We start from the raw sequence: 71,085 nt of genomic DNA on the forward strand, positions 1-71,085 counted from the left end.
GTAGAGTTGTGTTGTGATATCTACCCGTGAGTCCTTGATCTTGATCGTACACAATTGCGTGCATGATTAGTGTACGGTCAAATCGGGGGCGTCACACCGCTCCTGCGTCACCAAGTGCCGCCCCCGCAGGTACGCGGTGAGTGCTGCTGCATCCACGTCCAGGCCCCCCGCCCACCGCTTCCCCGCGCACGCGGCGGGGGCCAGGGCATTAGCCCCCTCGGGGGCGGGCCGATCGGAGGGCTGTAGGAGGTGGAGTGTGACGCCCCAAGACTGGAGCTTCAGATGCCTTCCAGGGTTTCCGGGTTTCGTCGTGTGATTTGTTTGGTTCTTTGCATTCATCATTGCATCATGTTGCATTTCATCATGTCATCATGTGCATTGGGTGTTTTTCATACATATTAAGTTGTTGCATGTTCCATGCATGAATCTTGCTTCATCACCTTCTCCTTCCCTCTCACTTCCTTCTTCTTTCATGTCTTTGCAAGCAACCTTATTCCTCCTGCATTAATGTTCATGTTTTCCCTATAAATCTTGCCTCTTTCCTACACCCTCTCTGTCAGACTTCATCCCATTCGAAGTTGTTTTGGTCAGGTTCAAAAATGATTGAAGTTTGAGAATAATCCAAACTCTAATTATTTTTCTACCTTCTAAAAATGCTTGAGCAATTTATTCAAACCCTACATAAATCCAGGGTTCCAGATATATAGTTATATATCTCATATCTCTAACCAAAAACCCCTGGATTTTCCCCTTCGTTGGTTGTTTATTTATATAAACAATTATTTATAAAAGGAAAGAATTTAGAGGGAAAGGGAGCCAGCAGCCAGGCCGGCCTGCTTCCTCGAGGCCCAGCAGGCCCATCTACCCCCACTAACCCTAGCCCGCACAACCTCTCTCACTCTCGCGTTCCCCTCACGCCGCCAGGAGGATCGCTGATCCCCTCGCCCTCTCCTCGTTTCCCTCCTCCGACACACACGCACCAGGGAGAGGGATCCCGATCCCCATGGCCACGCCTCCTCGTGCCTTCCCTTGCCTCTGCCATGTCGGCCTGCACCGCCACCATCGTGCAACCCTCCACCGCTGCCACCATTCACGCACGCACAGCACCCGCAGCGGAGCTGCTTCCCTGGAGGCCACGCCCCAGCAAACTCCTCCGTCGTCTCCCCGCCATGGCGCTCGCGCCTCCAGCAGAGCTGCACTAACAGCGCCACCGGCGACCCTTTTTCCTCTGCCGTGGTGCATCGTTCTGGCCAGTGAGCCCATTTCCTCGAGCTGCTTCGTCGCCCGCGACCTCCTCCTCCTGGCTCTGCTCTGGCCCGCCTAGTCCCATCGCCTCCAGTGCCTCAAGTCCCGCGCCCGAGCCCTCTGCTCGAGCAGGAGCTCCGCCCCCCTCGTTCCGCGCCAAGGCCGATGCCGTCCACCTTCGTCTTCTGCTGCTGCTTCAGTGGTGAGCACAGGCCGCCGCCGCATTGACTTGCCTTCGCCTCCCGGTTTCGTCCGCGAGAATGTTTACCGTCACTTGGGTTTGACAAGATGCCGAGTATTCCTACGTTTGCCATGTACATCTACACCAAGACCGAACCGTCAAGTACCGCGGGAACGTTTGTGCCTCTACCGTCGCCGTGGATCCGACAAGTACCCCTACAACAAGTGTACCTCTACCGTCGTGTTCGGAATCGCTAAGGACGTCAGGTACCCCTTCGAGATGACGGGACCGGCAATGTCGAATGACCCCAAGTACCTCTTCGAAACGACCGAGTACCATTACCGTCGGACGCTCGAACGACTACAGATGAAACGTCAAGTTCCTCGATGAACCATGTACGACTACCGTTTCTCATGGATTCACCTAAGTACCACGTAATGGACGACCCTCCAAGTAACCGTTGCCGTGTACGGCTACCGTCGCCTTGGAGATGTTGGGTTCATCAAGTTCCTCTTCGGAAAAGTACCACTACTTCCCTCAACGTCCCGAGAACGTCTACTTCCTCTACACCGCATCGAACTTGAACCCCTCCGATAAAGCACGCTTCGAAGGTATAACCTCGAGACAACGTCCGTGAATGAATGCTTGCGTTGTATGAGTTGGACCGTGTGTTGATCCATGTCCGAGTTGTTCGTTCCACGAAGCCCCTCTTTTGCCTTGCCACCGTCATGTGGGAACCCGGAATCCGGGAGCACCCCATCTTCTTGCATGACACACTCGCACCCACTTCCTTTTGCACCGGTATCCCCGTGAGCTACCGGATCATCGGAATGTTGCTGTGGCATCATTTACGTTTCGTCGCCGTGGCACCCCTTTCTTTCTACCACGGTGACACAAATGCTTCTTAATTTGCTCGTATCAACATTTTCATAAATATTGCATAAAACTTGCTCATGTCATCCGCATCATGATAACAACTTCAAGATTGGTTAAAATTGTTGTTTGCTTTAAATTGCTAAATGCATATGGGGATTTTCCGGACTTGTCGTTTTGTTGTTCCGGCCTCTTTTAAACTTGCCTAGATAGATAGTTTCATTATGCTTCACCTCTTGACATGTTTAACAACATTTAATATTGTTGGGTACATAAACGAGATCGAACTAAATAACTTGTTGTGGTGTTTCGTCAATATGCAACTCGTTGCATATTGATCTCCACTTAATTTGTAGGGTTGCTTGTGCACTTTGCCATGCCATTCTTCATTAAACCGGACATGCATCATACTTGTTGTGCATCATGCCATGTTTATGTGATGGTTGTTTACTATGTTGTTTGCTTCTTTCCGGGTTACCTCTCGCGTTAGCTTCGGTTTCATTCCGGAGTTGTGAGGCTCCGTTCATCTACGTCCGTTTGTCTTCTTCATGGACTCGTTCTTCTTCCTTGCGGGTATTCAGGCAAGATGACCATACCCCCGAAATCACTTCTATCTTTGCTTGCTAGTTGCTCGCTCTTTTGCTATGCCTATGCTGCGATACCTACCACTTGCTTATCATGCCTCCCATATTGTTATACCAAGCCTCTAACCCACCTTGTCCTAGCAAAACGTTGTTTGGCTATGTTACCGCTTTGCTCAGCCCCTCTTATAGCGTTGTTAGTTGCAGGTGAAGATGAAGTTTGTTCCTTGTTGGAACATGGAGATGTTGTTCCTTGTTGGAACATGTTTACTTGTTGGGATATCACAATATCTTTTACTTAATTAATGCATCTATATACTTGGTAAAGGGTGGAAGGCTCGGCCTTATGCCTGGTGTTTTGTTCCACTCTTGCCGCCCTAGTTTCCGTCATATCGGTGTTATGTTCCTGGATTTTGCGTTCCTTACGCGGTTGGGTTATAATGGGAACCCCTTGACAGTTCGCCTTGAATAAAACTCCTCCAGCAATGCCCAACATTGGTTTTACCATTCGCCACCTAGCCTTTTCTTTCCCTTGGGTTCTGCAGACTCAAGGGTCATCATTATTTAACCCCCCCGGGCCAGTGCTCCTCTGAGTGTTGGTCCAAACTAGAGCCCTGTGCAGCACCCCCTCGGGGAAACTCGAGGTTTGGTTTTAGTTGCATGGAGAGCTCATCTGAGTGTGCCCTGAGAACGAGATATGTGCAGCTCCTATCAGGATTTGTCGGCACATTCGGGCGGTGTTGCTGGTCTTGTTTTACCATTGTCGAAATGTCTTGTAAGCGGGATTCCGAGCCTGATCGGGTCTTCCCGCTAGAAGGAATATCCTTCGTTGACCGTGAGAGCTTGTGATGGGCTAAGTTGGGACACCCCTGCAGGGATTTGAACTTTCGAAAGCCGTGCCCGCGGTTATGGGCAGATGGGAATTTGTTAATGTCCGGTTGTAGAAAACCTGAAGTTGACCTTAATTAAAATACATCAACCGCGTGTGTAACCGTGATGGTCTCTTCTCGGCGGAGTCCGGGAAGTGAACACGGTGTTGGAGTTATGTTTGACGTAGGTTGTTATAGGATCACTTCTTGATCATAGTTTGTCGCTCATGCCTTTGCCTTCTCTTCTCGCTCTCTTTTGCGAATATGTTAGCCACCAAATATGCTAGTCGCTTGCTGCAGTTCCACCTCATACCTTTACCTTACCCATAAGCTTAAATAGTCTTGATCGCGAGGGTGTGAGATTGCTAAGTCCCCGTGACTCACAGATACTTCCAAAACCAGTTTGCAGGTGCCGTTGAACCGTGCTAATGACGCAACCAAGCTCAAGGAGGAGCTCTATGAAGATCTTGCCCTTTATGTTGTTTCGTTCTAGTTGATCAGTAGTGGAGCCCAGCCGGGACGATCGGGGATCTGTGTAGCATTTGGGGTAGTCTTCTTTTATTTTAGTTCCGTAGTCGGACCTTGATTGTAACTGGTTGATGTAATGCTTTATTCATGTATTGTGTGAAGTGGCGATTGTAAGCCAACTATGTATCTCTGTCCCTTATGTATTACATGGGTTGTGTGAAGATTACCTCACTTGCGACATTGATTTCATTGCGGTTATGCCTCTAAGTCGTGCTTCGACACGTGGGAGATATAGCCGCATCGAGGGCGTTACATGGAGGGAGAGGCGCCGGAGGTGGCGCATCGCCGACGTGGAGTCTTCGTCATCGGAGTCGTAGCCGGAGCGGGACATGGTTGCCATGGCGACGGCGGCGACGTGTTGGATGGAACGTGTGCGGGGCGGGGCGGGAGTGGGAGAGCGAAGCCAAGGTTGTTGGGGACGTTGTGTTAGGACGTTGCTCTCGGCCTTGCTTGGCAGGCCCCACGGACCCCTTCCTTCCATCCCAATCCGCTAATCCCCTTCCCTCCCTACGAGTAAAGTGCACAAAATCATCATATTTGTGAACGGTGAATAAAATGAAAAACACCATGTTACATTCTTTTTTTTTCAAAACTCCATCATAATTGTGTTGGCAGTTTGCCAAAAACGTTTGATAGGTCGATTACAGACGTTTGAGAAAAAAACAGAATGTTGGGTCCCATTGTCAGGTGCCGCGTTGCCTTAGTGAAGATGACGCTCGTCACACGCTATTAGACGACGATAGCAAAACACTAAGGACATACAATGGTTAATAAAACAGTGTTATCTTAAGTTTTGCATGTAATTTAGATATGACAATAGAAGGACGTCTACAATGGGTTATCTCTTACCCTTGTGTTTAATAACTAGTAATATCTAAAAACATAGTGAGACATATTATGTTAAGAGATCATCTTTTAAATAAGCGAAGACAACACTTTTCTTATGATTTCTCTCTCCCCCACCTCAACATTTATCTTATGTGGCACTCTAAGATAGCACCATTGTGCATGCTCTAACCGGCAGCCCCCCTCCCCCCCCCCCACACAAATTTCTCCTCCGCCGCTTCCTCCTTGCCACCCGCACTCGCTCCCACCCATGGAGTCTGATGGCAGTGTCCGCTCCGCCGGTGACGGAAGGGACGGTCACGACCTCTCTATCGACGGCAGCGGAGACAACCACATGGGCCCTAAAGGCTCATTAGTGGTGCCATCCTATTAGGCTCGGGCGGGAAGCCACATGGGGCCAAGGTGGGGGGTGGAAACTTATGAGGACTCCTCCTCCCCTTAGGTTGTTCGAACCAAGGAGGGGGTTTCCCTTCCATAAGTTAGCTAGTGACACACAAGTCCCCTTGGAGGCACCCCTCTCGCGCATAGCCACCACGCCCCTCTCTTCTCCATCTAGTTGAGAACTAGATGGATCGCCGCTAGGCTCTTCTTCCTCTAGTTTTATCTTGTCTGATTTTATTTTGGATGACAAAGTGTTGCTGGATCGCTAACTTGGAATGCGTGGATACTACAGAGGGGTCATCCACTTTGACCCTCAATCAGTTGAATAATTCTCATGGCAGGGAGGTATAACCTAGCTGCGAGAATTGTCGGATCATCATCAACTTTTTCTTCCTCTCCACCGCGATTTAGTTAGTAAGATCAGATATATCTTCTGAAGGAAATATGCCCTGGAGGCAATAATAAAATTGTTATTTATATTTCCTTATATCATGATAAATGTTTATTATTCATGCTAGAATTGTATTAACCGGAAACTTAGTACATGTGTGAATACATAGACAAACAGAGTGTCACTAGTATGCCTCTACTTAACTAGCTCGTTGAATCAAAGATGGTTAAGTTTCCTAGCCATAGACATTAGTTGTCACTTGATTAACGGGATCACATCATTAGAGAATAATGTGATTGACTTGACTCATTTCGTTAGCTTAGCACGATGATTGTTTAGTTTGTTGCTATTGCTTTCTCCATAACTTATACATGTTCCTATGACTATGAGATCATGCAACTCCCGAATACCGGAGGAACACTTTGTGTGCTACCAAACGTCACAACGTAACTGGGTGATTATAAAGGTGATCTACAGGTGTCTCTGATGGTGTTTGTTGAGTTGGCATAGATCGAGATTAGGATTTGTCACTCCGATTGTCGGAGAGGTATCTCTGGGCCCTCTCGGTAATGCACATCAATATAAGCCTTGCAAGCAATGTGACTAATGAGTTAGTTGCGGGATGATGCATTACAGAACGAGTAAAGAGACTTGCCGGTAACGATATTGAACTAGGTATTGAGATACCGACGATCGAATCTCAGGCAAGTAACATATCGATGACAAAGGGAACAACGTATATCGTTATGCGCTTTGACCGATAAAGATCTTCGTAGAATATGTGGGAGCCAATATGAACATCCAGGTTATGCTATTGGTTATTGACCGGAGACGTGTCTCGGTCATGTCTACATAGTTCTCGAACCCGTAGGGTCCGCACGCTTAACGTTTGGTGACGATATGTATTATGAGTTTATGTGTTTTGATGAATCGAAAGTTGTTCGGAGTCCCGGATGTGATCACGGGCATGAAGAGGAGTCTCGAAATGGTTGAGACATAAAGATCGATATATTGGAAGCCTATGTTTGGACATCAGAATGCTTCCGAGTGAGTTAGGGCATATACTGGAGTATGGGGGGTTACCGGAACCCCCCGGGGAGTATATGGGAGAGAGAGGCAGCCAGGGCAGGCCGCGCGCCCCCTCCCCCTCTAGTCCTAATTGGACTAGGTAGGGGGCTCCCCCCTTTCCTCCCTCCCTCTCCCCCCCTTCCTTCTCTCCTAGTCCAACTAGGGAAGGGGGAATCCTACTCCCGGAGGGAGTAGGACTCCTCCAGGGCGCGCCATAGAGGGCCGGCCCTCCCCCTCCTCCACTCCTTTATATACGGGGGAGGGGGCACCCCATAGACACACAAGTTGATCATTGATCTCTTAGCCGTGTGCAGTGCCCCCCCCCACCGTAATCCACCTCGGTCATATCGTAGTGGTGCTTAGGCGAAGCCCTGCTCCGACAGCATTATCATCACCATCATCGCGCCGTCGTGCTGACGAAGCTCTCCCTCGACACTCTGCTGGATCGTGAGTTCATGGGACGTCACCGAGCCGAACGTGTGCAGATCACGGAGGTGTCATACTTTTGGTACTAGGATCGGTCGATCGTGAAGACGTACGACTACATCATCCGCGTTGTCATAACGCTTCCGCTTATGGTCTACAAGGGTACGTAGACAATACTCTCCCCTATCGTTGCTATGCATCACCATGATCTTGCATGTGCATAGGAATTTTTTTGAAATTACTGCATTCCCCAACATCTTCATCTTCATAGTGATCTTGAGCTTGCTTGTATGATGTGTTATTTTTTATTACATTGTATGTTCCTCTACACCTAGTGCATCTAGTCCTTTGGATCTATACTATGAGAACAATGAAGCCATTGCACAAGCTAAGGAACCGAGATCTCATAAAAAAATCGAAACAAATACCCTAAGTGTTATTATCTCAAACGGTAGAACATTGATCAGGAAGATGTAAAGATATGCAAGGTACACATGGATTTCAATATTGCGGATCCATTGATGAAGCCCCGCGACCTAAGCATGAGGCGCATACAATAGCTACGAGAATTATATATCTAATGCAAATGAGAGACTGTTAGAACTATGCCTTAGAGGCAATCACGACTATGATTATAATTCGTTGTAGCCATGCATTATTAAATGTTTCTTAAATAATATCATAAGTATTGCTTGGGTGCTCTATTTGTGAAACTTTATGCTTCAACGATTATTCTAAAGTAGTTTCTATTCCGAATTCATGTAAGAAAATATATGAGACTAGCACGTGTATTTCTTTTTTGAGGATAGCACGTGTATTATTTGAGGACCATGTTTCCAAGGTAGCGGACATGGAGATATCAAACCAATAATATGAACTTATGTTAGGGACGTTGGGTTGGGCAGATCCAACTTAATCATAGTTGGAATGCTTTATTTGTCTCTTACCATGTGTATGTCACATGTAGCTGCTGGGATCGCGGAAAAGTGGCGGCGACAACACATGAGTGATTTCGAAGGTGGTGTTACTCGAGCACCTGGTCTCGAGCTTTGGGGCGAAAGCCTAGGTCAAACCCGAGTGGTTATACCTGGCAATGGCGATGTTTTTTCTTACGTCGATACCTTGTTGAAGGCATTGCTCGAATATGCTCAGACTGATTCTTTAGGGTGAAAACGTATATTCTGACCTTGTGGTAGGATCCGGTGACGGCAACACTTGATTGTTGCTCCTCCCTTCTTGAAGGCGTTGTTGTTGAAGAATCTCATCGTCCATGTGGTGTAATGAAATCACTGGTGCGGATAAGGTCATTGTTGTAGTTTGACGATCATAGATCTGATCACTTTGATGTTTTTTTCTTGCCTACACATAGCTTTGGTCTTATATGACTTTGCTAGTTGCTGGCGTTTTTCACGTGTGTGTGTGTGTAAGATGGCGTTGGTTGTGTGCATCCTAGCTGTGCAGAGGCCGGGTATGTGCTCACTATGTTATGTATCTTCTTGATGCTCCATTTTGAGCCAATAAAATCCACCCTTTGTCGAAAAAACCATGTGTATGTCACGGCCTTAATTAGGGTGTGTTTGGTTTTAGTACCAAGTAGAATCAAATGTAATGGTTTCATTCCAGTAGAATGGAATGGTTCCATCTCCGTGTTTGGTAGACCTAATGAGATGGAACGGAATGGTTCCATCTTAGTGTTTGGTTAGAGGAATATGATGTAATAGGTATCACCCGAATTATTCATCTCTTGCCCCTCTCACGAACCAATTCAACAACACTAACAATGCGAACCAAGGTAATAGCTGAAAGAACCTAAAAGAATTTGAAGGAAAACAAAAGAAACAGTAGATGGCGTCTCCATAGGATGCAGCCAAGATTGTAGCTGGAGCCGAAGTAGATGGCTTGTAATTAAGCACACCATCGGCTGCTATTCTTGGCACAAATCAATCAGATAAAAGGCACATCGCAGACTACATGGACATGGACCTGAGGTTGACAGGGGTGGGGTCATGCTCGCGACCGTCGTGCCGGTCGAGTCGCGCGAAGATGCTCCATCCAACCGGCAGCGCCCACATATCCATCATGTCGACGCTCGCAGCTTCATCCAACCGGCGGCGCCTGCTACTAGGTCGTCGCCATGGGAGAGGAGAGACGACGGGGATGCGAGGGACAACCGGTGCTGGAAAGGTCATGAGTTAATTTCACACTAGCGGCGGCTTAGGTCGAGAGATGAGAGGCGCAAGAGCGTGGCGCGCAGAGGATAGATTCTGGAGAGGCGCGAGTGTGTTGTGCAAGTCGGGGGAGAGAAGCCGTTCCACATGGTTCACTCGTTTTCAAGAAACCACGTTCAGGATGACAAGGGAACCTCCGTTCCTTCATGTAAGGTGTATTATTTTCGGTCCGGTGACCAAGGCACATAATTATAGAGGTGTTAGGACAAAATTACCCTTGGCAAATTTGTTGGCTAGTGACAAGTAAATTAGTGAATCTAGGAAAGCAAAAGATACATGCAATTGAGAGAGATAGTTTCCTTCTTTTGATACAAAGAGAGATACGGAAAATCATGTGAGAGATACTTTTCTCTTTTTGGAGGGATATTGTCGTGGATCTAAGACTGACAGTAGAATGGGGGGTAGGTATGACGAGGCAAGATCCTAGCTATGGAGTAGTTGTACACACGAGTTTTACGAGTTCAGACCCTTCTCGAAGGAAGTAACAGCCCTACGTCTCGGTGCCCTGGGGCGGTCGACTGGATTATATGTGTGTGCGTGAGTTTACAAAAAAGTGCGAACCCCTGTCCCAGAGGAGGGGGTGGCTTATATAGAGTGCGCCAGGACCCCAGCTCCCCTCCGTTACTCAGGGTTCAATGCTCATAAAGGAAAGGCGTTACTGGTAATGTCTACAGTAAAATTTCATAAATGCTCATAATGCTATGGTTTAAGTCCTAACTGTTGCAGAGTGGAGGGTTCCTCATCTTCTGGTGGTCGAGTGTCTTCAAGGTGGTCGAGTGAGCGCATCTCCGCAGTCGAGTGGATGATGATTTCTCTTCAACTGCTTCTAATTCTTTGTAAAGATGTCCTTGGGGAGGGTATGCTGGACGGGTCCATGACCCTACCCTAGGTACATAGCTTCATCATTAGCCCCCGAATGGATCAGGGTTTGAGTGAGGAAGGGGTTGAGAACACTTCCGACCCACTCTTTGCGCTATGAATATGCCTTGTCCTGAAATAATGAGTTGAGGAGATGACGTCGACTCCTTTCTCAATCACCTTGGTCCATTCTTGGTTGTTGTCGAGTGAACTTTCATGGTGGAATTCCGAATGATGATGTAGAGGGTGTTTGTCTTCAGTCTAACAGGTTGTTCTGCTCTCCGCGGATCTCGCGGGATTCAAATTTTGGGAACTACGCCAGACGGGAGGAACCGAGGTTATCGGGACGGATTAGGCAAGTCTCCTCGATCCCCGCGCCACCTTTTTCGCCACGTACTGCGCACGCGACTGTTGCAGGATTTGTCTAGATCGCTTGGGTCCACCAGTCAGCCACTCGGGGGAAGGCCTTATAAAAGGTCTCGGGCCAGGCCTCTGCTCCGCACGCTCCCATTCTCTCTTCTCTTTCTCCCGATCTCTCTGCCACTCTCGCTTCCGCCTCGTCGCCGGACCTCCGCTCGAGCTTGATCCGCCACCATGGGGAAGGATAAGACGGCGGCGCTGGAACGCGCGAAGAAGGCGATCGCGAAGGCGAAGGGCAAGCGGGCCAGCCGGGGCGGATCCTCGTCGAGGTCCGGCCTGCCGGCGGGCTAGATCCAGGGCGACTGGATCCGCTCGGCAATCACGCAGGACGACCTCGACGACCTGGTGGAGGGGGGATTGATCCCCCACAAGTCGGCTCGGCTCCCGGGGGACGAAACCGAGCCGCAGCCCAGAGAGGGTGAGTGTGTCCTCCTAGCAACCCACGTAGATCGCGGATTCTCACTGCCTCCCCACCCTTTCTTCCGGGGTTTTTTGAACTTCTTTGGGGCTCAGCTCCACCATTTCACTCCGAACACCATAGTCTATCTGGCCGCTTTCGTGTCCATGTGCGAAAACTTCTTGGGCTGTCGACCGCACTGGGGGCTTTTCAAACACATCTTCACTTGCCGTTCCCAGTCGGTCAAAAAGGCCAAGTCAAGTGACGAGAGGACGCGGGTGATCCAGATGTGCGGTGGTCTGGGGATCCAGATGAGGAGCAAAAGTACTTTCCCAGCGATGATCCTTCCTGACTCGGTCCGGGGCTGGCAGTCGACTTGGTTTTACTGCAAGGATCAGCCAACCCCTGGCCAGTCGACTGGACTTCCTCCTTTTTCCTTGGCTCAAGTGGAGAAGCCTGCTCCCTTGAAGGTAGTTCCAGAAGAGAAGGCGCAGGTCAAGGAGCTGGTTGAACGGGTCGTCCAGCTTGTCCGTGACGGAGTGACCGGGATGGATTTGCTGGAGGTCTTTCTCGGTCGACGCATCCAACCTCTTCAGGCGCGCGATCATCCGATGTGGATGTACTCTGGGCTCGAGGATACCACTCGGATCCACCCGGAGGAGGTTAGTGAGGATATCTTGGAGAACTGGTTGAGGGGAATCACTGGCAACAAAGACAACCCTCGGGATCCCGGAGGGTGATTCCATTCGACAACTCGCGCCAGCCGGAGCAGGTATATTTCTGTTTTATCAAGTATCTTTCCGATTCACCATGTGATGTCCCGTTTGTGGTCGACTGAATGTCTTTTGATTGTTATCCTCTCAGGCCCTCATTGAAATGTACTCGATGCCAACGGAGTGCAGGACCCCGGCGCTGAAGAAGAAGGGAGCGGGGGCGAGAGCGGCGAGGAGCATTCAGAAGCCGAGGAGGACGAGGAGAGCGATGAGTCGACTGATGAGGAAGAAGTCGACTCGCCTCCTCGCAGGGAGAGGAGGTCCAAGCTCACTCATGACTCGGCACGCACTCCGGACTTGGTGGCTGCGCCGATCAGGCAATCCTCGAAGTGGCCCAGGACGTCTTCCCGGACGCCGACTGAGAAGCCTCCAAAGCACTCCAAGGTCGCGCCGCTTCCAGCACCGAAAGTGCCGAAAGCCATCTCTTCCAAACCGCCCAAAGCTTTGCCTCGGATCAAAGTGACCGTTCCTACTATCTCCGGGTAACCATCTGACTTGTCCTTTCTGTGGATTCGATTAACTGGGTGTAACCGATTGAATGCGGGCCTTTGCAGTGTTGCTACGTCAGGGACCTCTTCATACCAGTACCGGGACGAGGAAATGGAGGATGCGGTAACCTCTAACCCAGGTATGAACTCTTGCGATTTCGATTCTTGATCCTTTTAGGGTCGAGTGGTTCACTTGGGGTCGAATGTTCTGTCTTGCAGCTCCACCCAACATCATTGACCTTCTGGACGACTACGAAGATGTGGCTCTTAAGCCTAGGAAGAGCAAGAAGGTAACAGCTGGCAGGGTGGCTCGACAAGAACCAACTGCAACGCCTCCCGTCTGTCAAGCTGAAGATGCGGGCAGTGCCACTGTGACGTTCGCTGCACCCTTGCCAAGTGGGCATCCCACATGGTCGACCGCGCCTGTGGTTCCTTCAACTATCCAACTCCACACCACGGAGCCTCAAGCAGCCGCACCTGGGTCGTCTGCACATTTTTTCACCAGCTACCCCGTCCCAGAAAACCAGTCGGAAGCGATTGCGGAAGCCATCCGACAGGCTGATATGATGATGGAGCGGGTGAAGATAGTGCACGAGAGCAGTCAGGCTGCCTATGACGCTAGTGCCGCCCTTCGGGCCAACGTCCAGGTGAGTAGACTTTCTGACTATTTTTGTTCTCGAAAAATCTTCTTCTGCACAATCTCCTGTTGTTCGCGTTGAATTAGAGCACCCATTGGGTGTTGCTGTCGTTTTTGGTAGTTTCGCTCTTCCACTCGGTCTGGGCGAGTGGGATCAGAACCGGTGGGGGCACACCAAGTGCACCCACTGGGTGTACTCCCCGAGACCGCGATCGACTGCTGGCAGTCGACTGTGGTCTGAGTTAATCTTTCTTGACGGCGCAATTGTTCTTTCTCTCTTCTTTTTACTCCTTGCACTCGACTCCGGCGGGCCGGTCGAGTGGGATCAGAACCGATGGGGGAACGCCAAGTGCACCCACTAGGTGTAGTCCCCGAGACCGCGGTCGACTGCTGGCAGTCGACTAGGGTCTGAACAGCTTGTTGTCCACTTCTTTAGGTTTTATTCACTCGAAAATGAACTGCCTTTGAACCTATTGATTGATCTGTCTCTTGCCTCCTGCAGAAGTCTTATACTCTTATCTCCAAGTTTGCCGAACTCGAAGAGAAGCAAAGGCAACTCAACTTAGACTTGGAATTGGCTCAGCAAAATCTGAAAAAAGCTCAAGACGAGGCCGCTGGTATGGAAGGTAACTGATTGCCGACTGAACTTCAATATATATCTTTGATCTCTTTTTTGATTCGATTATTTCTTTTGCAGAGAAAATGAAGTTGGCTCTGGACAAGAAGGACTCGGACCTCGCCGCCGCGTAAAAAGTAGCCCAAGACAAAACCGTTCTCGCAGACAAGAAGCTTGCTTCAGTCGGAACGCTTGAAGGAGAGGTGACTAGACTGACATCTTGTCTTAATGAAGCTAACCGCGAAGTGACCAGCCTGAAGAAGGATAAGGTCGTCCTGAACGAAAAGTTGGAGTCTGTAATCCGCAAGAGGAACGACACAGAAGCTTATCTGAGGACCCTCGCCAAGAAGCTTTATCTCGTGCTGGGAGGTATTTATTTTAATCCGACTGTGTTGATGCTTGCCATCGGATTTTGCTCGGTTGATTGAACTGACTTTTGGCCGCAGAACTTTGTTAAGACTTTGACGAAGAAACTGGAAGGGTCGAGACGGGTCTGGACCCTATCGCTTCCCTGGTCTACGACGAAACTGCGATGAACGTGCTCCGACTGGAATCCCGTATCGCCAGCGCCACAAGCTACCTCACACGCCTGAAGGAGGTTGTCTCTCGAATCGACCCGACACTTTGGCCGGGGGCGACGCTTCAGAATGATCTGGAATCTCTGATGACTCGACTGAACGAGATCTCTGACCGAGTGCAAGAATGGAAGAAATCCTCCGCCCGGTGTGGCGCTGATGTGGCGCTGTCCCTAGTGCGAGTCCATTGCAAGGAGGCTCGTGAAGACAAGCTGGCTGCGATCAAAGTCGCTAACATCAAAAAGCACGACTTCCAGTCCTTCATGGAGACTTCCATTGCTGCCGCTACTCGGATCGCTGATGGGATCGATCTGGACTCGTTCGTGGAGCCTACCAGCCCTCCTCCGGCCGAGTGAACAATCTTATGAAACTTGGATACGCTTTAAATTTGCCTCGGAATGCGGAGTGGTTTCTGTAACCGTTAAACTCCTTCGGGCTTGGTGCCCGAGTACCTTTGATTCGCTGCTTGGAACCTTTTAGTATTTATCTGAATTTGGTTTATCTCCGAATGTGCTTGTGTTTACCTTCGGATGGAATTTGCTTGCTGCACCTCTTCGTCCTTGCAGATAGGGATGGAGCGGACGTTGTATTTGTGCCGCAGCTCCGAAGGAGAAGGTGGCAGTTGACCTGCACCTCGTCGTCCTTGCGGATAAGGATGGAGCGGACGTTGTATTTGTGTCGCAGCTCCGAAGGAGAAGGTTGCAGTCGACCTGCACCTCGTCGTCCTTGCGGATAAGGATGGAGTGGACGTTGTATTTGTGTCGCAGCTCTGAAGGAGAAGGTTGCAGTCGACCTGCACCTCGTCGTCCTTGCGGATAGGAATGGGTCTTAAACTTAGGTGAGTACTGGACTGCAGCTAAGCCCCTGAGTGGGAGGATTGCTCTCCACTCGGTAGGATTTTTCCAAACTTAGCCAAGTGCTGGACTGCCGTTAAGCCTCTTAGTGAGAGAACTTAGGCGAGTGCTTGACTGCAGCTAAGCCTCCAAGTGGGAGGACTGCTCTCCACTCGGTAGGGTTTTTTCAAACTTAGGCGAGTGCTGGACTGCCGTTAAGCCCTTTAGTGAGAGAACTTAGGCGAGTGCTCAACTGCAGCTAAGCCCCCGAGTGGGAGGACTGCTCTCCACTCGGTAGGATTTTTTCAAACTTAGGCGAGTGCTGGACTGCCGTTAAGTCTCTTATTGAGAGAACTTAGGCGAGTGCTCGACTGCAACTAAGCCCCCCGAGTGGGAGGACTGCTCTCTACTCGGTAGGATTTTTCCAAACTTAGGCGAGTGCTGGACTGCTGTTAAGTCTCTTAGTGAGAGAACTTAGGCAAGTGCTCGACTGCAGCTAAGCCCCCCGAGTGGGAGGATTGCTCTCCACTCGGTAGGATTTTTTCAAACTTAGGCGAGTGCTAGACTGCCGTTAAGTCTCTTAGTGAGAGAACTTAGGCGAGTGCTCGACTGCAGCTAAGCCCCCGAGTGGGAGGATTGCTCTCCACTCGGTAGGATTTTTTCAAACTTAGGCGAGTGCTGGACTACCGTTAAGCCTCTTAGTGAGAGAACTTAGGCAAGTGCTCGACTGCAGCTAAGCCCCCGAGTGGGAGGATTGCTCTCCACTCGGTAGGATTTTTTCAAACTTAGGCGAGTACTGGACTGCCGTTAAGCCTCTTAGTGAGAGAACTTAGGCGAGTGCTCGACTGCAGCTAAGCCCCCGAGTGGGAGGATTGCTCTCCACTCGGTAGGATTTTTTCGAACTTAGGCAGAATGGATTCGCGACTAAGCCCACCCACTGGGGGATTTCAGGAGTAAATAAGAACAACACAATCGAATGAGAGAACCGTAAGCTCTTGTCTTTGATAAACGAATTACAAAAGGTGTTGCTTATTACATTTTATTCAAACGAGTGTTTAAGTATAAAAGGGGCGGAGCAGCTCCGCGTTCCAAGCCCGTGGCTCGTCTTTCTGATGCTCGATACTGTAAAGATGGTATGCTCCGTTGTGGAGAACTTTGGTGATGATGAAGGGGCCTTCCCAAGTTGGAGCGAGCTTGTGTGGTTTCTGCTGATCCACTCGAAGAACCAAGTCTCCTTCTTGAAAGGCCCGACCCCTCACATTCCTGGCGTGGAATCGACGCAAATCTTGTTGATAAATGGTCGAGCGGATCAAGGCCATCTCTCTTTCCTCCTCTAAGAGATCGACTGAATCTTGCCAGGCCTGCTCTGCTTCTGCTTCGGAGAAGAGTTCAACTCGGGGTGCGTTGTGGAGCAAGTCACTTGGCAGAACGGCTTCGGCTCCATAAACTAAGAAGAAAGGAGTTCTTCCGGTCGACCGATTAGGAGTTGTCCTTAAACCCCATAGAACTGGCGGAAGTTCATCAACCCAAGCACCTGCTGCGTGTTTGAGATCACACATCAGTCGGGGCTCCAGTCCTTTGAGAATTAGGCCATTGGCTCTTTCTGCTTGTCCGTTTGACTGCGGGTGAGCAACAGAAGCATAGTCGACTCGAGTGCCCTAAGAGGCGCAGGAAATTCTGAACTCATCGGAATCGAAGTTCGACCCGTTGTCTGTGATGATGTTGTGCGGGACTCCATATCTGAATGTCAATTCTCTGATAAAACTGACAGCGGTGCTAGCGTCAAGGTTCTTGATAGGTTTGGCTTCGATCCATTTGGTAAACTTGTCGACTGCAACGAGCACGTCAGTGAAGCCGCTTTTGCCGGTCCTCAGCGGTCCAACCATATCCAGTCCCCAAACAGCAAAGGGCCAGACGAGGGAATGGTCTTTAGGGCTGACGCTGGCTTGTGAGACATATCGGAGTAAAATTGACAGCCTTCACATATGTCGACTATATCTTTCGCCATCTCATTTGCTCGTGGCCAATAGAATCCAGCTCGGTATGCTTTAGCCACGATGGCCCGAGAGGACGCATGGTGACCACAGGTCCCCGAGTGGATGTCATTGAGGATCATTTGACCTTCTTCTGGTGTTATGCACTTCTGACCGACTCTAGTCACACTTTCTCTGAACAGCTGCCCTCTTATCACAGTAAAAGCTTTAGATCGGCGGACAATCTGTCGAGCTTCTTCTTCATCCTCTGGGAGCTCTTTCCTGAGGATGTACGCAATGTAGGGCACCGTCCAGTCGGGAGTAATGGCCAGAACCTCCATGATTAGGTCGACCACAGCTGGGACCTCGACTTCAGTCAGATCCGTGGCGCTCTTGGGTTGTGGGGGCTCTTCAGTGAAACGGTCTTCCTGAACTGTCGACGTGTGAATATGCTCCAAGAACACATTGCTGGGAATGGCTTCTCTCTTGGAACCTATCTTTGCCAATTCATCGGCTGCTTGATTTTTCAATCGGGGGATGTGGTGGAGTTCTAACCCCTCGAACTTCTTCTCAAGCTTTCTCACCGCGTTGCAGTAACCAGTCATGGCTGGGCTTCTGACGTCCCACTCCTTCATCACTTGATTAACTACCAAATCTGAGTCGCCATAGACCATGAGGCGACGGACGCCGAGTGAGATGGCCATGTGCAACCCATACAGGAGTGCTTCATACTCTGCTTCATTGTTGGAGGAATCAAAGTGAATCTGGAGGACATATCTGAACTTGTCTCCTCGGGGGGATACCAGAACTACTCCAGCACCAGAACCGTTCAACATCTTGGATCCGTCAAAGAACATGGTCCAGTGCTCCGAGTGAACTTGAGTCGGCAGTTGCTGTTCGATCCACTCGGCGAGGAAATCTGCTATTGCTTGGGACTTGATAGCTTTCTTTGCCTCAAACTTGATATCCAAGGGAAGGAGTTCAATTGCCCATTTTGCCACTCGACCAGTTGCATCCCTGTTGTGCAGAATCTCTGACAATGGAGCGTCGCTGACGACTGTAATAGAGTGATCTGAGAAGTAGTGTGCAACCTTCTTCGTGGTCATGTAAATTCCATAGACAAGCTTCTGATAGCGAGGATATCTCTGCTTTGACGGGGTCAGGACTTCGGAAATATAATAAACTGGGCGTTGAACTTTGTACGCTTTTCCTTCTTCTTCCCGCTCAACCGTAAGTACTATACTGACGACTTGTCCAGTGGCTGCTATATAAAGCAAAAGAGGCTCTTTGCTGATTGGAGCAGCAAGCACCGGCTGGGTGGAAAGCAGGGCTTTTAGCTCTGCAAATGCTGTATCAGCTTCTGGAGTCCACTCGAACTTATCTGATTTCTTCATCAGTCGGTAAAGAGGCAGCGCCTTTTCACCGAGGCAAGAAATGAATCGACTTAGGGTGGCCAAGCAACCAGTAAGCTTCTGGACATCATGCACACGCACAGGGCGTTTCATTCGGAGTATAGCACCTACTTTCTCTGGGTTAGCATCGATTCCTCGTTCGGAAACAAGAAAACCGAGCAACTTTCCGCCTGGAACTCCAAACGTGCACTTTGATGGATTGAGCTTGATATCATACCTTCTAAGGTTGGCAAAGGTTTCAGCGAGGTCGGTCAGCAGGTCGGAACCTTTACGTGACTTGACCATAATGTCATCCATGTATGCCTCCACATTCCAACTGATCTGAGTGAGCAGGCACTTCTGAATCATTTGCATAAATGTGGCTCCAGCGTTCTTCAAGCCGAATGGCATTGTGACATAACAGAAGCACCCGAACGGGGTGATAAAGGCTGTCTTTATTTCGTCGGGTCCGTACAGACGGATCTGGTGGTACCCGGAGTAGGCATCCAAAAAGGACAAACGCTCGCACCCAGTAGTCGAGTCAACTATCTAATCGATGCGAAGGAGAGGGAAGTGATCTTTCGGGCAGGCCCAATTGATATGCTTGAAATCGATGCACATGCGGAGTGAGTCATCTTTCTTTGGGACCATGACAACATTGGCTAACCACTCGGAGTGGTAAATCTCTCGGATAAACTCAGCCGCCAAAAGCCGAGCCACCTCTTCGCCGATTGCTTTTCTTTTCTGGACGGCGGACCGTCGGAGATGCTCTTTGACTGGTTTCACTTTCGGGTCGACTCGCAAATGATGCTCAGCCAGTCCCCTGGGAACACCTGGCATGTTAGAAGGCTTCCATGCAAAGATGTCCCAGTTCTCACGGAGGAACTGGATAAGCGCTTCTTCATATTTGGAGTCGAGTGTGGTCGAAATGTGGGTTGGAGCTGCATTGGGGTCCATCGGGTGGATGTGAACAGACTTCGTCTCGCCAGACGACTGGAATGCTGAATCCGTGGCTGGCTTCTTGGCTCGCAACAAGGCACTCGGGTCTGCATTTTTCTGGTATTCTTCCAATTCTGCCACGGCCATCTGGGCATCGGCGATCTTTGAGCCCTTCTGGAAACACTCTTCCGCCTTTTTCCGATTACCAGAGATAGTGATCACTCCTCTGGGACCAGGCATCTTCAGTTTGAGGTACACGTAACAAGGTCGAGCCATGAATCGTGCATAAGCCGGCCTGCCCAGAATTGCATGATACGCACTCTGAAAATCCACGACTTCAAACGTCAACTTTTATTTGCGGTAATTTTTGGCATCACCGAAAACCACGTCGAGTGCAATCTGACCGAGGGACGCAGCCTTCTTGCCCGGGATGACCCCATGGAAACTCATATGGCTTTCACTGAGTCTGGACATCGGAATGCCCATTCCTTTCAACGTTTCTGCATACAGAATGTTCAGGCCACTGCCACCGTCCATCAGGACCTTTGTCAGTCGAGTGCCTTCGACCACCGGCTCGACCACCAGCGCTTGCCTCCCAGGGGTGGCGATGTGCGCTGGATGATCAGACTGGTCGAATGTAATGGCAGTCTGCGACCATTTCAAGTAACTGGGTGTCGCGACCATGTTCACTTCTCTGTTGATGACTTTCAATCGACTCTTGTTTTCAACATCAGCAAAAATCATCAGAGTGGAATTCACGTGAGGATAACCATCATCATCTTCTCCTTCACTCTCAGCCTTGTCTGCCTCCTTCTCCTTTTCCTTGAGTTGTTTCTCTCGGAACTGCTGGATTAGGAGTCGACACTGTCGAGTGGTATGCTTCGGGTAAATGAAATTACCTTCTTCGTCTTTTTTGGTGTGGATATGGCACGACAGATCCAACACGTCATTTCCATCCTGATCTTTTACTTTCTTGGGGTTCCACGGCCCTTTGGGCTTCCCCTTGAACTTTCCTTGAATCACAGCCAAGGCCTCACCCTGGTTCGGCCTTGCGTTTTTGTTTCCGACTGGAGTTTCCTCCTCCGGCTTTGTGGGCGACTTCTTTGTGCTTGTCGCTCCGCAGTCGCTCCTCCTCTTCACCATTGGCATACTTGGTGGCGATTTCCATCATCCGAGTCAGAGTCATGTTTCCTGTCCGACCGAATTTCAGGTTCAACTCCTGGTACCTGACGCCTTCCTTGAAAGCACAAATTGCCTGATGATCAGACAAATCTTCCACCATGTGGTGCAGGGTGATCCACCTCTGGATATAATCTCTCAAAGTTTCATTCGGTTTCTGGACGCAACACTGTAATTCTGTCAAACCTGCTGGCCGCTTGCAAGTACCCTCAAACGTTCTGACAAACACTCGTGCGAGATCTTCCCAAGTATAGATGCTGCCAGGTGCCAACTGATTCAGTCACGCCCTAGCCGAGCCCTCCAACATCAGAGGAAGGTGTTTCATGGCCACCTCATCATTGCCGCCACCAATCTGGACAGCCACTCGGTAGTCTTCGAGCCAGGTGTCAGGCTTGGACTCTCCGATGAACTTACTGACTCCAGTCGCCAACCTGAAGTTGGGGGGAACCATTGCAGCTCTGATAGCTCTGCTGAAGTACTCTGGGCCAGAGACATGCACCCTATTGTTGGTTTGCGGGCCTCTGTCATGGCCATCTCGGTGAGCTCTGTTTCTGTCGACCAAGCCTTGTACGAGAATAGATCTCGCATCAAAGCCTGGCTCTCTGGGGTCGACTGGAATACCCCTTCCGACGCTGTTAGGGCGCCTGTCTTCCTGTGGCCGCGACACGTACGACCCACTCCTTGGAGGAGGCATGGGCACTCGACGGCGACCATCGCGATCGGCTCGATGATCATACCGCTCCTGGTTTCTGTACTGATCACGCCGCTCTCCACGTCCCTCACGCCTCGGGGGCGATCTCGGGCTATGGGCCGACTGGATCGTATCTGCGACCACAGATCTGCTATGGATCCTATCCCGCGACTGAGACACGGCCGTATTCTGCTCTCCTGCTGCCCGGAGCAAGGCCCTGATCTGCGCCAGACCTTGGCCAGCTTCTGACTGGGAAGGTTGAATCGACTCTGCTATCCGGGCAGCAGCTGCTAGGTTTTGGATTGGTGTCCGGTATACCTGAGCCGGAGGTGGAAAAAGTTGGCGTCGGCTGGACTCAGGAGCACGTTGACGAGCGCGATCGTCGAGTGCACGCTGTAGGTTCTCCAGCCAAGTGCGCTCAGCCAGATTGGCCAAGCGAGCTTGTTCCAAGGCCTGGGCCTCGAGCGTTTCTCCAACTATTGGAGTATGCAGGGCATCCATGTTTCGGCGACGAAGTTCTTCTCTCTGTTGCGAGGAGAGAGCCTCGGGGTGGTACTCCTCGTGAACGCGCGACGGATCGCCGTTCCCGTCACCTCCGTCTTCACGATCGAAGCCAGGAGGGCCGCGTGGTCCATTGACCATCAGGACTTCCGCTGCCGAGTCATTGTTGCCGCACTTGGATGCAGTCTCTACGGAGCCAGTGGACAGATCGAACAGGCCGTAGAGAGACTCGTCGGGCTCGAGCGCCGTGACTTGAGGGGTGGCCGACTGGCGGGCCACCGCATGCTTCACCCACCGTTGAATCCTCGACCGACCGGTGCGCTTGCTCCGGCGGGTCGCAGGGAAGGGGAAAGCCGTTGGAGTCGACTGGTACTGGGTCGACGGTTGCCGCAGGAGGACGCCGCGGACGCACGCGTGAAAGTGCGCCACCCCGCGGGTGGGGAGCGCGTCGACGTCGAGTGGTGCCTCCTGAAGCCAAGCGGAGTCGTCGGCGACAAACACGAGCGCGCCGAGACGGATCTCGCGGCCCTCAGCCAAACTTCCGCCTGGAACCATGATGATGGGGATCGAAAAAATGCAACTTCTCCAATAAGTCGCTAAGACACCTGCCCCACGGTGGGCGCCGACTGTCGTGGATCTAAGACTGACAGTAGAATGGGGGTAGGTATGAGGAGGCAAGATCCTAGCTATGGAGTAGTTGTACACACGAGTTTTACGAGTTCAGGCCCTTCTCGGAGGAAGTAACAGCCCTACGTCTCGGTGCCCTGGGGCAGTCGACTGAATTATATGTGTGTGTGTGAGTTTACAAAAAAGTGCGAACCCCTGTTCCAGAGGAGGGGGGTGGCTTATATATAGTGCGCCAGGACCCCAGCTCCCCTCCATTACTCAGGGTTCAATGCTCATAAAGGAAAGGCATTACTGGTAACGTCTACAGTAAAATGTCATAAATGCTCATAATGCTATGGTTTAAGTCCTAACCGTTGCAGAGTGGAGGGTTCCTCATCTTCTGGTGGTCGAGTGTCTTCAAGGTGGTCGAGTGAGCGCATCTCCGCGGTCGAGTGGATGATGATTTCTCTTCAACTGCTTCTAATTCTTTGTAAAGATGTCCTTGGAGAGGGTATGCTGGACAGGTCCATGACCCTACCCTAAGTACATAGCTTCATCAGATATAATAAAAGAATTATGAGGATTTAAAACAAATGCACCTTATATTGTAAAATTTTAGCAAAAACAAATACGCTTTATATAAAGGAACGGAGAGAGTATGTCGTTTCTGAAACGTGTGGGCTCTGATTCGTTCAGCGAATCAAACACATATGGCCTCTTGGGACGGAACCGATCCGTTGCGTTCTATCCCATAACAAAAACCAAACACACTCTTGCATTTTTGGTGGATCTGCCCAACCAAACAAGAAGTGCAGGATAAAACAAACAAGGGCGGCCCCGTCTTAACGGCATATTTGCCCCGACCGTTCCTCACGGCACGGGACCGGGATCAGACGGTCGGCGAGTGAGACCACGGAAGGAGCGGGGTGCAAATCCGCAGCAACGCAAGGAACCTTCGCGTAAAAAACCACCCCCACTGGCCCACCCCACGATCAGAAAGAAGCTTCTCCTTCCCTCCCTCCCACCTCCACGGTTCCTTCCTGACGAAGCTGCGGCATCCTAGCAACGACTCCCAGAGCAGAAAACCTACCCAAATCCAACAAAACCCAACCAAATCGCCGCCTCCCCGAACCCAAACCCCCAATCCCCACCTCCGCCTCCGGCGACATCCCTCTCCTGTAGCGAGGCAGACGTCCCCCGCGGCCGATGGGGAGCGGCACGGAGCCGGCCAAGGGGCTGCTGCCCTACCTGCAGCGCGCCGACGAGCTGCAGAAGCACGAGCCCCTCGTCGCCTACTACTGTGAGAGACGACGCCCCGCCGTCTATCTGCCTTGCGGCGATCGCCGCTGATTGCTAGGGTTCGGTCTGAGATTTGGATTTGGATTTGCTTTTGGTTTGAACAGGTCGGTTGTACGCGATGGAGAAGGGGCTGGTGATCCCGCAGAAGGAGCGCACCAAGATGACCAACTCCATCCTCGTCTCCCTCATCAACCAGCTCGAGAAGGTATCGTAGCATCTGTCCCCTTTCACTTTTACCTGTTTTCTTAGGGGGGGGGGGGGGGGGGGGGGGGGGGACTAAGCAGTTGTGGACTGTAGTTTACTTTGGATCTGTTGCGTTCGTCGCATTAAGGGTTTGGGAACGAGAACATCGATGTATTTTGTTTTGATTAGCAACCAGTTATGTGACTGCCTTTAAGAAGAATACTGATATTTATCATTTGAGAGGTATGGTGATTTTGCTGTTAGCATGCAAGTGCAATGCAGTGAATAATTTATGAAGTCCCATGTTTCCATCGGAACCCTAGGAATCGACTCCACCTGAATTTATGCTGATTCTCGTAATCAAGTAACGGAACCACTCAGCAATATGGGCTGATCTTCCATTGGCATCAAACTCCAATGGATCTTCCACTTTGATGCCACCCACTGGTTCCAAATGTTGCGGTAGTGCTCCGTGTTTGGATTGATTTTGGGCTTGTGATGTAAGTGTTGCCACTTGCTCACTTGCCTGTTTTGAAGTAACAATCCTTTTTATCACACCCTTAATCTGCTCCAGTATATATAGATTAGTAAGTTCATTTCTCTCAGATTTATTGTCCTAATTAAGTTCTCCATCCTCCAGGATAAGAAATCTTTGACCTTGGGGCCTGATGACCATCTTCATTTGGAGGGGTTTGCATCAAGTGTCTTTGCTAAAGCAGACAAACAGGATCGTGCTGGACGAGCTGACATGTATTATAACTGCACAATTCTTATTCCGCTTCAATCATATCAGGATTAGCTATTTGTAGTCCCACTAACACATTTGAAATAAATCTGCACATTTTGCAGAAACACCGCAAAAACCTTCTATGCTGCCAGCATCTTTTTTGAGATTCTCAGTCAGTTTGGCGAGCTTCAACCTGATGTAAGTGTCTCTTTATTTAAGCCTGATATGCTAATGTCTACAATTTTATTATGCGATGTTGAAACTTTCAGAATGTGCGTATGTATTTATGCTTTAACTGGCCTTTAACAGCTTGAGCAGAAGCAGAAATATGCCATCTGGAAAGCTGCTGAAATTAGAAAAGCTCTCAAAGAAGGACGAAAGCCTGAAGCTGGCCCTCCTGGTGGGGACAAAGATGAAGCACCTGCCAGCACCACTACAATTGATCATGTAACTTCCTTAACTCCGGCAATCCTTTCATTAATGATAGATACTAGTATTTGTTTGCAAATTTGGCTTTTCTATGATGCATTTGGTTGTTCACACGCTGCGGAATCAATAATTTGTTAGTCAGCATTATTATTTTGAAAAACAACAACTCACGAGGCAGGTTGAAGTGTGTGAAAAACTTAACTATTGCTCAAATACAAATGTGAGTTAGTGTAATTGCCTAATTCATTCATGGGGGGGGGGGGGGGGGGCGAAATTACACCAGTTGGCTATTCTCGCAGCATTTGGCAGTGCCAACATATTTGATGCCAGGCAGCAGCACTCTCCCGCCTTTCTCTTGTATCCCTCTCTCCCTCTTTGTGTGCAAAACAGCAAAAGGGAGCACCACACTTACGTGGCACAGTGGTCACCCCCATATGCATGAGAATTGGCGACTGAGCAATTGTGATCTGTGATGAACCACTTAAACAACATCAGTGGCAGATCTGAACAATGCTTTAGTTTGCTTACATGGTTGCCTGTTTGAGGGGCAGTTTTTGTGTGTATTGCTAGCCTGTATGACACTGCGTCCTTGTTTTTATCACTTCAGTCCAGTTTGTCTTCAATAAGTACCACTCCCAGTGTTCAGTTTTGAGAACTCTTAGAACTCAAGCAGACAAGCACACACAATTATCATTTGTGAACAATAATTATCCATTCAACAAACAGATCATTCTGCGGTTCTACTCTGGAAGATACACACATGAAATATTTTGTTTGAATATTGCTAGGCGTGGCAAACTGTGGCTGGAAACCAGACATGCCCCAAGCCTTGTACCATTTCCCAAAAAATATGTCGACAACCCTCCTGAACCTTACCAACAAGGCCGGGTGCTACCTATGTTTTCCACTTTCGAAGTTACAATCAGTTTTCATCATTGCTAAGATTGTTACTAAGGGGAGAGAAAATGGCAACCTTATGCAAAGTAAAAAAAGAAAAGAAAATTCAATAGTTGGTTTCTTCATCTTGTTACTTTGCATGTTTGATTGATTTGTGGTGGGCTACAATGGACTTCAATATTGTTGCCTATATGTTTGATTATCTTTCAAACAGGATGTGATTGCTCAGTAAAATGGCTTCTGTAACCATCGTGTACTTTGCATTCTCACACTGTAAAAGGTGCAAAAGTTTACTTGGTACCTTTTCTTCATGCTCCATCGTTTTGTTGAATTAAGGTGCATGTCTCACAGCATGTAAAAATAATAGCAGACGTGCAACAGTACTGCTGTGTAGATTTCACATTCACTGATTAACAGTCACTTATTTTTGGTCTATTAATCAGGATATGGGGCGAAGCCAGTCTTTTGGTAGCCGGCAGAATGGAAATGAAGCATCACCTCATCCTATAGACAAGGTCATTTGGCTAGTCTTTATTTACTTTTTCGTCTTTGTTGAAGAATCTTTTTTTAGGGATTGTTGAAGAAGTTTTAGTTTTCTTAATTTTATCATCTTCCTGTATACAGGATTTTAGCAGGAGGGATAGCTTTTCTGCTGTCCAGCCAGGAAATATATCTTCTCGACAAGGTGCAGAGAAGTTCAATGATCATGTCTCTGCCCAGGCACATTTTTCACCACCACCTCCACCGTCCGAGTTCTCATCTCCACAGTCCCAGTTTTCACCCCCACCACATTCATCTTATTCCTCTCCCTCATACCAAGGAACAGATTACCCTCCTCATGATGTCCACACCCCACACCCCAATTATTCATCTCCCTCGTACACAAGCACAGACTACCCTACAAATGAGGTCCATAAACCACCATCCAATTACTCACCACCCCCGTACACAAGAGCAGATCAACCTTCGGACGATGGCTACAATCCTCAGAGCAATGATAAGCCAGAGGTTTCAGCTTATCCTCAGACATACCACCAACCACCCTACACAATTGAACCCCAGCACACCTCTCAAAACTACTACGCTACAGAAACCCCACCTGCTCCATACAACTACCCTAATTTCCAGTCTTACCCGAGCTTCCAGGACAGCACACTACCTTCTGTCACAACCCATCAACCTTCATTCCATCCTGCTAGTGATGGTGGTGTGCCAACTGCTCCATCATACACTCCTCCGGCATCAAATCATCCTGCACCAACGCAGTACCATCCGAGTGTTGATGCTACACACCAGGTTACCCCTCCCGCTGCGCCACCAGCTAGCCAATACGCGTATGACAGCAATTACCAGCCGGCGGTCGAGAAGATCGCTGAGGCTCACAAGGCAGCAAGATTTGCCGTCGGCGCTCTTGCATTCGACGACGTGTCAATTGCCGTGGAGCACCTGAAGCGTGCGCTGGATCTCCTGACGAACCCTTCTGCAGAAACTCACTAACTGCCTGGTCCTGGGAGAAGACATCTTGTGTAAATACACTATACTGTAATTACGACCAACATGGAGATGGAGGTGTTGCCTGGTTGCATAGATACAAGATCGCTGGGGTGGCTACACAAATCTAGGAGATGAAAGGAGGTCTTTAGCAAACTGTTTCTTGTGTCACATGGAGCCATTTGTTTTCAGAGTTTTGTGATAAGGCTATATTTGGCCATTGCTTGGAATGCATATCCTCGAGTGGTGATGGTTGTTGATACAGTTTGCTTCATTCAAGGCCTGCTATTTTCTGGTTTGATTACCAGCCATTTTTATACCTGAATAAAATGTTGAAGATTCCCACTCTGCAAGGTAATAAATCTAATGGATGATTCTTTGCATTAGTACGGACATGTTGTTAATTGACTTTTCTACACCCATGTAACACCTTTTTTTTTTAGGGAAATGCCATTATGGCGGTTTATATTTCATGTGCAAACATCGATACATCGTTTGTCAATACATCTACTAGAAAATCCGGAGGCTCCGATTTCCAGACAATGGTTCTAGAGACCTCCGAATTTCTAGCCAACAAATCTGCTGCCATATTGGCCTCCCTAGAACAATGAGAAAATTCTATTGAAATAAAATTACGAGCTAAAAACGAGCATTCTTCATAAATTGCCGCTGCCGGACCAAGTGAGTTTCCTCCGTTTTGCATGATCTCAATAACTTCCATGCAATCACCTTCTACGCAAATACCCATGTAACACCTTTGTAATGCAATGTTATCTCAAAATAGTGTTTTAATCCCTCAAATTGACTTTTCTACCCCTATGTACCTTTGTAATGCAATGATATCTCAAAATAGTGTTTTAATCCCTCAAATGAAAAGATATGGAGGCCGCATTAAGGCAACTTTTGCGCACATCTACCACGGCCTCCATATCCATATGAAGCACGCTGCATATCCTATATGGTGGCTATTCTAGAGTTGCTCATAACGTTGAATTTGGGCATCAAATGGCAAAACAACTTCTCTGCCAGGTGGCTCATCAAGCATCCATCGACATCTAATGCAGAAGGTGATATGATTTTTAAGGGTACCAAGTAAATCAAGGGTCTAAATTTTGCAACAACACAGAAAATAGCTCAATTTGATAGGAAGCAAGGAGGCAAACCCACAGCAAGATCTGAACCAGTACACATCATTCTATAATACAGTAACATGCATGTAAACCTCACTTCAGCTTCATCCTTCACATATACATCCAGCAAAATGGCTGGAACGAGAGACGACCGGCAATGTACAGTTGTGAACTGTGATTCAAAAGAATGTCAGAAACCCATCGAACTATCAACACTAACAAAACTGCCTGTGGATTCATCATACTTCCACCTGCAAAATAATTGGATACATAATTAGCTTACCTCTGTTGGGAATGGCTAATAATTTTTTACGTCTGAACGAGAATACGAGACAATACTGGAAACTGTGTTAACACCCATCATTAATAACCAGTTCATGTATAATATGACTCCTTAAGATTCCAATAGGGTTTCAGAAAATGGCTTCAACAGAAACATTTCTGTGTGGCCAGCATAGAATATTTCACGCATAAGATGGACTCCAATCGCATCTCTGAGCAGGGCTGTAAAAAGGCCCAGGCTCAATAAGATACTAGAGTCAATGGATCGAGGATCAATCTGTCAGGGAGTTTGCGCCTAAGGCGTTGGTGGCGATGGCCACGAAAACAGTGATTGAGCGAACTAAGGTCCGTACAATGATCTTTCATAGTTCAACTACTACTGTATCCTATATTACTACTAGTCAAGTGTCAAGAGCATGATCCAGATGTACAATATTGCCATCCAGGATCACAAAAGAACCCAACCAATCTTGGCTAGCAGAATCAAAATCTTGCAGAATATACAAGATTCGACAAATGTGATGCACCCCTGCTCTGGATCGACAAATAAATCATGGTTCGGCAGCCCTCCAAGTTAGGTGGTTCATTTTCTTCCATGTTGAACTATGGGGAAATAAATGCATGATTGAGAATTGTTACATGCTATTTGTCACTCAACTTGTGCTAGTAATACTCTGTCCCTCACTGCAGCCTATTCGTACAACTCCTTCTATGACTATTGAATCATGAACGGCAATCTGGATAATAGGGACAAAGTTCTTAAACATTTCTAGCAAAACGGTTGCAAAATGACCAATAGTGGAAGTCGACTCAACGACCAGCACAGTAGTCAGGCAAAGTAGGAAATGATGTGTTCAGCACTACAACCTTCCAGTGTTCTTTTCAAGAAAAGATGTCACAAATATACAATTATCATTTGAAGATTACGAAACTTTCTTCTCCAATTAGCTGAGCAATTACAAAATGAGTAGGAATCAAGGTATGTATAAGGAGAAACAAACCAAAACCAGCCGTTTATAAAACTGGGCTGGCTTAATGATTCGTCCCACAGATGCCACTCAGCCACCACTACCTTGTTTTGTTTTGTGTCATTGACTTATTATTTGTGTGGGTAGTTCTAATTATTAAATCCAAGCAAAGCTACAGGAACATTACTTATTTCCAGTGCTACACAAAGTTACAATAAATTTCTGATTTCAAGTTTTAACTAATCATAATAATACAAGATAGTATATCAGAAGATTGGAAACAAACCTGCCAAAGAAAATTGGATGTAGCTTACTATCTGAACTGACCACCTGATTTCTTCTATTAGTCTCTTCTCTAAACTTGTCAACATGCAACACATCACATGGGCCACAAATTGAAGAAACCATTACTGTTTTTTGATTATTTGAAGCATATACCTGTAAGAAGACACCACCACAAAGGAAAACGAACAAACTATTAGCATCTACAACAACATAGGTTGGTTGTGATTTTTGGCACATGTGGATTAAATATTTTCTATCTAACCCCAAATTCTGACTTGCAGTTTCATCAAAACACTTGGCTCACCTCATTCTCTTCAGGAGAAGACGGTTTGGTAGCCGATTCTGGAATGTCCGAAGCAAAGAAATACGTATTAACCATAGCCAGCTTAGATTGGGAGTCATGCTCTTCCCACAGTGACTGCAAAAGATAGCAGAAAAGACTGTCTTACAGAAAATACACACTCTACGATAACCAGCGTTTGACATACGAAGAGGGGAGTGCTAACCTTTCAACATCCTAGCATGCAAACAGGTTTAAATTTACGCTATAGTTGAGGGAATAATACAAAAATGGAAAGATACCTGCAGCTTGGATGGAGCAGACTTGCCATCTTTGGAACCAATCAAAATATGATCTTGGAGATTGTATGTTATACCATCAACAATACAGGAGTTATAATAAGTTATGTTGCCCACAACTTTCAGGGCATCGCCAACCCAATCCACATCACCAAGATCTGAGCTGTAACCTACAGCTTCACTCTTTGGACCTGCCATAACTTCATGCTTAGCACATAAGTCCATGTTTGATGTCACCAGATACACATTGTTATGTTCTGACATGGCATTAACTTCTGTTGTTTCATCATCCTGAGGACACCCTATTCCAATATCAGCGGCTACATCTTCTTGATGTTTTTGATCTGCTGGTGTTCTACCGCTGCTGGTTCTTTGTTCGTCCTTGTTCAGAAGTTGGTCAGAGTTTCCTTCTATTCCACACATTTCAGATGAGTCAATGAAGGAATGGTCGGAATTTCCCCCGTCAGAAATTGCAGTAGCCTGCAGTGTGGAATCATTTACTGAATTCACAGCACATGGAAGTAACTCAATTGTCTCTCTTTGCTTATGAGACTGCTCCGACAGATTTCCAGCAGCACTATATGTTGATCCTCCACTACTTTCAATTTGACTGGAGGATTCCATGGTCTTTGTAACTAAGCTTCTTGAAGGTGGGCCATGTCCTTCCTTTTGTTTAGACAGAGTGTCAGTATGTTTAGTGTTTTCCTTTTGAAATTCAGAAGCAGAGCCCAATTGTGCTTTTGAACTAACAGTGTCTAAGGCCAACATGTCACTGTTACGTACAGACCTACCAGGTTCACTGGAGTTCTGCTTGATGAAACTTCCGTTTCCTGCCACTTTTTCACTCTCATCTTTTGTGCGTGGGTTTTCTGATGCTCTCTGCAAAGTTACACCTCTAGCCTTTGATGCAACAATTGTTCTTGTAACCTTGCCATATTTTGGAGGCAGAGGTTTGCCCTTACTATACGCTACACAGGTTGGACAATACCAATCTGCAATTGACAGGCCTTCGTTCCCATCCTGCTGAAGGCATTTTAAGTGTACACCCCTCTCGCAAGCATCACAAACAAGTAAACTCTCCACATCAGTGATAAATGTTTTACATATTTGACAGTCCACCCGAGCATGCATATACTCAGTTGATGGTACCGTCCAGCTAGGATGGTTGGCAGGTTGGTGCAGAACCAGTTGAACATTTTTTGCTATCGCGTTGTGCTTGGAGAAGCAGGGTTCCTGTTGAATAAATGCTGCTGCTCCCGGAGGAACATGATCTCCAATAACAATGTTCCTGTTGACAGGTTGAGCCGAAGGTGCCTTCTTTTCATGAGATTTCCCTGCACTAGAACTCTGAACTGTGCTTTGGCTGGACCTAGTAGCAGTAAGATGAGCTGATTTATTTGTCTGGCCAATAGTTGCTGCAACAAAGGTGACATAGACAAAATTACTTTTTGAGTAAGCAGATTCAAAGGAATGCATCTCACTCAAAATCAAACATACCAGAATTGCATGGTGTGAATATCTTCTAGAAAAAGTTTATATTATGAATAAAGGATGCAAGATAGGGTGGAAGTGTTTGTGAATTTATATTATGAATAATAGAACATTGGTAACATAGTAATAATGCTGTTGTGAAATCTAGTGCTGTGTAGTTTCTGCATATAACTTCACATTAGCTGATTCTGTAACCAGGGTATACAGAGTGCCTGCGGTACTAGTTAAGCTAAAATGTAGATTGATGCACACCAACAAAAAATGCATACTAGTGGAACTAACTATTCCTGGATGTAAAGGATGAGCTTCTTAAGGAACATATTTATCTTTCTGCATGGAATGTAAGATATTGCTATTTATTTGAGTGAAGTTAGGAGCTAGACCAGGTTCAAGCGTTAAACATAAGCACCAGCCGTCTTGAGAATAGGAAGAACATTTAATTAAAAAGTTACGAAAATGAATAAAGTGGATAGTGTAAGGCAAACATGGATGCAACGACACATTACCTCCTCTTTGTCTGAAATTAGGACAATTAACAGCCTTTTCCACTTCAATATTTGCAGAACCAACCAGTGGTAGAGAAACAATTGAAGGAAGGTTACCTGATTTGGAAGAAGATACTCCCGCTGGTGTTTCATTTGGTCGGGACTGCTTCAAGATAGAAGAAGACATGGTTACTGGGGTTGGGGTTGAGGCAGGGAATGACCCAGCAGCTGACAGGTTCCATCCAGCGGCGGACTTGGAAGCTCCATCCTGGAATATAGCGGTTGCACTTGAGGGTGTTGTCTGAGGAACATTCGTGGTTGGACGTACTAGAGATTCCTTGACTTGTTCCATCTATTTCACAAAAGGAAAGACAAAAGAGAAATCATTGAAGATGCTTAAAATTTCGGTTAGCATATATGCACCAACATATCGAACTACATTACAGCATATTAATATGCTGATTAGTGAAACAGAAGAAATTTGACCCCCAAAGCTAAAAGCTATCATGACCACTAAGAAAATTGAACTGGCCATATTGTGTAAACTGAAATACTTCCTTATAAAATAAGAAAACTATTCACATTTTTGTCATTTGATGGTTGATGCAACACACATATAACTAAAATCATTTACATCTGTCATTGTATATGGTGATACGCTGTATCCTCAAGTATCGCCTGCACTCGTTGCCACTGCCATCGCCTGCACTGACCGGTCGCTGCCATCCCCATCTTCCTCCACGCGATACTGCCACCACGATCCCCTCCGCCTCCTCCCTCCATGCTGGCAGACGCCTTCTTCCTTCACCCAGGCAGCAGGTACCTCCGCGCCTCTCGTCCCTTCTCTGTTTTCTGCACTTTTCGTTCTTCTTTTTCTTTGTTTGCTTGGCTAATGGCTACTAGGTCGTACTACTAATCAACGATAGTAGGACTATGTGATTAATCTTATACTACGTGTGGCTTGCTGCTGTTTTTTTACAGGGTGCCTGGCTCTCCACTGAACAGAGAGAAGCAGAGAGCAATGCCTCTGAGTGGATCCACCGAACAGGCTTAGTTAGGACCCAACAAATGGGCTGAATCAAGGGAGGGTGTCAAACCTTGCGCTTGGTGAGAAGGATCCTCTCGGCGATCGAGGCCCTGCGGGGGCGGTAGTCCATGGCGGCGGGATCCCTGGCGCGGCCGAGCCCGAGGTCCTCCACGAGCGTGCGCACGGCCTCCCTCGGGTACAGCTCCTTGGGCCGTACCTCCACGGCCGCCACCGACGCTGCGAGCCGCCCCCGCGCCTCCGCCACGAGCGCCCGCTCCGCCGCCGTGGGCGCCCTGCCGCCCCGCACCTCCCCGGCCACCGCCAGCACCATCACGATCTCCGCCACCCGTCCCAGCTCCCCGCCCCCCCGAGGCCGCTTCCGCCCGCAGCCCATGGCGCGACGGAGGGGGACGCTTCTCGAAGGTTCTGGAAGGCAACGGGGAGTTTGAAAGGCTCGCTTGGCGCCAGGTTAGAGTGGGGGACAGGGCCACAGGGGAGTGGCGACGAGGATTCCGGAGGGTTTGAGCGGCGCGACCGCGCGATGGGGACAGAGATCAGAGAAGGTTCTGCATCTAGACCTACGGATGGGCTACTAAATAGATCGGACAGCCAGCAATGTTCGGGCCACGAAATCTGACGGCCGGAAACGGTAGGAGCGTGGCAGCCAGCGGATGATGGGAGGTTATAAATGCCGTTGGTGATGGTGGTATGCATGTCATCAAGACACTTCTAACTGTTTAATCTACATCTAACATATGTGAGATAAGTTATGTATTTTACATAAAGATCCTTACTACTTCGCTCCTTGGTTGCAGAAAACTCTTTAGTCTCTACAGACAAGTTCATCACCCTATCCAAACGGTTAGGGACGAACGAATTATTAATAGAGCCTGCGAAGTTGATCATGCTGGAAAGACGGTTCTGGAGTTCCTACTTTTTTTACCAGATCAAATTTTGTCCATTTTGGTTTTTCAAATGCTCGATAGATTATTACCATTACTGCCTGGTAGTTATGGTGGGAAAGGACAAAATAGTACATGAGGAGATAGTTCAGAGTGCATACCAGGTTTCTATGGGATCTGTATGCTTACAACTAATTTTGTTATCGCCTCCTCTCTGAAGGCTATCTTGAAAAAAGAGGGCTGGATAAGGCCTTCGGGTTTTTTGTCAAACCTAATGTTAATATATCTTTTGATCAAGATCTGCTTAGGGGCACTGTTGGGGCGGTTCTGAGGGATGAAAGGCAATTCATTGCAGGAGGGAATGGAAAGGTAGATTGGTGTGTGGATGTCGTGACGGCTGAAGCTCTGGCTCTCGGATTCGGTCTTTCCCTTGCGCAAAGGGCATGATTCAATCGTCTCATTATACACTGACAATTTGGAGGTCTTTGATAGCATGAAGAAGTGAGGACAATCTGCGGGAGCGGCGGAAGCTTGAAAGTTACTCTCTTCTCAAGCCCAAGCCCAGCCAAGCGACAACCCGAAGCCCCATAGCGCGGCCCAAACGTGTGAATTTCAATATGCATTTAACAACTAAGACTGGAAGCCCGCCCCCAAAGCCTGAAAGTAGAAGCCCGAACCTAGCCTCGGGCTGCAGCCCATGCCTAGGTATGTATAGTCGGCGCCGTATTTCCACAACGACCATCTGATCCTTATGTCCTCTTGAAGCCTCACATGCTTAGGAACTGTAATATTCGACCTTCTCTGCGCGGTCGATGCCAACGCCTTTCGTGTTGCTTCTCATTTCTATGTCCCTAGTGAGCCATTGATTCTACTAGTTTAATGCCCGTGCGTTGCCACGGGCTGACAAAAGGATTTATGACGACTCACTCAACTAAGCTCCTCGGCCATTGTATTATTGCTTTGCTATGTTGTCACCCCGCTCCAAATATGCCTTGTGTTTTCTCCTAGTTTGCCAAATTTTCAGTCATTCCCATCGTCCCTAACCCATGGACTAAGAGATGAATATATCAAGTTGCTTGGCTTCAACTGTAGCTAGAAGTGAGTTGTTTGGATTGCCTCCCCCTCCCCGCGTTGTCTCTTCTGAGGTGACTCGGGAGCCAACCCTAGCTGCCACCTCCACTCACCCCCTCCTCCTTTCTCTCCTCCGCCGCCTGAGGTGGTTCTAGCACGGTCGCGCATCACCGATAAAAGGTGGCGGCTCCACCTCACGTGGAGGGCCTCGGCTCCCAGGGCGGCACCCCCAGTCGGTGGTGCGCGGCATAGTGTGGGCGGTAGGTTGTGCCGGTGGGTGTGCAGATGGGTTGTCCCTCGGTCGTGCGGGTGGCATGGGGTCGCGGTCATCAGTTGTGTGGGTAGCCGCAACTGGTCTGCCTTCCACCGAGTCCTGGTTCTGCTCTGCCCGCGGCCCGATCTACTCCGTTCTAAGCTGGCTACGATGCCTGGCCGCCGTGTTCACTGTCCCCGTGTGCTGGCTCCACAGACCTGGTGGGAAGGCATGGATCCGGAGGAGTCTTCTGGCCGACGTGGCGGCCACATCGATGTCGAGACCTTTTGGTGTCGACCCCCTGCCGGGAGGCTTTGGTGAGGATCTTCCCCTGTCCCCCCCCCCCTTAGCGTGGGTGAAAGCCTTTGGTCCCCTGCTTTGAACGGCGATGGCATCATGGTGTCGTGCTCCTTCCAGAAGGCGCCCCCCGGGATCTATTAGAGGTGGGGGAATAGTGGTGGCGTTGTCGACCTGTTCTCATCTCTGGCAACTTGTTGCTTGACTTCGGTTGGTGCTTGGTGTTGGCCCTTTTGGCCTGCCCCATGGATTGTTCCTTCGATAAGCAACTCTCGACCGACGTGGTGCCTTTCTGATGCCGACGACGGTGCCAATGTGGTTGGTTACTCATTGCTTGTGGGTTCGTTTATGCTATTCTCCTTTGATAGCTTGGGCACCGTGGCTCTGGGTTCTAGGGATCCACTTTGCCGCCCGGTGCGGCACCCATCGAGCCTGGGTGAAGTGTAGTGGCCCTTTACGGAGGTGGAAACAGACCATGTTTGGTCCCTGCATGCAGATAGCGACACGATGCAAGCGCGAGGTGCTCCCTTCTCATGGTCCTGTTGGGTTGCCAGTGTTGGCACGGCGGTGGTCGGTTGAGTCTGTTCTGTTTTGTACCTTGTATCGTTTACTTCCGTTTCGCTTTTATTTTCGTTGTATTGTATTCCTCTTGTAATCCTGGCTGGTTGATGGCTTTGTTATTTCAATGTTGGAAAAGGTTGGGCTCGACCTTCGCCTTTTCTCTAAAAAAAAGCTCTACATTACCACCCAGCTACAAATTGTCATATGTTTTCTCCAAGCTCGCCACATTGCCATACACATACCCATCATCCCTAACTTAGAATGACTTGCAACATTCGTCATCAATTCCATCCTCGAAGTTTTGACAAATTCAACAATTTTCCCATACAATTTTGCAATGATATACATAAAAGATCACAAAGTCCTCTGATTTTTTTCCTTTCCCCTTTTAGCATTGCATGAGAGGTGATAGTTGCACTCATACAAACCCTCCTACCTCAGGATTAAAATCACATGTACAAAGAAAAATAGCCTAACAACTTCTATTATCCTAATAACTTTTTCCTCTATCATTGATCCTCTAACATAGCCAAATATCACTAATCTCCCCAAGGTTGAAGATGCAGTCAACTGCGGCATCCGTGGATGCATCTCTTTCCTGTAAGAGTTGGTACATCAATATGCCAAGAAAAAACATCCCTTGATAACACAAACATCTTTAGTTTCATAAGAACAAACGTCCAGTATTCATCAACAGGTAAGAAGATTCAAACAACAGGAATTTTGGAGCAAATCAGTAAATAAGTATTTGATGTGTGATAGCAATACCTGGAAAGTACGAAAGCTACAATAGTCTGTCAAACAAACCAAAGGAATAGTAAATTGGCAATATTCATTTGATGGTAGCAACTGACCGATTATTACATCATTCCAGAGAACAAGCAGAAATAGATATGCTCCAAGCAAAAATGGGAGGTTCTGAAGGAGAAAAAAAAGGATAAACCTACTGGTTTCCATCACCATGAACTGAAGTCGCTGAAAATCCATTCATACAAAACCAGTTCTCCAGTGAGTCGGCACCCCTTTTGGTCTCCACTCTCCACTAAGACAAGTATGAGAGCTTGCTGCAGCAAAGGACGGCAGAAAAATGATCACTTGGAATAAAGATCTGCTTTCTCTACTTGGAGCACCTCCAGAGTACTTCCACAACTAATCTTAAGAGAAACTAAAGAACAACAAAACGTCAGAGTAAGTGATTGAATAATAAAAATAACGGACAATCAAAATATTACCTCCCTTGATCTGAACTGTCTCTTTGCACATGGAGCAGATCCATCAAGTGACTTCTTTTATCAGCCTCCTGTACAAACTCAACTCTCTGGGCAATCAACTCAGTACTGACCTGACCCTTCCAATAGCCAGGAATATGTAGTTCTCCGGGAAGTCAAATGACATGATCTGTGTTCATAGAGTAACCTCAGTGTCATTAAGATGCAAACTGAAAACTTTTACATAACAAAAAAATTAGAAAACATCCTACATGACAAAGATATTCAGCATAGCACAACAAACTCAATTAGAAAACTCAAATAAGTCAGCACCAGGACACAACCTTGAGTTAATGTAAGGATGGTAGAAAATTTGTGGCCCATAGAATAATGCGGCAGAACACTTCTACTAAAGCAAAAAAAATGCAGAGTAGAATTATCAGAAGTCTACCTAATGACATGATATTTATTGTTGCCGTTGCACACACAGTGGATCTTGTTCTTCCACCTACAGTTAGACAAACAAATACATGCTTGCGAAGATTGCGGAATACTTGTTATGTGGGCACGCTACATTATAGCAGGGATCAATAATTTAAAAATCATAATGCAGGTGATATTGGCACAGTTTATCAAAAAAAATTAATGTGCAAATTAGCAAACGCCTTCTGTCCATAGTACCATCAAGAGGTGAAAAACAAGTGAAATGTAGCATCATGGAACCACTGAATCAACAAGGATAGTTAGAATGCACACATATTGGAGATGAGAACTCAATTAACCTTTTATCTGGCACAAGCTTCACATCAGATCAGCTTCATGGAGAAACTTACTTGTCAACTTCCATCTCCGCACGACAACTTCCATCGACGATAGTGCTGACTTGCTTGATTACTTGTCAAATTCTCCTTTAATAGTAGAGATAAGTAATGGTGTAGTAGCATGTATTAAATCTAATTTTGAGGCGTTGAATACCAGATTAAATTCAATAATTCATATGATAGTAAAAAAATCATACGTATCTTTCACACTCAATATTTACTTGTCTTCTCCTTTATAACATATTGTATATCTACTTCTCACATTAATATGCTCGATACCCATGTTTCTTTAATCGCCAATCCCAAGTCACTACATGACCATCAGGTTATGTAGGTGCTAAACATTACAACTGATAAGCTTCTTGTAAGCAAAAATGGTTTAAAAGTCAACCTGCACACACTTTATATTGGCTTAAATTTAAAAAAAGTTGTGTTTTTGATCCCAAAAATTTGAACATTGCAAATTTTAGGTGAACTCTGAAATGATAGTATCTACTGGAAGCAGTGAGAATGCAGCACACAATTACATATAAAGGTAGTTGGCAGATGATCTTAACTCGCAACAACTGATATATGTGCACGTGTGTGGCATGCACACACAGTTAGCTAGCTTCTTGCTAATGGTCAACAACTTACAACCAAACGAAGATGGTGGACGGTGATAACCAATAATAGTTAGCAAATTACAGGTTAATTCAAGAATTAACTAATTAATTAATAGATATTAGCTCGCAAACCAGTAACAAGCATATATGTGTAACATGAAAGCCCATCTAGCTAGATTCTTGCTCATGGTCAAGGACTAATAATTAAACTAAGACGTACTTACATATCAAGCTTGCATCCAACTGTACTTAGTCCCAGGTTAGAATAATCAAAAGACATGTGAGTGTTTCAAAAAGAGGAATATTCTAATTCCGAACAAATTGATACCACTCTTTTAGAAAAAGAGAAGATTTGTTTCAAGCACACATGATGCCCGCGGTAGTGCTTCTTGGCGTTGTATTTAATTATAGAACCTTAAATTGGATTTCTATTAACTATGCGAGGACAGGGTAAGGTAGCGACCAACCTTGATTGCTGAAAATTATGCATCAAGAAGGGAGCAATTAGACGTCAAACTTGAAAATAAGTGTCATTCGTAACTTGTAATGGGGCAAAGAAGCATCTCAGTAAAAGTTTTGACCTTGCAATTAAATGCACATATCAATCATGTATGAACTGAACCTTTCAAATTCCTTAACTGAATGTCCAGATCGGTGAAATGCAGTTCCTCTAAAAAAAATTGAATGAGAGTGATTGTAGGTACAATAGTATGACCAGAAGTATGGTTGATGAAACTACAGGTTACTGTCCAGAATCATATTCTTGGGCTCTGCATTGCCATGTGCATACCAAGGTGCCTGAAACCCCAAAGTGATTATCTCCCAAATAATTACTAAACCAAACAGGAAGATGACGAAGGATTCCAATAGCTAAATTAACATACAAGTATTAATAGCAACACTTCAGCATGAGAAATAGAAGATTAAAAAGAGGAGGCATAATATGTGGTATCATTTACCTTAGACTGAAGCTTGGTTAAAAAGAGTGCAGTCACCGATTAAGCTTCGTTCCTCATAGCAGCTAGAAATCATTTCATCCAAATTGTGGCACATCACACTTTTTTTACATCATTCCACTACGGCGCTGCTTCAAAGAATTATTGTGTCTGGACCACAACGCCAACGGAACCCATCCTGCCCAACAACTGTGAGATGAAGTGAGCAGTTAAAGTAAAGATAAATCATGGAATGAGAGTATATACCGACAATCGTACTCTGTAGTGAGCAGTTAAAGTAAAGATAAACAGGCAGCAAACGACACATCAAGATCAAGAGAATAATAATTAGATCATATCACGATGAGGAGAGCATGTGCCACTACCTTGTCAGGTTATATGTCAATGATGGAACTGATTACTCATCGGCGTCGGAGCGTCAATGGCCAGCATGTCTCCAGAGCCAGTGAAGGCCGCTGGTGTAGTAGGAGAGGAGGTCACTCCTGGTCTGCTTGGCTATAAGGCGGTGAAGCAAGAGGAAATACACGTTGCCCCTGCGGCGGAGGTGGGGTCCATGTGGCCTCCAGCCACGACACCTGTGACGACACACAAAACAATCAAGAAGAGGAATAACTACCAGCCTTGATAGGAAAAGGACACGAAGGATCAGGAAAACCGAGCGAGTTATTGCAAAATAGAGGAGGACGGAACATATTGGTTTCTTGACTGGACTATCAAATATCGCAGAGGCATTTTCCTGTGTGAGGGTGGTGATCAGTGTTAGTGTGTTAACCGATATGACTTCGGCAATGCTAGATGCTCTGAACTCATTGTCAGCACAAAGCACGGTACATTTATAATGAATTCATAGGTCAAATAATTCTAACTTTCTGTATTAGCGCATCTGGCCGAAATCAATTAGTGAATCTATGTTGTTTCACGTGAGTGTACGGGAAGAAGTAATCAGCAAGAAGGCGTGCTATCTGGCCGTGCAAACAAAGATAAGAAAATTACTTAGCTTGATCAATCTGCAGCTTGCCGATTCCTTTCCGGCCGGATGGGCATGTCTGGCTGCTGCGCAATACACTACAAAGCAAGCAAGCTGGATCGAATCAGGTTTTCAGTGAATCACAGGGGGAGACATGGGGCAGTGGAAGGTGAGGACTGCAACATTGATACCTTTAGCAAGGAAACAGCCTGCCGGTGCCGCCATCGACAACTCCGGCCACTGCCGGAGTTCAGCTTTCACCGGCAACCTTAACCATCCAACCAGTGGAACCGAGTAGCCCACCTCGCCAACCCTCACCGTGTAAGACCAGCGCGCCTACAGCCCCTCCAACCACCGACCATCTCCTTCCGGTCGCCTGGACACCGTAGCAGTAGATCGAGCCAGAGAAACGGCCACTTCACGCTGCCATGCCCAGATCCGCGCCAGCCCTCACGTGCAGCCGCACGCCCCGCACAGCCGCGCCAAGGAGCACGTCCAAGAACGCCCGCCCTCTGGAGGCCAGCAGCGCCATCAGCAGGGACGCCCGCCTCCACAGACAGCCAGATCTGGCCGGCCCGCCTGCCCACTCGAGCAGCAGGGCGCCGCTAGACCAACGGCCGAGGCCGCATCAACTCTGGCGCCCTGCGCCGCACGCCGGCGACGCGCCCGCGAGCCTCCTTGCGGCCCGGAGCACGGGCGCTCCGGCCCACGCCCTCCAGATCGACGCCCTGCTCCACGGCGCCCTCCACCACACAGCCACAGCGCCACGCCCTCCCGCACGCTGCGACGAGCTCGCCTGCACGGGATACGCCGCACCTCTACGCGCAGACACCGCGCAGTCCATCCTCCGGGCCGCTCAGGCAGCCATGGCCTACGAAAACGGACGAAGGGCCCCACCGTCGCCTTCCTTAGAGGTGACGCGGGCTTCGTCGGCCGCTCCTCCGGCGACGGCGAGACGAAGGGCAGGGAGATAGGGTGGTGGAGCGCGTGATCTAGGGTTTCCCCTGTGCCGTCAGGCAGGGCGATGGCGGAGCGGGAGATGGGGCGGCGGCGGTGGAGCGGGAGACGAGGGAAGAGAGAGGTCGCAGCGGGAGGGGGTGGATCGAGAGGAGGGGCGGCGGGTTTTTTTTACCTGGGAGGTGAGATGTGGGGGGCGGGCGGCGCCAGGAGCCGGGGAGGAGGTCGGGGGCTGGCGGCGTCGGAAGGAGGCGAAGGGATCTGGAGGGCGGCGGCCAAAGGACGAAGGGCGGCGGTGGGCGAACGAGGGCAGAGAGTCGGGCGACTGTTTCTCGCTCGAGGGCACGAATCCACGATACCTCGGTCGTACGTGCGGGAGTTTGGTCAGTGATTTTTTTCGTTGGTTAATCTTCGCCGGTTTGTTTTCATCGGTTTGTTTTCGTTCGTGACAGATGGGTTCTACGGGAGGTTAGGCGCGTGGGGGATTTGGCTGGGGTTTTTTTCTTGGTTTTTCGCGGCTGAGCGGGAGGTGGAAGAAAGTATCAAAAAAGTACCAAAAAAGACCGGGTGAGGTGAGACGAAAATAAAATCCGGAACGCGGACTACCAACTGAGACATTAGGAGTAGAGATACCCCTTTTCCTGACCTCCCTCTCATCTCAAAATTTGACTCAAAATACAAAAGGGGCTAATAAACCAAGACCGCGGAAGTAGAACATCAAGAAAATTCTATAGGTTTTAATCCTACTCCCTCCTTTCTGAATTACTCGTCACCAAGTATGGATGTATCCTACATCCATACTTGCAACAAGTAATTCGGAACGAAAGGAGTACAAACGAAGCAAGCTCTATAGAAAAAACTATCCTAAGAAATGAATCCTCCAAAAAATTCTTTTAATCCAAAGAGTCCCTAACACATTGCATGATTCACACGACCAAGACAAGCTAATACCGTACAAGTTGGTGGATTAATTCAAGCCCTGCTTTTCTGAATCCATTGATATGGTTCGAAGGTACCACTTTCCAAATCAATCTATTCAATACGTTTGATCTGCAAAACTTCCCACAATGTACAGTAGCACCATGCTTACAGATTCTTCAAACTTGTACTCCCTCCGTAAACTAATATAAGAGCGTTTAGATCACTAAAGTAGTGATCTAAACACTCTTATATTAGTTTATAGAGGGAGTACTAGAAAGTACACAAATTCAATAAGGAATATATGACATTTCTAAATCCTAATGTGGCTAGCTGTGCACATACCAGACATGGACACTACTTCATTTCCAACAGATCAATATGCAAGAATGAATTGTACTCCCTCCGTCGTAAAATAAGTGTCGCTGATTTAGTACAACTTTGTACTGAATCAGCGACATTTATTTTGGGACGGAGAGAGTGTTAGATAAGTGGAAACAAATTTGTACAAATGAATGTGAATAATTTCAACAAAGAGACTATGAACAATAATGTACACATATGTGCAAGTGTCGTCTCTTCCCCCAGGGCCTAGTTTGTGGCTCGGATGGAAGTTACAGGCTCTGTACAACCCGGTATCACAAAACTGGCAAAGCCGCCAAGCGGCTTGCATTTGCGAAGGTAATATCTGAACAGAGCATCAACTGTTCGGCAGAAGTAACTACATGTACGTCTTTCAAAGTGAAGCCATGAACCACAGGTAAGATATATCCATTCCCCAGGTGCGAGTTCAGATACGGCATGCATACCGTGTTCAAGAAAACCCGTATCACTCCCTGAAAATGAAACAACCGTGATGATTTAATATACAAATCATAGATGTAGAAAAAGCCTGCACTTGCAATGGTGTTCTGCACATGCCTATCCGTTGCTATATAGGAAATAAAATGTGAGCAGTAGGCAGCCAGAAGTCAACTAACAGAATAATTCGAATCACCTTAATAATGATAATAAATAAATAAAATAAATGTGCATAAAGACAGTGGAATACCTGAATCAAAGACATATGGAAGTTTCCGATTTTACTCCACTTCAAGGATAAAGAGAAATTATCTAAGCCAACGGTACCATATACTTTATTCCCTGATGCCTCCACAACACCTGACGCGCTAACAATCTGCAAGGAAACAAATCATTCCAGCTGTTAGAACCCTACTTGGAAATATTAATATATGGTTTGAAATTTCAAAATAGTGATGCTGAAGTTAAGAGAAGTTAGTGCAACCAGTGATGGTAAACACATCTGAAATTTCTTCGCTCCCATCTTGGAGCAATGGAGCAACAAAAGCACATCATAAAAGTTCAGAATTTGAGATTTCTTACTACAGAGATGCATGCAACTGGTACCGTCTCTGTGCCATGTAAAACATCAATTATCATGTCTGCATTAATGGTAGCACCAATCTTTTCAGATGTAATCCTCATCAGTGGGGATGAGGCCATTGAAATGTTCAGGACCATGTCATCATTTGGATAGTTCCAATATAAGCGAGGAATGATAAATTTCCAGCCTGCTGTATTCAGTAGAGATTGATCAGGAACTTTGTCTACAACCCAATGCATGGAACCAGCCTGAAAGGGGAAAAGGGATAATGTAAAACCCACAAGGTGGAACATTCTTGACGTATTAATAAAAATGTTTAATTACCTTGAAGTAAACCTCTAATGCCGAGTTGAATACATCTTCATCGAGTGAAAGCAAAAGCATATTTGATGCTCCACCACAAGATAATGAAAGCTGGGGATGCTTCTGCAAATTGCTAGTCTTAGCAACTGCAGAAGCGAACAATCCATTGATATCAAACTCAATCGTGGAATTCCCGTATAGTGGATCATTGACAAAAGTCATGTTCAGAGCAGTGACATTGTCCAGACTAACACTCCTAGGAAGACCTTGAAGCAACGAATCCAGTTTTGATGTGCTGTCAATAATATTTTCCGGTATTACCTTTTCAACCGCAGCTCTAATATGGTCTTCAAAAGCATTTATAAACCTTAAAAAAGAAGGCCAAGGAGGAAACATAATTAAACTAGGAGAACTTTGCCTTTGACGTGCTTGATTATATTTATAAAAAAAGAAAACATCAAATAAAATGATCAGATATGTTCGTATTTATAAAGGAGGCTGACCAAACCTGTGAATGACATTTTGTTATGACCGGCCGGACCTACGGCCGTAGGAGGCCCACCGGGCAAGCTTAGCCCGCAAGTTATCTTAGTTTTTATTTCTCGTCGTGGTTATATATACAAGTTGTAAGACTATTTTGAGATTTAAGCAATAAGACTATTTCTATTGCCCGGCTCCCAGAGGAGCCGGAAACCCCAAACCCTAGCCACCTCCTGTCTTCGCCGCCACCGCACCGCGCAAGGACGGCACCACGCCGCCGGCCGCCGCGCTCCAGCCCTCGCCCGCCTCCCTCGTTCCCCTACAACCTACGTCCGAGACCGGGAAGAACCCTAGCTCCTATCACCTTGGTATCAGCTAGCTTTGTTTCGACCATGTCATCACCACCACCACCGCCGCCGTGCCATCGCCGATCGCCACGGCCCCGCTGGGCCTTCCCTCGGCGCCGATGGATTCCACCGCCGGCGCGTCGACCGGCCAGTCGCCCCCCCTCCCCCCCCGCCACGGATCCGCCGCAATCACCATCTACCATGCCGACCCTCTACTCCCCGGAGGCCATGGCCGGTGTCCTCAACGACCTGGTCGTCGCGGTCCAGGGAATCCGACTCTACCTGGCCAGCCCGTACGGGCCGCCACCGCCTCTGCCGCCGGCCGTTCCCTCCGGACCGCCGGCCCTGCCCTGGTACTCGGTCCCCGCGGCAATCGCCGAGGGCTACCCGGCGCTCCAGCCGCCGGCCGCGCCAGCTGCTTCCTGGCCACAGTGGCCTGCGCCGGCGCTCGCGGCACCACCCACGCCTCCCGCGCCCGCCCCAGCCCCGCAGTGGCCGTCCTGGCCCGCGCCATCCGCGCCTGCTGCGCCGGTCCAGATTCCACCGCCGCCGCCCAACTCCGGCCTAGGCCAGTCCACACCGGGAGGTCTCCCGATCCAGCAGGTCCGGTTCCCACCGTCACCATCTCCGATTCCGGCCTGGATCACCGGGACGTCGCCACCGCCAGTTTACACGGAGGCCGGGGACCCGTCGGTGCCCACGCTGCAGCTCGGGGCCTCGTCTGGCTCCACGGGGCCTACGCCGGCCTCCCCACCATTGACCGGGCACCGTCCTCAGCTCTCCGCATCGCCGAGCCGATGGGCCCTGGCGCGACGACTCAGACGCCGCCCCTGTTCACCAAGATCGACTACACCACCTATGACGGCTCGGAGGACCCGCTTAACTGGCTCAACCAGTGTGACCAGTTTTTCCGTGGGCAGCGCACGCCCGCGTCGGAGCGCACTTGGCTGGCTTCCTACCACCTCCGCGGTGCAGCCCAGACGTGGTACTACGCCCTCGAGCAAGACAAGGGCGGCATGCCCCCATGGGAGCGCTTTCGCGAGTTATGCCTCCTTCATTTCGGGCCGCCAATGCACGGGAGCCGCCTGGCCGAGTTGGGCCGCCTACCCTTCACCTCCACGGTGCAGGACTTCGCCGACCGCTTCCAGGCCTTGGCGTGTCACGCGCCGGGTGTGACGGCCCTACAGCGGGCGGAACTCTTTGTCGGCGGCCTTCCCGACCACATCCGCGTGGACGTCGAGCTGAAGGGGCCCCAAGACCTCCAGACGGCCATGTACTATGCTCGGGCATTCGAGCGTCGCGCCCAGGCCTTGACGCCGGCGCCCTCGTCTCGTGGGGGCCGGCACCCTCCCCACCCACCCCCGCCAGCACCCACGCCTTCGATCGCATCACCGGCAGCCACCCCGGCCGCGACGCGCCCTTTCCGGCGCCTCTCTCAGGCGGAGCAGCTCGAGCGCCGGCGCTTGGGGCTTTGCTTTAACCGTGATGCGCCCTATGCCCCGGGCCATGTCTGCCCGCGCCTCTTCTACTTGGAGACGACCGACGAGACCGAGGATGACACACCCGGTGATGGACTCGGCGACCCAGCCGCCACAGAGCCAGCGCCTGCACCCGCGCCCGCTCCGGCGACGGCCCTCGTCGTCTCGCACCACGCGCTGGCCGGCATCCGTGATGAACGGATGATGCTTTTACCGCTCACGATCCAGGGCGAGCGTCTGGTGGCCCTCTTGGACACAGGTTCCACGCATAACTTCTTGCCTGAGGCCACCATGCGGCGCCTAGCGCTACAGCCGACAGGCGGGGAGCAGCTGCAGGTCACCGTCGCTAATGGCGACCGCCTCCGCTGCCATGGGCTAGCACAAGACGTGCCCATCATTATCGGCGACGAGCACTTCACCATCACATGCGCCGACATTGACTTGGGCTGCTTCGACTTCATCCTCGGCGTCGACTTCTTGCGGACTCTCGGTCCCATCCTTTGGGACTTCGACGCCCTGACGATGACCTTCTGGCGTCTCGGCCGCCGCGTCCGGTGGGAGGGCATTAGAGGCACCTCGGCGACGCCCCCACTCTAGCTGGCCGCGGCCACCACCGAGGCCGAGCATCCGCTGTTGGACCACCTCCTGCAGCAGCACCATGATCTCTTTGAGGAGCCGCAGGGCCTTCCACCAGCCCGGGTCTACGACCACCGTATTCACCTCCTGCCGGGCTCAGCACCGGTGGCAGTACGGCCCTACCGGTACCCTCAGCTGCAGAAGGACGAGTTGGAGCGGTAGTGTGCCCTCATGCTTGCCGCGAGCATTATCCAGATCTCCACGTCGCCATTCACGGCGCCGGTCCTCCTCATTCGCAAATCGGACGGCACGTGGCGTTTCTGCATCGACTACCGCGCTCTTAATGCTCTCACACTTAAGGACAAGTTTCCTATCCCGGTGGTCGATGAGCTCCTGGATGAACTGCATGGGGCGCGCTTCTTCACCAAGCTGGATCTTCGGTCAGGGTACCATCGGGTGCGCATGCACCCAGACAACATCGCCAAGACGGCGTTTCGGACTCATCACAGCCACTTCGAGTTCTTGGTGATGCCTTTTGGCCTCTCCAACGCCCCGGCGACCTTCCAGGCCCTGATGAACAATGTCCTCCAGCCCTACTTACGTCGGTTTGTGCTCGTTTTCTTTGATGACATTCTTATCTACAACGCCTCTTGGGCAGAGCACCTCCAGCATGTGGCCATCGTCTTCAACGAGCTTCGGGCGCGCCATCATCTTAAGCGCTCGAAGTGCTCGTTCGGGACGCCTTCTGTCGCTTACCTCGGCCACGTCATCTCGGCCGAGGGGGTGGCCATGGACGCCGATAAGGTGGCGGCCGTCGCTGCCTGGCCGATTCCGCAGTCTCCGCGGATTTCTGGGCCTCGCAGGGTACTACCGAAAATTCATCCGGGAGTTTGGCTTCATCGCGGCCCCGCTCACGCGCCTTCTCCGTCGCGACGCCTTTTCTTGGGATGAGGCCACCACGGCGTTCGAGGCCCTCAAGGGGGCCCTCGCGACGGGTCCCGTCCTGTAGATGCCTGATTTCGACCTACCGTTCACCGTCGACTGCGACGCCTCCGGTGCGGGGTTCGGTGCGGTCCTTCATCAGGGCGATGGACCCCTCGCCTTCTTCAGCCGGCCCTTTGCCGCTCGCCATCTAAAGCTGGCGGCCTATGAGCGCGAGCTCATTGGCTTGGTACAGGCGGTGCGTCACTGGCGGCCCTATCTTTGGGGTCGCTCCTTCCGGATCCGTACGGACCACTACAGCCTCAAGTTCATGCTAGATCAGAGGCTCTCGACCGTGCCGCAGCACCAGTGGATCATTAAACTCTTTGGGTTTGACTTCACTGTCGAGTACCGTCCGGGTCACCTTAACACCGTCGCCGACGCCCTGTCTCGGTGTGACGCCAACACTACCGACGGTGCGGCTGAGGGGGCGGCCTGCTGCATCATCACCGGGCCCTCCTTCGCCTTCTTCACCGACATCCGACGGGTGACAGCAGCAGCGGCTGACGCGCTCCTCCTTCAGCAGCAGCTGGCTGCGGGGGAGCTGGATGAGCCATGGCGCCTCGCTGATGGCCTGCTCCTCCATGGGCGCCGGGTTTTTGTTCCGTCGCATGACGATCTCCGTCATCAGGTGCTGCGCCTCGCCCACTTGGTAGGCCATGAGGGTGTGCAGAAGACACTCCATCGTCTCCGCGCCGACTTCTACATTCCAGGTCATCGTGCCCTGGTCCGTGACTGGGTACGGTCTTGTGTGACGTGCCAACGCAACAAGACGAAGACTCTTCGACCGGTTGGCTTGCTCCAGCCTTTGGAGGTGCCGTCCCAGGTCTGGGCGGACATTTCCATGGACTTCATCGAGGGCCTCCCCAAGGTGGGCGGCAAGTCCGTCATTCTCACGGTGGTCGATCGCTTCTCCAAGTATGGCCACTTCATCGCGCTCGGTCATCCTTACACGGCGGCGTCTGTCGCTCGGGCCTTTTTCGACGGTATTGTCCGTCTCCACGGGTTCCCATCTTCGATCGTCAGTGATCGGGACCCCGTGTTCACGGGACACATGTGGCGCGACCTTTTCCGGCTGGCAGGCGTTAAGCTCCGCCTGAGCACAGCCTTCCACCCTCAGACGGACGGCCAATCCGAGGTCGTTAACAAGGTGATTGCCATGTATTTGCGTTGTGTTACAGGTGATCGCCCTCGCGCATGGGTGGACTGGCTATCGTGGGCGGAGTACTGCTACAACACCTCTTATCACTCCGCCCTCCGTGCTATGCCTTTTGAGGTGGTTTATGGCCGGCCGCCCCCGCCGATTCTTCCTGTTGATCCGGCCCTGGCACGGACCAAGGCGGCCGGTGCTCTTCTGGGCAACCGTGACGAGATGCTGGCAGAAGTCCGGCAACGCCTCCTTCAGGCCTAGCAGTTGGCCACACACTACTACGACGACAACCATCGCGAGGCGGAGTTCGCGGTGGGGATTGGGTGTGGCTGCGTCTACTTCATCGCTGTACGCAGTCCCTGGACCCCCGCGCGAAGAGGAAGTTGGGTCCTCGCTATGTCGGTCCCTTTGCTATCCTGGAACGCATTGGGAAAGTGGCTTACCGTCTTCAGCTTCCGGCAGGTGCGCGGATCCATGATGTCTTCCATGTGGGTTTGCTCAAACCCTTCCGTGGAGAGCCACCCACGGTTCCTCCCGCACTGCCGCCGGTCACCGACGGGCGTCTACTTCCTGAGTCGGAGAAGGCATTGAAGGCGCAGCTGCGTCGCGGCTCCTGGTACGTGTTGAATCAGTGGGCTGGACTTTCAGAGGAGGACGCTACTTGGGAGCAGCGCGAGGAGTTCCGCCAACACTACCCCGACTTTCAGCTCGAGGACGAGCTGTTTGCGCAGGCGGGGAGAGATGTTATGACCGGCCGGACCTACGGCCGTAGGAGGCCCACCGGGCAAGCTTAGCCCGCAAGTTATCTTAGTTTTTATTTCATGTCATGGTTATATATACAAGTTGTAAGACTATTTTGAGATTTAAGCAATAAGACACCCTAGCCGCCTCCTGTCTTCGCCGCCGCCGCACCACGCAAGGACGGCGCCACGCGCCGGCCGCCGCGCTCCAGCCCTCGCCCGCCTCCCTCGTTCCCCTACAACCTACGTCCAAGACCGGGAAGAACCCTAGCTCCTATCACATTTCATTTGTTTTATAGTCACAAAAGATGTACAAAACTTGAACTAAATCATGGCTCACTTAAAATATCACGTATGTTTGTCTTAGTCTCACAAAATTATGCACTTTTTGCACCACGGGACATCATTTCATAAACTCTAAATCCTCAAGTACTACCACTTGTATTTTATTTTTTAGCATTTATTTTTAAAGTGATACACAAGGAGAACATACCCTTGATAAAACCAAGATGCTCCACCATCCAGAGATATCACCAGGTCCTTCACAGAACAACCACATTGCGTGGCGTTCAGAGCCAAACTTCCATTGTAATTCTTGATTTCCATGGTTATCCCAACTTCCATTCCTTGAACCTTACACACGTGGAAAATTCATGAGTTGCTTCTTCTCATTAGCTGAACAGATAAACAACAACTAAAGATAGAATAGAAAGTAACCTTAGAATCTTAGTTGACTAGGAAGCTCCTAGTTTACATGATGCAATAATAGGATATCATCATAATTCATAAGTCATATAGAGAGCATATCTTGAATATAATATGAAGCATTACCTATCATTTGACTAGTTATTTCAGATTTTAAGACCATGATGTTGATGATAGTTATTAGACTTATTCCTCAAGCATAACTTTAACTGTCGAGAAAAATCAGTAAAGGGACAATGATGTGTAGTGTTTCGCCACACTCAATGATTTGATTTTCAGATGTTTATGATCAAGTTTTTATTGTTTCCAAAAGATAACATAGACTTCACAATATTCTTCAAGCAATTAAAGAAAAACGAATGGTATGTAACAACCAGAAACAAAACAGAGCCAGTAGGATAGTACTGGTCTCCAGCTTGTAATTGCTGTATCAATGAGTATCCTCACCCTTAAAGTACAATTCTTACACTATACCCCTGCTGTCCATTCTTTGAGCCATCAAATTGAAGAGATTGTCAGGAACTAACTCACACTTCAATACACTAGACAGTTAGGTAAACTCAAACTCATAAGGCATACAAAAGTACTACTAAAGGTCGCGGTTCTTAAGCACGGAACTCGCACAATTCACATAACCACCGTTAGAAGTTAGAAATATCCAAGCCCGGGCGCTTATGTTCTGGTGTCAAACTAGTGCTAGCATACAAATTCAATGATGCCGTCAAAATAAATCAACCAGAGTTCACACCGAATTTCACGACAATGGCAAACCAAATCTAGCACATTCGACACCAAATCCCGCCCCCTTCTGGCCCGCAATAGCCAAAGGAAATTAGTCGATTACCAGGATCGAAGCGGTGCCTCTGTCGGAGATCTCCACGGGGAAGTACCAGGAGTAGTAGGAGTAGCTCCAGGCCATGCTGATGTTGGCGGTAATGCCGGAGGCGACGACGACGAGGGCCGAGTCGCCGAGGCGGACGACGGAGTCATCCCCCACGTCGAGGTGGAAGAGCGTGATGTTGGAGACGGCGGCGCGGATGCCGCCGAGGAAGGGCACGCGGAAGGCCTTCTCCGCCCCGGGGAGGCGGAGCGGGGTGAGCGACCGCACCGCCTCGCCGATCAGCACGTCCTTGGCGAAGGCCAGGCCTGTGTCGCCGATCACCGCGGAGAGGTGCGCCTCGTCGCCGGTGGCCGCGGCGGAGGCGAAGAGGGGCAGGAGGAGGAGGAGGAGTAAAGGGAGGAGGTGGTGATGGGCCATGGCGGGTGGGCGAGGGGGAGGAGGCGGGCGGCGGAAGGAAGAAGAGGAAGGAAGGAAGGCAGGTAGCAGCGGCAGTCTGGTGTACTCTGAGTCATCATCGATTCGCGGAGTTCCAAATCAAATCAATAAGGACTAGGAAAAAAAAACATGCTTCCTGCAGTTATTAAAACAGAATAAAGAACACATTTATCTGCATCACACGGTAAATATAAGTTTCTAAAATTACGTGCGTGCCATAGCTGTAAAGAAAACAAAAATAATGAGGTTCTTTTGGCAAAAAACGCTATCCTTAAGCGGGCGGATGCACACACAACATCCGCCGCCTGCATAGCCGTTAGATTGATTTTGATCGAGCACTCGCGCTGACTACATGTCCCGTGCTGCCGTGCAGCTAGTTGTTTTTGTAACAAGCGTCTTGTTTCAGAAGTTTCCTGCAATAGAGATCTTGTTTTCAGAAAGAAAAAAAGGGTTTGGTGGTGAAGTTTTTCTTTTCATAATAAGGTCTAGTTTCAGAAAGTTTTTACAACAGAGGTCTTGTTTAAAAAAAAAAGAAAATTTATATTGTTTCAAAATATTTTCTCTTCTGCAACAGAGGTATTGTTTCAGAAACATAGCCCCGGTTGCAGAAAGCGCCGCGCGTTAGAGTGTACGAGTTTCAGAAACATAGCTTCGATTGCAGAAATCGCCAGAGGACTGCCTGGTGTGAGAGTTCGTTGTCGGCGTGCTGGAGTAGAGGTAGCTGCTCGGGGTTCTGGGTCGGAGGAGGCGCGACAACTCCAGCGGGCGGCGATGCTCCATGGTTAAGGCGCTCAAGCCATGGCGAGGTAGTGGTGCTATCTCGGTGGACCTTTGCAACAAGGTCCTTGTTGTAAAGCCATGAGCGTAACAAGCTAGTTGTTCAAGGGTCCCAATTGGCTGGGACGATAGATCGGACGGCTGTTTTGGGCGGCATTCGACGGTTGTCGAGGTGGCTGATTTTATCGGTTTATCACTTAACGGACGCGTAGCATTGCCAATTAATGATTTATTTTCCTTTAAACTATAGGAAAGTAATAACGTCTTACACTATGGGACGGAGGGGGTATCACTCTTAGGAAGAAAAAAAGAATTTATGAGTAAAAGCATAAAATATCAAACAAGTCCCCATAAAAGAAAAATCGAAGGAACAAAAACTATGATGAAATCCTTTTAAAAGGAAGACACCATAAAACCGTATGAGGAAGGTATATATATAGAGCCTAAAACATATAGACACAATTCACATTTGCAATCACATATTTGGAATAGGTCTTCCTAATTTCCCCTATTTTGCAAAGGTTATATAAAGGAATTTTAGAATTTAAACCTTTGCAGCTTGTAATTAGCAAGTCAATCCTAATTGTAATTATACACAAATGATTCTTTCTTCCCGATAAAGAAAGAAATACTCATAGGCGTTTAGAGTTTCTTGCCTCCTACTAGCGCTGTCGTCGATCTACCTCATCTCTTGTAGCCTTAGGGTCATCGAAACGCGGTGGATCTCGGTCCTTGCCGGCTGAAGGGCTCATGCTTGGATTTTAGGTGTTTTTTTTTGTCTGCTTAGGGTTTGTGTCCTGTTTAGGAAGGCGAGGCGACGACGACTCATTGGAGATGGAATAGGGGTTTTCTCCGCTTAGCCCCGTTCCGGTGGTGCGTCCGTGTCATCGGAGGGCGTGTGGAGGTGTGTCTTTGGTGGATTTCACAAGATTTCGGTTGGTGTTTGTCTTCGTTGGATTTGCGTGGATCTGGTCTTATTCGTCTATGTTCATGTGTCTATAGTTGGATCCTTCCGATCTACGATTCTCCATCAGCGACGATTTTTGTTCTGGTGCGCTGGTCCTTTAAGGTCTTAGCACGAAGACTCCGACTGTCTAGTATAACGAGGTTTGTCCGATTCCGCTGAGGGAGTGGTGACGACGGCGACACGAATTCGGCTCGCTCCAGTACTTATAGTTGTCCTTAGATGGTCTATGAATATGAATGTAATTATTGTTCGTGTTCTTTTATACTGCCACGATGTTTGTGAATAGATTTGAGTTTTTCAAAAAAGAAAAAAAGAATCATAGTTGCAATTGTAGAGATGAGAGTGCAAACAGTCTCCGGATGTGTTGTTGGCATTCTTCGCCCAAAAAAAATGAGTCTAACCACGATACAGGTCTTTGGGACATGGGTCCAGCGCACTCGCTAAGCCATATTAATTTTGAAACATGTTTAAAACAAACAATTCTATAACTTATTGTGACAAACATCATCAAGTGTTCTACTTATGTATGAAGTTTGACGAAGAAATGACTTCCGTGCTCTTTTGGGGAAAAGAACAAAATTGCAACTTCAAAAACCTTAAACAGTACTCTCTTTGTAAAGAAATATAACCGTGTGATCTAAACGTTCTTATATTTCTTTACGAAGAGAGTAATTTTTATATAGAACCGAATTCATTTTCTTTCGCGCAGAAGACCACTTCTTGGTGAAACTTTACATGTTAGTATAACACTGGACCATGTTCACACTGAAAAATGTTTCAAAATTATTTGACTTTTTTTGCTATTTTAAAATTATCTTTTAACATGGGTGCGCCTAGAAGGAGATTCCGTGGGGTATTTTCGAGTCTAACTAGTATTTCTTTAGGGCATCTCCAGCCGTTGGAGCCCCCCAGAACAATCGCCGGACCGAAAATAGCACGTCTTGGGGGGCAAAACGCTTCCGCCGGCGTTTCCATGAACCTGTGTTCCCAGTCGTTGGCGTCCTCAGAAGAATCGCTGGACACAAAGTGCTTGGGTGGGCCAGGAAAAAGAATGCGTGGAGGAGTAGAATTGGCCGTTGCCTCCACCGGCGCCCCAGAAGCCCTCCAGCGCATTGGGTCTGGGCTGGGTTTGCCGGCGCTAGTATGAGGTATTGGGTAGGTTGTTTTTGCCCCTTTTACGATGTCGGCGCATAGAAAGTGGCCCTAGGGTGGCACTTTGGGGGGGGGGGGGGGGGTGGTGGAGATGCTTTTAGGCACGCTCACAGCTGCCTGAGTGATCGTGCAAGCGTGCCGTGTCCTCCGGCTCCTTGCTGAAACTTGCACTCTTCTCCCTTCCACGCATGACAGATGCAAGTGATACTTGGAAGGCTGAACAAGGGATTGCCCAAGGTGTTCATGTCACGGAAGTTCCAACACATGGTGAACTGAAACAACCAATACTATCTCATACGAGTAGTAGTGTTAGTGTATTTTTTTAGATGTGTTTGTGTCTGTTATTGGCACCACATGCAAACACAGTTTCAACCTAGCCATACAAGTAAGAGCAGTGCTATGCAGACGACACTTGCCAGCTGAAATTTGCACGACGTGCCACATCGCACCATCCATGCGCAAGTCCGAACACTTGCCAGCCGGAATTTGCACGACGTGCCACATCGCACCATCCATGCGCAAGTCTGAACAGCAGCAGGTGGTTGGGTTATCTATGGTGCGTGTGTTGTTGAGCAAATGTCATCCATAAAGTACTTCCATGCGAGTAAATAACCCAGCACTCTGCCCCGTGAAGCATTTTCTTTCCTTCTCCTTCGTGCTAGAGCAAACTTTCCCTTTCAAGCCTCATTAATGAGTCCATGTATTGGCCTCCCCTCTGTCCGCCGCTCCGGCGATCGGTGGCAGGGAGGGAAATCTCGGTGCCTCAGCTCCGGCTAATAGTTTAGGTTAGGGTTTCTTAGTCTTCATAGATGTGGCGCTCGGTTGGATAGCGACGCTTCTTTTTCGGGTTTGTTTTTCGGACTTCGATCCTCCTCAAATCTGTCCATCTAGACGCAATCGATGGAGCTCCGACATAGTTTCCCGCCGTTTTCTTAGGACAACAAGGTTAGAGTTTCTCGTCATACGTGCCTGATGACGAGATTTGATGTTAGGTGCTTCAAGTCTATTCAAGGGTTTAATGGCGACGACTGTGGCTCCAAGGCGCCGGTCTTTAGTGGCACATGTGCGAAGACTTCTCAGTTGTCACCGAGAAGGTTAAGCCGGCTCCATTAGGAGAGCGGCGACATCGACGCGTTGACAGCTTGTTCTGACTGTGGCAGTGGTCATTCAGTTGTCTAGGAACACTGATGTAATTTTTATCATGTTTGAGATGTTTTGTACTTCTCCTAAACATATAATAGATTTAAATCCTTTTCAGAAAAAATAGATTTAACCTAGCCTTAGACGGTGGTACTTGCCTAGATATCCTATTCGCTTCTCCTCCCGGCAACTAGTCCAGTCGCAAGGGAAGCGACATGACGACAAGGAGGAACAAAGTGGCTAGTGCAGCGGTGTTGAAAGTGAAGGTTGTGAGCTATTCGGCAAAGGGACGGTTCTTTTATGGCCACGCCAGCGAGTGGGTGCCGGGAAAATGTGCTGGGGGTGCCAAAAACAATTGACACGTGATGATTGCTATTAATTGCCATCCTTCCCGGTGACATGGTCGTCCGCGTTACTGGCGAGCAGAGAAGATGACCACATGAAAGACTGCGAAGGGAGGTGAAGCTTTCCCCCGCACAAGCAGTTGATGGATGAAGCGTGCTTCAAGCAACACCGGAGTCTCCAAATACGAAGCCTCATGGGCTTGATATAAAGCGCACTCTATAAATTATGGCAAGATGAAGTCGGACGACACTGTTAGAGTGATTTTTTTTTTGTTTAACCTAAAATTACCATAATAATGATTATTAGGCCAACTTCACCGCGCGACCCCAAACGGACGTCTGTTTTGTTCGAATTCTGTCCGTTTGGGTAGGGCAACGGGGTCGTGTCCGGGCGTGTCCTGGGATGCGGTGGTCGTGCGTCCAGCGCGCGGCCGCATCCGTTTGCCTCATCCTGTCTGTGTCTAATTTAAAAAAAGGAACAACTTTCAAATGCCAAGCCCTAGTTCATCAGGCCAGCGGCTCAGTTCATCACGCCGGCAACAGAGCCAGCGGCCTACACGTCCATCGCCAGCATCAGCCAGCGGCCGGCAACACAGCCAGCCTCCAAAATAAATAGTTGTCCTTGCCGGCAACACAGCCAGCGGCCGGCAACACACCCGGCCTCCAAAATGAATGTTTTCTCGCCGGCACACTGCCAGCGGCCCAGCGGGCGGGCGACACCCATGCCAACCTCCAAAAAAGAACGGCCACGGCCGATCGGACGACCTAGTTCAGGCCTTCGGCGTCGAGCATTTCCTTCCGCTTGGCCTCGAACCAGGCCCTCGTCTTCTCACTCATCTTCGACAAGTCCACGCTCATGATCGCAAGGGCCACCTCCTTCGCTTTGGTGGCGGCATTGGTGGCCTCGATGTCGAGCCGCCTCTGCCTGGCCTTGACGTTGTCGGCCTCGATGTCGAGCTGCCTTTGCCGGGCCGCCTCCTCCATGTTGAGCTACCTTTGTCGGGCCGCCTCCTCCATGTCGATCTTCCTCCTCTTGGCCACCTCCTCCATCTCAAGCTTCTTTCTTTAAAGGTCTAGGTATTGGTTCATTTGCTCGTCCTTGCTTTGCGCTTCTTCTCGTCCCTCACATCCTTTTGAGACATCATGCCATGCAAAGTGTCATGCAATGACATGGATGAGGCATCACGTATGTCATCAACCTTGGAGTTGGTCTTGCCCCTCGGCCTCTTCAACGCCTCGCCATCTCCACCTCCAGTGAACTTGGCCGTCTTCAGTCCTCTCTTCCTTTGTAGTTCACGGTATTGGTCCTTGAACTTAAGGCAATTGTTGATGATCGTCCAACAATGCGTAAGAGTGAATGGCTTGTCATTGTGCCGGGCCTTGAATGCCTCCAAAGATTGAAATGCCTACACGACATGATCAACAACAATTGAACATGCAAACATATACACGGCCGAAGTGTCATGGCCGTAGTAAGGAAAGGGCTAGGAAGAGGAGAGCATACCATGTACCCAACGCCGAGACCACTCACGGGTTGTGCTTCAACGCTCTCAAATGCGGCGCAATACTTGTTGCACTCTTCTTGGATGAACAACCACCTCTTTTGAATCGAGTCGATGCCACGGTTGCTTGTAATTTGGTAGGGCTCAAACATCTTCCTTTCATGGAATGTTTTATGGACTCTCGTCCAAAAAACAATGCCCTTTTGTTGCGCGCCGGTCCTCGGATCTTGGCTAATCACCATCCAAGCTTGGTAAATCAACTTGTCCTCATCTCGTGTATATGAACCCGTGCGAATGCTCTTCCTCTTCTTTTGTGCTTCCACTCTTTGGGTGAGCTCGTCGATGAACAATGGCTCGCCACTGCTACCTCTTGAGCACTGTGTTGGTTTTCCCTTGAAGAGGAAAGGATGATGCAGCAAAGTAGCGTAAGTATTTCCCTCAGTTTTTGAGAACCAAGGTATCAATCCAGTAGGAGATCATGCTCGAGTCCCACGCACCTACACAAACAAATAAGAACCTCGCAACCAACGCGATAAATGGGTTGTCAATCCCTTCACGGTCACTTACAAGAGTGAGATCTGATAGATATGATAATATAATATTTTTGGTATTTTTATGATAAAGAGAAATAAAGATGCAAAGTAAAATAAACGGCAAAGGAAATAACTAAGTGTTGGAAGATTAATATGATGGAAGATAGACCCGGGGGCCATAGGTTTCACTAGTGGCTTCTCTCAAGAGCATAAGTATTACGGTGGGTAAACGAATTACTGTCGAGCAATTGATAGAATTGAGTATAGTTATGAGAATATCTAGGTATGATCATATATATAGGCATCACGTTCGCGACAAGTAGACCGAAACGATTCTGCATCTACTATTATTACTCCACACATCGACCGCTATCCAGCATGCATCTAGAGTATTAAGTTCATAAGAACAGAGTAATGCTTTAAGTAATATGACATGATGTAGAGGGATAAACTCATGCAATATGATATAAACCCCATCTTTTTATCCTCGATGGCAACAATACAATACGTGCCTTGTTGCCCCTGTTGTCACTGGGAAAGGACACCGCAAGATTGAACCCAAAGCTAAGCACTTCTCCCATTGCAAGAAAGATCAATCTAGTAGGCCAAACCAAAATGATAATTCGAAGAGACTTGCAAAGATAAACCAATCATACATAAAAGAATTCAGAGGAGATTCAAATATTGTTCATAGATAAACTTGATCATAAACCCACAATTCATCGGATCTCGACAAACACACCGCAAAAGAAGATTACATCGAATCGATCTCCAAGGAGATCGAGGAGAACTTTGTATTGAGATCCAAAGAGAGAGAAGAAGTCTTCTAGCTAATAAATATGGACCCGAAGGTCTGAAGTAAACTACTCACACATCACCGGAGAGGCCATGGAGTTGATGTAGAGGCCCTTCGTGATCAATGCCCCATCCGGCGAAGCTCCGGAAAAGGCCTCGAGATGGGATATCTCAGATACAGAAGGTTGCAGCGGTGGAATTAGGTTTTCGTGGTGCTCCTGGATGTTTGGGGGTACGTGGATATATATAGGAGGAGGAAGTACGTCGGTGGAGCATCAAGGGGCCCACGAGGGTGGAGGGCGCGCCCAGGGGGTAGGCACGCCCCCTGCCTCGTGCCCTCCTCGATCGTTTCTTGATGCCCACTCCAAGTCTCCTGGATCACGTTTGTTGAGAAAATCACGTTCCCGAAGATTTCATTCCGTTTGGACTCCGTTTGATATTCCTTTTCTTCGAAATCCTAAAATAGGCAAAAAACAACAATTTGGGTTGGGCCTCCGGTTAGTAGGTTAGTCCCAAAAATGATATATAAAAGTGTAAATAAAGCCCATTAACATCCAAAATAGATAATATAATAGCATGGAGCAATCAAAAATTATAGATACGTTGGAGACGTATCAAGCATCCCAAAGCTTAATTCCTGCTCGTCCTCGAGTAGGTAAATGATAAAAGAAGAATTTTTGATGTGGAATGCTTTCTAACATATTTCTCAATGTAATTTCTCTTTATTGTGGCATGAATGTTCAGATCCGAAAGATTCAAGATAAAAGTTTAATATTGACATAGAAGTAATAATACTTCAAGCATACTAACTAAGCAATCATGTCTTCTCAAAATAACATGGCCAAAGAAAGTTATCCCTACAAAATAATATAGTCTGGCTATGCTCTATCTTCACCACACAAAATATTTAAATCATGCACAACCCCGATGACAAGCCAAGCAATCGTTTCATACTTTTGATGTTCTCAAACTTTTTCAATCTTCACGCAATATATGAGCGTGAGTCATGGATATAGCACTATATGTGGAATAGAATGGTGGTTGTGGAGAAGACAAAAGGGAGAATATAGTCTCACATCAACTAGGCGTATCAACGGGCTATGGAGATGCCCATCAATAGATATCAATGTGAGTGAGTAGGGATTGTGATGCAACGGATGCACTAGAGCTACAAGTATACGAAAGCTCAACAAAAGAAACTAAGTGGGTGTGCATCCAACTTGCTTGCTCAAGAAGACCTAGGGCATTTTTAGGAAGCCCATCATTGGAATATACAAGCGAAGTTCTATAATGAAAATTTTCCAATAGTATATGAAAGTGATATCATAGGAGACTCTCTATCATGAAGATCATGGTGCTACTTTGAAGCACAAGTGTGGAAAAAGGATAGTAGCATTGTCCCTTCTCTCTTTTTCTCTCATTTTTTTATTCGGGCCTTCTTTTTTTTTGCCTCTTTTCTTTTTTTTCTTTTTTTAATTTTTCGTCCGGAGTCTCATGCCGACTTGTGGGGGAATCATAGTCTCCATCATCCTTTCCTCACCGGGATAATGCTCTAATAATGATGATCATCACACTTTATTTACTTGCAACTCAAGAATTACAACTCAATACTTAGAATAAAATATGACTCTATGTGAATGCCTCCGGCGGTGTACCGGGATGTGCAATGATGCATGAGTGACATGTATGAAGAATTATGAACGGTGGCTTTGCCACAATTGCAAAAATCTATTAGTTATCGAAACAAAGTATTACGCACATGCTCCTAGGGGGATAGATTGGTAGGAAAAGACCATCGCTCGCCCCGACTGCCACTCATAAGGAAGATAATAAATAAATAGATCATGCTCCGACTTCATCACATAACGGTTCACCATACGTGCATGCTACGGGAATCACAAACTTCAACACAAGTATTTCTCAAATTCACAACTACTCAACTAGCATGACTCTAATATCACCATCTCCATATCTCAAAACAATTATCAAGTATCAAACTTCTCATGGTATTCAATGCACTTCTATGAAAGTTTTTATATTAAAGCAAATTTCCATGTTGTTCTAAAGGACTCTCAAAATAATATAAGTGAAGCATGAGAGATAAATAGTTTCTATAAAACAAATCCACCACCGTGCTCTAAAATATATAAGTGAAGCACTAGAGAAAAAACTATATAGCTCAAAAGATATAAGTGAAGCACATAGAGTATTCTAATAAATTTCAAATCATGTGAGTCTCTCTCAAAAGGTGTGTACAGCAAGGATGATTATGGTAAACTAAAAATCAAAGACTCAAAGCATACAAGACGCTCCAAGAAAAACACATATCATGTGGTGAATAAAAATATAGCTCCAAGTAAAGTTACCGATAGACGAAGATGAAAGAGGGGATGCCTTCCGGGGCATCCCCAAGCTTAGGTTTTTTGGTGTCCTTGAATTTTACCTTGGGGTGCCATGGGCATCCCCAAGCTTAGGCTCTTGCCACTCCTTGTTCCATAATCCATGAAGACTTTTACCCAAAACTTGAAAACTTCACAACACAAAACTCAAAATAGAAAATCTTGTGAGCTCTGTTAGCGAAAGAAAACAAAACACCACTTCAAGGTACTGTACTGAAATCATTCTTTATTTATATTGGTGTTAAACATACTATATTCCAAATTCTCTATGGTTTATAAACTCTTTTGCTAGCCATAGATTCATTAAAATAAGCAAACAACACACGAAAAACAGAATCTGTCAAAAACAGAACAATCTGTAGTAATCTGTAGCTAACGCAACTTCTGGAACCCAAAAATTATAAAATAAATTTCTGGACGTGAGAATTTATCTATTAATCATCTGCAAAAAGAATTAACTAAATAGCACTCTCCAAATAAAAATGGAAGCAATTTTCGTGAGCGCTAAAGTTTCTGTTTTTTACAGCAAGATCAAAAAGACTTTCCCCAAGTCTTCCCAACGGTTCTACTTAACACAAACACTCATTAAACACAAAAAAACACAACCAAAACAGAGGCTAGATAAATTATTTATTACTAAACAGGAGCAAAAATCAAGGAATAAAAATAAAATTGGGTTGCCTCCCAACAAGCGCTATTGTTTAACGCCCCTAGCTAGGCATAAAAGCGAAGATAGATCTAGGTATTGCCATCTTTGGTAGGCAATCCATTAGTGGCTCTCATAATAGATTCATATGGTAATTTAATTTTCTTCCTAGGAAAGTGTTCCATGCCTTTCTTTAATGGAAATTTGAATTTGATATTCCCTTCCTTCATATCAATAATTGCATCAATCGTTTTAAGGAAAGGTCTACCTAGAATAATCGGACATGAAGGATTGCAATCTATATCAAGAACAATGAAATCTACGGGCATATAGTTCCTATTTGCAACAATAAGAACACCATTAATTCTTCCCATAGGTTTCTTAATAGTGGAGTCCGCAAGGTGCAAGTTTAGAGAACAATCATCAAAATCACGAAAACCTAGCAAATCACATAAAGTTTTCGGAATCGTGGAAACACTAGCACCCAAATCACACAAAGCATAACACTCATGATCTTTAATTTTAATTTTTATTGTAGGTTCCCACTCATCATAAAGTTTTCTAGGGATAGAAACTTCCAACTCAAGTTTTTCTTCATAAGATTGCATCAAAGCATCAATGATATGTTTAGTAAAAGCTTTATTTTGACTATAAGCATGAGGAGAATTTAGTACGGATTGCAACAAGGAAATACAATCTATCAAAGAGAAATTATCATAATTAAATTCCTTGAAATCCAAGATAATGGGTTCATTGCTATTTAAAGTTTTGACCTCTTCAATCCCACTTTTATCAATTTTTGCATCAAGATCTAAAAACTCCGAATTTTTGGAACGCCTTCTAGGTAAAGGTGACTCATCTTCGGTCCCATCATTATCAAGATTCATATTGCAAAACAAATATTTAATAGGAGACACATCAATAACTTTTAGATATTCATCTTTATTTTCATAGAAACTAGAATAACACACTTTCACAAAGCAATCTTTCTTAGCACGCATCCTAGCGGTTCTTTCTTTGCACTCATCAATGGAAATTTTCATGGCTTTGAGAGACTCATTGATATCATGCTTAGGTGGAATAGATCTAAGTTTCAAAGAATCAACATCAAGAGAAATTCTATCAACGTTTGAGGGAGTCCTGGATTAGGGGGTATCCGGACAACCGGACTATATCCTTTGGCCGGACTGTTGGACTATGAAGATACAAGATTGAAGACTTCGTCCCGTGTCCGGATGGGACTCTCCTTGGCATGCAAGGAAAGCTTGGCAATATGGATATGTAGATCTCCTTCCTTGTAACCAACTCTGTGTAACCCTAGCCCCCTCCCGTGTCTATATAAACCGGAGGGTTTAGTCCGTAGGACCAAGAACAACAATCATACCATAGGCTAGCTTCTAGGGTTTAGCCTCTATGATCTCGTGGTAGATCAACTCTTGTATTACCCATATTATCAAGAACAATCAAGCAGGACGTAGGGTATTACCTCCATCAAGAGGGCCCAACCTGGGTAAACATCGTGTCCCCTGCCTCCTGTTACCATCCGCCTTAGACGCACAGTTCGGGACCCCCTACCCGAGATCCGCCGGTTTTGACACCGACATTGGTGCTTTCATTGAGAGTTCCTATGTGTCATCATCGTTAGGCTGGATGGCCCCTTCAATCATCGATAGCGATGTAGTCCAGGGTGAGACTTTCCTCCCCGGACAGATCTTTGTATTCGGCGGCTCCGCACTGCGGGCCAACTCGCTTGGCCATCTGGAGCAGATCGAGAGTTACGCCCCTGGCCACCAGGTCAGGTTTGGAAGCATAAACCACACGGCCGACATCCGCGGAGACTTGATCTTCGGCAGATTCGAGCCCTTGCCGAGTGCGCCGCACGGTCATGATGAGCATGATTTAGCTCTACCATCGGACAATGTTCGGGAGATCGCACCGGTGACCGTTCCGACCCTCAATTCGTAGCCCATTGCGCCATCCAAGGACGGGTGGATAGACCCCATCACGGAGGCCGCATCTTCAGTGGTGATCGAGCCAAATACCGACCTTACCCTTCACGGGAGCCATGACGCCGAACTGTCGGACTCTTCCCCGGCCACGGACTCCGAACCGCCTGCGCCCATGCCTATCGAATCCGACTGGGCGCCGATCATGGAGTTCACCTCCGCGGATATCTTTCAGCACTCGCCCTTCGGCGCATACTGAATTCATTAAAGTCTCTCTCCTTGTCAGGAGAGTCCTGGCCGAACTATGTCCGGCAGGATTGGGATGCGGATGACGAAGAAATTCGCCGCCCACCCACCACCCACTTAGTAGCCATTGTCGATGATTTGACCTTCATGCTCGACTTCGACTCCGAAGACATCGACGGTATGGACGACGATGCAGGAGATGAACAGGAGCCACTACCCACAAGGCACTGGACGCCCACTTCATCATATGATGTATACATGGTGGACACACCCAAAGAAAACGACGACGAGGAACAGAAGGATGCAGCGAAGGATCGATCCCTCGAGAAGCAGACAAAGCGGCGGCGTGAGCGCCGCTCCAAATCCCGCCTCAGCAGAAACAACGATCATATAGACCCAGCAATAAAGCAGGGTGAGCCAGCGGACGACGAACACGGCATTCAACCACCGTCCGACCACAGCAACACAGAGAATCAAACCGAACAACCCGTCTCCGGCAAAGATAGCAGTCCGGATGACATCACACTGGACAGGCACCCAGAGCAACAGAATCCCCATCAAAGGCTTGTTGCCACTGCGAGGAGTCTGAAAAAGCAGAAGCAAAGGCTCAGGGTTGCACAAGACATACTCAGAATTAGATGGAGTAAAGTACTCAACACCACAGCAAAGTACGGCGGCAGTCGCCACACAAAGAGCTACCCGAAGCGAAAGCTGCTACCTGAATTCGATGATGAGGCCTTAGAGCCCCCGCAATCAAAAAACAAAACAGCCATCCGGTCGGATAGACGACCTCGTGGCCAACATAGAGCGGCAAACGACGCCGCACACAAGCCAGTAAGCGATCCACGTGAGGACGCGCATCAAAACGACAGCGCAACCAGATCCATCTACGGGCCAAGCAAGCGCGCTCCAGCAAGCAATGCAACACAACAAAAATCTGAACACCACGGTACACCCAAATACAGGGGTGCCGCACACCCCCTATGTTTCACCGATGAGGTGCTGGACCATAGATTTCCAGAGGGATTCAAACCCGTAAACATAGAGGCATACGACGGAACGACAGACCCTGGGGTCTGGATTGAGGACTACATCCTCCATATCCACATGGCTCGAGGAGACGATCTCCATGCCATCAAGTACTTACTCCTCAAGCTCAAAGGACCAGCTCGGCACTGGCTTAAAAGCCTCCCCGAAAACTCCATTGGAAGCTGGGAAGAGCCCGAGGACACTTTTCGGGAAAATTTTCAAGGGACCTATGTCCGACCACCGGATGCAGACGATTTAAGTCACATAACTCAACAGCCCGGAGAGTCAGCCCAAAAGCTTTGGAACAGGTTTCTCACTAAAAAGAACCAAAAAGTCGACTGTCCGGACGCCGAAGCCTTAGTAGCTTTCAAGCACAGCGTTCGAGATGAATGGCTTGCCAGACACCTCGGCCAAGAAAAGCCAAGAACAATGGCAGCATTAACAAGCCTCATGACCCGCTTTTGCGCGGGCGAGGACAGCTGGCTAGTCCGATGTAGCACCAGTGACCCAATTACATCTGAAGTCAGGGACGGAAACGGGAAGCCACGACGCAGCAAAAACAATCGCCGGAATAAAGAAGACAGCCCGAAGAGCACGGCGGTAAACGCCGGATTCAGAAGCTCTCGGCCAGGTCAGCAAAAGCTGCCTTCCAAAGGCAACAGAGACGAACTGTCCAGCCTAAACAAGATTCTGGACAAAATATGTCAGATCCACAGCCCCCTCGATAAACCTGCAAATCATACCCATAGAGAATGTTGGGTCTTCAAGCAGTCTGGCAAGCTCAACACCGAACACAAGGGGCAGGATACACCAAGTGAAGACGAGGACGAGCCTCGCAAGCAAAGCACTAGGGAACAGAAGAAATTCCCACCAGAAGTCAAAACAGTAAACGTGTTACACGTGATGAAGGGGAGAAACAAAGAGGCACTCCTAGAGACACATGCCCCAGGGCCTATCACCGCGGAGTTCTGCCACCGGTCGTCCCAACCGATCACCTTTGACCATCGGGATTACTCGGCAAGTATCCGGCATGCGGGATGGGCTGCCTTGGTGTTAGACCCGATAATTGACGGATACCACTTCACACGAGTCCTGATGGATGGCGGCAGTAGTTTAAACCTGATATATCAGGACACAGTCCGCAAAATGGGGATAGACCCAACAAAAATCAGACATAGCAATACTACCTTTAAAGGAGTAACGCCAGGCCTAGAAGCCCATTGCACGGGCTCCCTGCTACTATGTAACACCCCGGATGTAACTTTCCCAATTTGTACTCCAACTCTTGCCTTTTCCGGTGTTAAGTTATATTTATTCCCTCGGGTTCGGGTTTTGTCTCCGCGTGTTGTTGTCGTTGTCATGCTTCTCATATCATGTCATTATGTGCATTGCATTTGCATACGTGTTCGTCTCATGCATTCGAGCATTTTCCCCGTTGTCCGTTTTGCATTCCGGCGCTTCGTTCTCCTCCGGTGGTCATTTCTAGCCTTCTTTCATGTGTGGGGATTAAACATTTCCGGATTGGACCGAGACTTGCCAAGCGGCCTTGGTTTACTACCGATAGACCGCCTGTCAAGTTTCGTACCATTTGGACTTTGTTTGATACTCCAACGGTTAACCGAGGGACCGAAAAGGCCTCGTGTGTGTTGCAGCCCAACACCCCTCCAATTTGGCCCAAAACCCACCAAACTCTGATCCATCATCTAGAGCGTTCAATCATGATCGCGTGGCCGAAAACCGCACCTCATTTGGACTCTCCTAGCTCCCTCTATGCCTATTTAAACCCCCCCCCCCGATTTTCGGATCTCCTCCTACCTCCGAAACCCTAGAAATCGTCCCCGCACCGCGCCGGACGAAAACCTGCCGACGGACATTGTCCGGCCCACCTCTCCGCCGCCACGTGGCGCCCCGGGATTCGTCCGCCCAGGCGCGCCCACATCGCCCGCCGCCGCCACTCCAGCCGGCCCGCCAGGCCCGGAGCGGGCCCTCCTCCTCCGCCGCTCGGGCCAGAGCGCCGCGCCGCCGCCCGCCTCGTCTTCCCCCGCGCGCCGCTCGCCGCCTCCGCACCGCCACCGCGCCGGCGCCGCGCCGCCGACGTGCGCCATCGCCGCTCGGAGCTCCTCGCCGGCCCCGCTGCCTCCGCCCGCCGGCGCCACCACCAGCCGACGCCACCGCTCCCTGCGCCGCCGCCCCCGGCCACCGGCGTCCGTGCCCGCCGGCCGCCGCCGTCCCCGGCCACCGGCGTCCGTGCCCGCCGGCCGCCGCCGTCCGGCCTCCCCCTCGTCGCCGGCAACCTCCTCCTCTCCGGCAGCTACAGTTCCTCGCCGGAGTTCCTCGATTTCCGTGCATGAGATCTAGATCCAAAAAACCCTAGAGGTTGATTTTTTTGTCTAAGTCCCGAAATTCTCAGTCCAAGTGCTCATGTTCGCGGCTCCGTAACTTTGCATCCGTAGCTCTGTAACTTTGCATCCGTAATTCTCAGTCTAAGTCCCGAATTTTTTTTGTCTAAGTTGTTCCAGAAGCTCGCCCGCTTTGCCAAGCAGGACGTCCCTGATGAGAAGAGCATGATATACCAGTTCAGGGGTGGTCTCAGAGAAGAAATTCAGCTAGCTCTTGTTCTTTTCGAGCCCTTGAGATACGATGAGTTCTACAACATGGCACTGAAGCAAGAGGCTGCTCAGTTGAGGTGTGATGCTTCCAAGAAGCGAGTCAGAGATGTTACTCCTTCTTCCTCTACTCAAGTGGCCAAGCAGCAGAAGTATTGGCTTCCTCCTCCTCCGTTCCGTCAGCCGTATCAGCAGAAGAGCAAAGGTGGCAGTGGTTCTTCCCACCCACCCAACCCTGGCTTTCAGAACAAGACTTCGTCTCAAGCTCCTAGATCGAGTGCTCCGTATCACCGTCCGCTTTCAGAGGTCACGTGCAACAAGTGCCAACAGAAGGGTCACTATGCCAACAAGTGTTTCAACCAGAGGCGTCTTCCTCCTCCTCCTCCTGTCAGATCGGCAAGTACAGCTGTGGTCAAGCATAACCCCAAGCACGCCAAGGTCAATTTGATGAATGCAGCTCAGGCAGAGGACTCGTCAGATGTGATCATGGGTAACCTTCCTGTTAACGATGTTCCTGCAAAAGTTCTTTTTGACACGGGTGCATCGCATTGTTTCATCTCGAGACCGTTTTCATCTAAGCATGGTTTGCCTTTGCAAATTTTGCCTAGTCCTTTAGCAGTTGTCTCTCCCGGTAAGCACATGCATGCTAACTCCATTGCTCCAGATGTTACTATCACTTTGGGAGACTACAAGTTTCTATCTTCTCCTACGGTTCTTGGTGACTCGGATATTGATCTTATTCTCGGAATGGATTGGCTTTCTAAGCACAAGACTCAGCTTGATTGTGCAGCCAGGCAGATTCAATTGACTCATTCATCTGAGGATGTAATTGTCTTTGCCGCTCGGGATAATACCATCCGTCTGTTTTCTCTTAATGAGAAGGGTGAACTCGATGCCATCTCGCAAATTCCAGTCGTTTGCGAATATCAAGACGTCTTTCCAGAAGAGCTTCCAGGAATGCCTCCGCACCGGCCAGTTGAATTCGTTATTGATCTTGAGCCTGGCACGGAACCGGTGTGCAAGCGTCCTTACAAGCTCGGACCTGAAGAGTTGAAGGAGCTGAAGAAGCAACTCGTTATTCAAGAGAAAATGGGTCTCATCCGGCCTAGTTCTTCTCCGTGGGGCTGTGGTGTTCTTTTTGTGAAGAAGAAGGATGGAACGGACCGACTTTGTGTTGATTACCGTCCAGTGAACAAGAAGACCATCAAGAACAAATACCCACTTCCCAACATCAATGAGCTGTTTGAACAACTCAAAGGTGCCCAAGTATTCTCCAAGATTGATCTCCGTATGGGTTATCATCAGATTCGAATTCGTGAGCAAGATATTCCCAAGACGGCTTTCAGGACAAGCTTTGGTTCATATGAATACACTGTCATGTCTTTTGGCCTCGTCAACGCTCCTCCGACGTTCTCTCGCATGATGAACTTCATCTTCAACGCCTACACCAATGACTTCGTTTTGGTCTATCTGATGACATTCTGGTTTTCTCCAAGAATAAGGAAGATCATGCCAAGCACTTGCGTTTGGTTCTTGATAAGCTCAGAGAACATTAGTTCTACGCCAAGTTCTCCAAGTGTGAATTTTGGCTTGATGAAGTGCTTTATCTTGGTCATATCATCTCTGCTAAGGGCATTGCCGTGAATCCTGAGAAGGTGTCTGCAATTGTGAATTGGGAACCTCCTCAGAACGTGAAGCAACTCCGCAGTTTTCTCGGTCTCGCAAGCTATTGCTGAAGATTCGTTGAAAACTTTTCTAAGATCGCGAAGCCTCTCTCTAATCTTCTCCAGAAGCACGTCAAGTACGTTTGGTCTCCGGAGTGTGACATTGCTTTCAACACTTTGAAAGAGAAATTGATCACTGCTCCAGTTCTAACTCCGCCTGATGAATCCAAGCCGTACGAGGTCTTTTGTGATGCCTCTCTCGAAGGTCTTGGCGCAGTATTGATGCAAGAGAAGAAAGTTGTTGCTTATACATCTCGTCAGTTGAAGCCTAATGAGAAAAACTACCCCACTCATGATCTCGAGTTGGCGGCAGTTGTGCATGCTCTTTTGACTTGGAGACATCTTCTATTGGGAAGAAAAGTGGACATTTTCACTGATCACAAGAGTCTCAAGTACATCTTCACTCAGCCTAATCTCAACCCCAGGCAAACTCGATGGGTCGAAATGATTCAAGAGTATAATCCGAGTATTGAGTATACTCCAGGCAAGGCCAATGTGATTGCTGACTCTTTGAGCAGGAAAGCTTACTGCAACAGCCTAATTCTTAAGCCTTATCAACCCGAGCTTTGTGAAGCT

The 71,085-nt window shown here is 48.4% G+C and overlaps 3 protein-coding genes across 22 annotated transcripts; 1 reads left to right on the plus strand and 2 right to left on the minus strand.

Moving 5' to 3' along the window:
• Positions 1-23,486: 23,486 nt before the first annotated feature.
• On the plus strand, positions 23,487-27,906 carry EXT-LIKE (hydroxyproline-rich glycoprotein family protein). Its single transcript, XM_048689456.2, has 7 exons — positions 23,487-23,794; positions 23,898-23,998; positions 24,617-24,726; positions 24,826-24,901; positions 25,013-25,150; positions 26,473-26,544; positions 26,654-27,906. The coding sequence occupies exons 1-7, from the start codon at positions 23,701-23,703 to the stop codon at positions 27,524-27,526; spliced, it is 1,464 nt and encodes a 487-aa protein (XP_048545413.1). The 5' UTR covers positions 23,487-23,700; the 3' UTR covers positions 27,527-27,906.
• Positions 27,907-28,713: 807 nt separating this feature from the next.
• LOC125524399 (uncharacterized) lies at positions 28,714-34,382 on the minus strand. Its single transcript, XM_048689454.2, has 6 exons — positions 33,838-34,382; positions 32,858-33,092; positions 30,768-32,179; positions 30,490-30,603; positions 30,187-30,338; positions 28,714-28,901 (listed from the first exon to the last, which is right to left on the minus strand). The coding sequence occupies exons 1-6, from the start codon at positions 34,159-34,161 to the stop codon at positions 28,841-28,843; spliced, it is 2,298 nt and encodes a 765-aa protein (XP_048545411.1). The 5' UTR covers positions 34,162-34,382; the 3' UTR covers positions 28,714-28,840.
• A 2,721-nt stretch (positions 34,383-37,103) lies between these two features.
• LOC125518759 (lipid-binding serum glycoprotein family protein) lies at positions 37,104-52,748 on the minus strand. Of its 20 annotated transcripts, none has more exons than XM_048683635.2 (12): positions 52,272-52,747; positions 51,216-51,355; positions 44,992-45,337; positions 44,667-44,915; positions 44,335-44,460; positions 41,600-44,119; positions 40,807-41,506; positions 40,445-40,630; positions 38,893-38,967; positions 38,511-38,567; positions 38,084-38,249; positions 37,649-37,915 (listed from the first exon to the last, which is right to left on the minus strand). In XM_048683635.2, the coding sequence occupies exons 1-6, from the start codon at positions 52,683-52,685 to the stop codon at positions 43,922-43,924; spliced, it is 1,473 nt and encodes a 490-aa protein (XP_048539592.1). In that variant the 5' UTR covers positions 52,686-52,747; the 3' UTR covers positions 37,649-37,915; positions 38,084-38,249; positions 38,511-38,567; positions 38,893-38,967; positions 40,445-40,630; positions 40,807-41,506; positions 41,600-43,921. The 20 variants fall into 20 exon arrangements, with proteins under 20 accessions (XP_048539573.1, XP_087391768.1, XP_048539592.1 ...); XM_048683634.2 differs by having other exon boundaries at positions 38,842-38,967; XM_048683616.2 differs by adding an exon at positions 37,104-37,449 and having other exon boundaries at positions 37,799-37,915; positions 38,511-40,630.
• Between the last annotated feature and the right edge of the window lie 18,337 nt (positions 52,749-71,085).

The sequence above is a fragment of the Triticum urartu genome, chromosome 7A, assembly GCF_056163025.1.
Source record: "Triticum urartu cultivar PI428250 chromosome 7A, HENAU_Tu73, whole genome shotgun sequence".
Classification (NCBI taxonomy): domain Eukaryota; kingdom Viridiplantae; phylum Streptophyta; class Magnoliopsida; order Poales; family Poaceae; genus Triticum; species Triticum urartu.

Coding starts and splice junctions, on each gene's coding strand:
- EXT-LIKE (XM_048689456.2), top strand. CDS start 23,701: ATGGGGAGCGGCACGGAGCCGGCCAAGGGGCTGCTGCCCTACCTGCAG. Junction 23,999..24,616: donor TCATCAACCAGCTCGAGAAG/GTATCGTAGCAT, acceptor TCCATCCTCCAG/GATAAGAAATCTTTGACCTT. Junction 25,151..26,472: donor GCACCACTACAATTGATCAT/GTAACTTCCTTA, acceptor TCTATTAATCAG/GATATGGGGCGAAGCCAGTC.
- LOC125518759 (XM_048683616.2), bottom strand. CDS start 52,685: ATGGCCCATCACCACCTCCTCCCTTTACTCCTCCTCCTCCTCCTGCCC. Junction 51,356..52,271: donor GAGGCACCGCTTCGATCCTG/GTAATCGACTAA, acceptor CACGTGTGTAAG/GTTCAAGGAATGGAAGTTGG. Junction 44,461..44,666: donor CAGTTGCATGCATCTCTGTA/GTAAGAAATCTC, acceptor GTTTCCTTGCAG/ATTGTTAGCGCGTCAGGTGT.
- LOC125524399 (XM_048689454.2), bottom strand. CDS start 34,161: ATGGGCTGCGGGCGGAAGCGGCCTCGGGGGGGCGGGGAGCTGGGACGG. Junction 33,093..33,837: donor TCCTTCTCACCAAGCGCAAG/GTTTGACACCCT, acceptor TTTGTGAAATAG/ATGGAACAAGTCAAGGAATC. Junction 30,604..30,767: donor CTGCTCCATCCAAGCTGCAG/GTATCTTTCCAT, acceptor TATCTTTTGCAG/TCACTGTGGGAAGAGCATGA.